Genomic DNA, 70,997 nt, shown 5'->3' on the forward strand with positions numbered 1-70,997 from the left:
CCAGGCTCTGCCACCCTCACTGAGAAGAAGTTTCTTCTCAAATTTAAGTGGAACCTCTTGTTTTCCAGCTTGATCCCATTACCCCTTGTCCTATCATTGTTTGCCACCGAGAAGAGCCTGGCTCCATCCTCATGGCACTCACCATTTATATATTTATAAACATTAATAAGGTCCCCCCTCAGTCTCCTCTTGTCCAGCTCCAGAGCCCCAGCTCCCTCAGCCTTTCCTCACACGGGAGATGCTCCACTCCCTGCAGCATCTTGGTGGCTGCGCTGGACTCTCTCCAGCAGTTCCCTGTCCTGCTGGAACTGAGGGGCCACAACTGGACACAAGATTCCAGGTGTGGTCTCCCCAGGGCAGAGCAGAGGGGCAGGAGAACCTCTCTGACCTACTGACCACCCCCTTCTAACCCACCCCAGGTCCCATTGGCTTCCTGGCCACAAGGGCCCAGTGCTGGCTCACGGTCATCCTGCTGTCCACCAGGACCCCCAGGTCCCTGGTGGGCAACAGGATGACATCTGCTCATCCAGGACCAACCTTTCCATGCGTGTACTGACAAAGTACATGGAGGAGTGTCTGGCTCAGCTGGTGGCTGTGCTGGTGTCCAGAGGGACCTCAGCTGGCTGGAGACACGGGCCAGCAGGAACCTTATTAAGTTCAACCAGGAGAAGTTCAGAGTCCTGCCAGTGCTGGAGAACAACTGTGGGCATCAGCACAGGCTTTGGGCATTGGGCATTTCTGCACGTGGAGGTGGCAGGATGAGACCTCACCCGTGGTTTCTGTTGGAACTGAACATTTGAGATTTTAAACTTTTAAATTATTTTTAATTTGTGGAGAAACCACGCTGTTCTTGATACAGAGAGCAGGAAGCAGAGACAGAAAAGATCACATCTCCAGAGCCGTGCACTGATCTCTGCCAGCGCTCCATGAAGGCAGAAGCATCTCTTAGGGTGCTGGTGACTGGGAGCATGTTGTGTAACACCATTGCCAGCAATGCTGGGTCTAACCTACATGTTCAGAGCCAAGATTAACGTGCAAGTTTGCCAGCTGGTGCGTATCAGTGGGACTCTGAGGATTTGTGTCAGTTTTGAGAGAGATTTGGATGGTCAAGGAAGGAAGGAAGGAAGCATCACATTTTACAGGAAACATTTTCATTTTCTTTCTTCAGTAGACCACCTTCTCTCCAAAGTGGGCGATAAATCTGCATTCACTCTTGGCAGAATTATGAAGTAACTCTGTTTCCCAGAGTGATCGTTCCTGGCACACGTAACCACTGGTGATGTCAGGAATAGGAAACAGCTTTTGTTTCAGGTTTCTGAGTGATTTTCACAGCCACAATAATTCTCAGATACACTGGTCTGACTTCTGATTAGAAATGGGGACCCAACGTCTCTTGCGTGGACGGGCGGAGGAAACGCGGGGGAAGATCTTCCCATCCCTTGTGAGTAAGGAAGGGGCCGGAGCATCCTCTCCTCCCCTCTGGAGGGACCTGAGGCACCGAGCACCGTGGTGTCATCTCAATGGTGCTCGGTGACCGAACCGTCCTCTCTGGCTGATGCTCCTCAGGTCCCACCGAGCAGAGAAAACTACAAACTTTTATATCTCTACAGACCATTCACACCAAGATCAGTCCAATAGCAAAATTTCACCACCAGGTCCTTTGCTCCCCATTGGACCCTTTTACCCTGATTCCACATGGGCCTTTGTTTTGTTCAGCTCTAGACATTGGTTTTGGTCCATACCCTTGCAGGTGCCGTTTTGTCTGGATAAATCCTTTCTTCTCGGCGAAGTGCAAAACAGGCCCCACTTTGCAATGTCTATAATGTGTCTGTGTTAGCCTTGGATCATTGTATTCCAAGTCAGTTCCATTTTTCCCAGCAAAATGCACACTAGACTTCATCTTGCAGGTGTTTAGCGTAGTCTGCAGTTGCTTTTGGCAAATACGAGCTTAAAAGTTTAGCAAATCTAGTCTACTAAGTAACATGAATCAAAGAGTATATTAAAAATCATACAACCTTATATCTCTAAATAATCCATTACATCTGGTGTGCATCTACTTAAGCTAAATGACTAATATTGAACTTGAATTAGGCTCGTCCACTGACCTGTGAGTAGTAAAACCGTTGCCACACAGCTCACTCATTTAGCAGGGAGAGCTCAAAGTGGCTCATCCAGGCTGGTGTATTTGTAGAATGAAGCGGTTGACTCGTAGTCAAATTGCATGGGACTCCCTGCGCCCATGTCCAGGTTTGATTGCGGGGTGACAATAAACCCTGGCAGATGTATTGTTAACACCCTCTCTTCCCCCTCTCCCGCTTTAACCCCCACTCTCCCCCCTTCCCACTCAGCACAGGCGATCGGGAGGGAAAGAAGGACAGTGAGAAGAGAGTTGGAAATATTAAAGATGTTTTATTAATGCTACCGATAAAAATAGAGAAAATAATACAAAACATACAAAACCAATCTTGAAAGTCCCGGCAACTGCAGAGCCGGCACCCGAAGTCCTGGACTGGACTTTGCAGCCAACCGGAGCTGGATTCAGTCTGTCACTTGGCCTCAGTTCGCAGGGACAGCTCGCCAGATCCTCTCCTAATATCAGCCATAAGGAAAAGGGACAAGATCCTCGTGATCTCCCATTTTTATATGAAGTATCACGTGAATGGGATGGAATACTTCAGTTGGTCAGTTTTAGGTCACCTGTTTCTCATTGCCCCTATCGCGAGATGTCCGTCCATCCTTATAAATGACCTCGCATTCCATTGCTGTGTCTACCAAAACATGGATCTGGTTTTCAGGAAAATGCAGCTAATGAGAAACTTTAGCTGACAGGCAAATTCACTAAGAGAGAAACTTGTTTATAACAAAACCAGGACAGCCCACAAGCCACCGGTGTTCAGTTGCCGTTCTGCTTCCCTGTGGGTCTCCTGGAAGGAGTTCTTGGCCTGGTTACGGCTCAGGCCCTTCCCTCCTCTTGAGCCCGGACCAATCTGCTGCTGGTCTGGCTGGGGGGGATCGAGTGCACCCGCCACAGTTGCCCAGCACCCATCAGCACTGGCCCATGGGTTCCATGTGAATAAACTATTGCCATGTCAGCAGTAGACATCTGGTCTAAGTTCCCTTTCAAGTGACTGGATGGAGATGGACACTTTGGGTACGTAATTCATTGAACTTAACTTCACATCTACTCTAGGGTGGGTTAAATTATTTTTTGGCTGTTTCTCCCTCTCTCGGCATCTGACCTGTCTTTATCAGCTTGTGAAAACTGAGTCCTGCCAACTGCCTCAACAGTTTGAAGATCCCTTCCTGGATCTGCTTCATCTTTATGCCGTAAATGAGGGGGTTGAGCATGGGAGGGACTGTCAAATAGAAATCAGCCACCAGGACTTGGACGTGAGGTGCCAAGCCAAACGGGAACATCTGGAGGTACATGGAGAGTAGGCCACCTATGTAAAACACCAGGATGATGGAGATGTGGGACCCGCAGGTCCTGAGGGTTTTCAGACGAGCCTCCTGGGATGGCAGCCGTATCACAGACCTGAGGATCATACCATAGGAGAAGGCGATGAAGACAGAGTCTGTCCCCACCAAGAGTGTTGCCACGGTGAGGCTGTAGAGATCGCTGACAGACGGGTCGGCACAGGCCAGCTCCACCATGGCCATGTGCTCACAGTAGGAATGAGGGATGACTCTGGTTTTGCAGTAGGGTAAGCCAGTGAGGAGACACATTAAAGGTATCATGACACCAACTGCCCGGGCCAGTGACAGCAGTCCTATCCGGACGGTCCTCGAGCTTGTGAGGATGGTGGTGTACCTCAGGGGGTTGCAGATGGCTGTGTAGCGGTCAAAGGACATTGCCAGGAGCACCCCTGACTCCACTGCGGTGAACGTGTGGATGAAGAACATCTGGATGAAGCAGGCCTCAAACCCAATCTCTCTTGAACCCAACCAGAATACAGCCAGCATTTTGGGAACCACAGCAGTTGAGAAGATGAGGTCGATGACAGCCAACATGGAAATGAAATAGTACATAGGCTCGTGGAGGCTTTTGTCCAGCCTCACAGCGAGAAGGACCATGCTATTTCCTAGCAAGGTCATGATGTATGTGAAGCAGAACGGGATGGAAATCCACACATGGAGAGCTTCCAGGCCAGGGATGCCCGTCAGGAGAAAAGGCAAAGAGTTGGTGTTGGATCGGTTGGAGGTTGACATGGCACAGTGGGCCAAGTCACATCTGTGTTCCCAACTTTAGTTCCCTGTAACAGTGACAGAAACGTTGGGATTTTGCTGCCACGTGTTTGATCATAAAACTGTGCACACTGCTGGAGGACAACAAGGCTGGTGAGGGGCTGGAGCACAAGTGTGATGGAGCGGCTGAGGGACCTGGGGGGTCCAGCTGGAGAACAGGAGCTGAGGGGAGACCTTCTGATCTCTGAACTGCCTGAAAGGAGCTTGGAGCCAGGGGGGATCGGGCTCTGCTCCCCAGGAACAAGCGCCAGGAGCAGAGGAAACGGCCTCAAGTTGCGCCAGGGGAGGTTGAGGTTGGATGTGGGAACAATTTCTTCCCCAAAGGGCTGTGGGGCATTGGAACAGGCTGCCCAGGGCAGTGCTGGAGTCACCAGCCCTGGAGGGCTGGACAGACGGACATGAGGTTCTCAGGACATGGGGCAGGGACAGGGCTGGGGGAACAGTTGGACTCGATGGTCTTGAGGGTCTCTTCCAACCAAAATGATTCTATTCTATGACTCCATGTTTTCAAGCATCACACAATCTTGTTCTATTTGCGGAAAAACTTCAGAACCTGTTGTCTACGGCCAGGGTTTTACCCCGATGCTGTGCTCAGTGCATTCCAGAGGACACACCACTGGAGAGTCCTGGCTGTCCTACTGCTCACGTAGGGAAACCTTCCCCCGTTTCCCCTTCCAGCCCCTCTGATTTACCTCTAACTTCTGCTGTATCTTCTGGCTAAAGGTTGCCACCACGGTGTCCTGCCTTGTCATGGCTTCCAGCCACCATTGCTGCTATCAGTGGGAAGAAGTGGGGCATAATGACCCCAGGCTGTTCTACCCACCCTTCACGAGCACGGCAATGGCAGGACTTAAGGACTCGCTGCAGGTCCTCCCTCCCTATGCCCATCTCAGTCACACAAGTTCCAGCGTTTTGGCACTTTGGTTCATGCAGAAACTGCATCTGGACAACATGTCCATGGTGAAACTGGACAGAAAAATGGTGCTCTGAGCTGTCACTCGACACAATGAGGACACGAGCATCATTGACAGCCACTAGCTGCAGACAAGGAGGGCACGATTAAAATGCTGTTGGCCTCTCCTCCACACTCACCCATCCATGAGACTGGAGGCCAAACCAGTGCAGGATGCTGTCCTATCACAGACGGTGGAGTTGTTACACCCACTTTTTCCTGTCTGGAGCCCAATGACATGAGATTTGCTCAAGCATGCTTTCCTGGAAGAAATGACGTGTGGGCATCCAGAGATGGAGAGCCTCCATCTCTTGATGCCTTTGATAAGTGCTAATCATCCTGACGGTTATAGCCACCTGCTTTTCTTCCCATTTGTCTTTGTCCTTCTACTCCCACCCACAGCATCCTCCTCCACCTTCCCATGCTTGGCCAGAGAGCCCTTCATGGCAGAGAACCTTCATTGCATGAGGGTATGTTCTTCCCATGACCACGGAGTTACTCTAGATAAACTAAAGACCCAGAGCACTGCCAGTTTCTCATCTCCACTTACTCATTCCACTATCTAACTGCACAAGCCCCTTGGGTCCCCGTGTCACCCTCTCCATGTGCTGCCAGTGGTTTTCCAGAGCCTGTTTTCCAGCGTCCCACTCCAAAAACCCGCCCAGCTCTCCTTACCCTGGTATTCAGCTCATTGCAGGAGTTCCTTTGAACCACCCATCTCTCTAGACTGCTCTCCATGTCTTGCCTTTCCCCAGCAGCATTTGAGATGCAATTTGTAGGGATTTGGGGAAAACTGATGAAAGTTGTGCAGAATAACTTCTCGCCTAGAGCCAGCCACTGCGGCATCCCTGCAGAAACATGAGGTTTTTGGTGATGATGGGTCTGACAGCTTCGTTTTGAGGTCTCTTAATCATCCTGCTCTTCACCCACTTTGCTGATGCTTCACGGATGTTGCACAGTGTCATCTCCCCATCTGACAGCAGCCCGGTGAGGGACATTTCTTATAGATAACTCTGTGTACTGTACTCAAACACACACACACACATTGATTAACTAAACTTGCTATCTCATCAGAAAATGAGATCAGTTTTGTTTGACAAGAGCCGTTTCCTGCGAAGCCGCGCTGATTGCCATAATTCGATTCCAGTTCTTTAATTCTTTATTGACCAAATCTTCTGTTAACTTCTGGGCTGTTCTGCTGGGCATTGACGTCAGGCTAAGCAATCTGCAGCTAATCACATCATCATAGTTCTTGCTAAAGTAATGGCCTGAGGAAGCGTCTGCTGTCACCGCAGCACGCTGGGCTTGTCAAAGTTTGGCAGAACAGGCCGAAAACCTCCTTGCCCAACTCAGAGATGCTTTTTCCATCGTGCAAATTACCCAGAGCTGCTGCTGCACTTGTTTAGCAGAGGCTGTTTAACATCCTTCCCAGTCACCAATCAATTAAATTACATTAGAAAACAAATTTCTCTGATCACCCTTCTCTCAGGTGGACACAGACCCCTCTTCTCCATGCGGAGGGGCAGGTGCCTTCATCTGCTTTTATGTGGTTTCCCTACTCTGCAGCTCCTACCTCCCATCAGATCCTGACCAGCTCCCCAACTCGCTTTGTCCGTGGTGCTTTAGTTGCAGCTCTCAGTGCTCCATTTGCTTTTCTTGGCCATTAACTGAACTTGTTCAAAACATCTCTCGGCTTCCTCTGCAGTTTCCTTTTCTAAATTCCATCTGCTTTTAAGTTCTGTCAGCTTTGGGAAAATTAAATTTTAATGAAAAATCAGTACCGCAGGCTGAAATGCATTTAGATCAGCACCGCCAGTTCCTAGGCACCACCAGCTTTTATTTTTCCTGTGGTTTAATTCCTCTTTACTCCTCATCGTTCATTAGTGCTGGATGCAGAACGCTTTGATTGAAGGGACGGTCCCTGCGCTTTCCTGTGACATTTTATATCGGCTTTGTCACATCTTCGAGACTGAGCTCTCCCCACCTCAGCCCTTGCACCTTTTCCTTCTCATCACGGACACCTCGGTGCCATCGGGCATTTCCCACCACAACGCTCTGCATCCTGCAAACACACTTCCCCATGGACATTAAAAAAAGGGTATTTTGGGTTGGGACACAAAGGTGAGTCGAATAATTTTGGTTTGAAGAAACCCTCAAGATCATTGAGTCCAACTGTTCCCCACCCCTGTCCCTGCCCCATGTCCTGAGAACCTCATGTCCGTCTGTCCAGCCCTCCAGGGATGGTGGCTCCAGCACTGCCCTGGGCAGCCTGTTCAATGCCCCACAGCCCTTTGGGGAAGAAATTGTTCCCACATCCAACCTCAACCTCCCCTGGGCAACTTGAGGCCGTTTCCTCTGCTGCTTTCCAGCCCATTTCACCAAATTCTGCCTGTTGGCAGAACCCCCGGCTGCATGACCATGGATTGTTATTGAGATACCTGCTGTTATACACAAGGGATTCAGAACATTATCCGTGGTTGAAAATTTAGTTTTTTTTTAACAGAAAATGTATATTTAGCTAATTATTGGTTAGTTTATACAAACAGAAACAAGTTGACTCTTTTGCAGCAATATTTTGTTTTGGTTAGAAGGTTTGGTATTTATTTTTTACTTTTTTAAACTCAAGTCCTATTTTTACCTAAAAAAAACCCCCACACTTAAACAGAATTCTGCAGTGTTTGGCCTGCAGTTTCATTTCATAAGAAACTTTAAAATTTTGAAAAACTACTTAAAAAAAAGATTCCAAGCAATTGCCTTTTTCTTGACTGATTCACATGGTGAATGTATGCGGGTCAGACGCTGGAGTCCCACCAGCCTCCTGCCCTCAGGTACCTAGAGCATCCCCTACTCATACCAGTCCTCCCCAGCCGAGCTACCCACCTTGCTCTCTGCCTGCAGACACCTTCTACCCTTGGGTATGCTCACAATGAGAAAGACGCATCTCCTGTGTTGGAGAACAGAGCTGTGCATAAATCACCCCAGGCAACGCCGCCGGGAGTCTCCCCTGGATGGAGATTCCCAAGAGCACGAGTCCTCTCCAGGCAATAACCTCAGTGAGGGGCTGGATGGTAACAGCCTCAGCCCAAATCAATTCTTGCTCATCTAAGTTCTTTCACAAACAGCAGGTGCTTGGAGATGACCAAGACAGGAACAGGCCGTGCAGGTTGTCTCCAGCAGAATGAAAGACATCTGTGTTTCTGCATAGAATCACAGATGGTTTGGGTTGAAGGACCTTCCCATTCCCCCAGTGCCCCCTGCCATGAGCAGGGACATCGTCACCAGCTCAGGGTGCTCAGAGCCCCGTCCAGCCTGGCCTGGGATGTCTCAGGGATGGTTCAGCCACCACCTCTCTGGCCAACCTGGGCCAGGCTCTCACCACCCTCAGGGCAACAATTTCTTCCTCATGTCCGGCCTGAATCTCCCTCCTTTAGTTTAAAACCATCACCCCTTGTCCTGTCACAACAGGCCCTGCTCAAAAGTCTGTCCTCATCTTTTGTATGGGCCCCTTTTAAGTGCAGTTCAATGCGCAATGCAAGTGCAGTTCCATTGCTGGCTCTGCTGAATGAGGAGCTGGACGTCTCTCCTGGGTGTCAGTGCAAAGGGCCATGCCATGGCATGAGCTGCCCTCGTCCCCCCAGAGCCCTTCCCCGGGCCCCCACAGGCAAAAATGTGCAAATTCAGCTCGGTAAGACATGCAAATTCAGGATAGCAGAAACATGCTGTCAACTGTTCTTCTCAAGATGTCAAGGAAGAGCGGGGCAGAATGTCAGAAAAGCACTGCAAAGACAGGCTAAAATATTTTTGATGTGGGGAATGACACATTCAAACCAGTTTTGAAATTGAATGTGTTTCACTGAGTTTAATTTTTAAATTGTTGTAAAAGTGAGGACTAAAGAGAACTTTTTGGGCGGGATTCACCTGAACAGACACAGGTGGCAGTTGTGGACATGGTGTCGGTCTATGGCTGGAGCTGGTCCTCCAGATTGCCATCGCATCCACAGAGACAAACAGTGATTTTGGGGTGGTATTTATCCCAGTCTAAAGCTGATATCTGAAATAGGTCAGAGGAATTAGGCTGCACCTGCCCCTTTTATTGCTATGAGTTGAGGGACATGGTGGTGACCATGTGGAGCTCTGCCCTGAATGTGTCTGAGGAGGATGAGGATTGTCCCGCTCCTTTGCTGTTGGAGGACATGTGCCATCTCTGTGAGCTTTCCTTCTGAATCCTTGTGTTAATTAAGGCAGTTCCCCAACTCAATCACAGTCACAGAAAGTCAGGGATTGGAAGGGACCTGGAAAGCTCATCCAGTGCAATCCCCCAATGGAGCAGGAACACCCAGATGAGGTTACACAGGAAGGTGTCCAGGGGTTGGAATGTCTGCACAGAAGGAGACTCCACAAGTGGCTGCTTACTTCTCTGTATCACCTGGAAAGGAGGAAAGGAAACAGGACTTTCATATTTGCTGATGATCCCAGTCCCAAGAAGTCTTGTCACAGAGTAGGGTCTCACGTGGTCAGTTCAGCCACTGAGTCCTCCCCCCCCACATCGCTTCTGTCCCCCGTAGGAAAGCAATTGGTCCTGTCTTTATGCGTACACCTGGAAAAAACATTGACTGTGGAGCCAGGCATGAACCTTCCTGGAAAACAGCATTTTGAGCACCGCCTGACAAATCTGCTTGGTCCTTATGCTGTAAACAACAGGGTTCAGCATGGCGGGGAGGATCAGGTAGACGTCTGCCAGCAGAACCTGTGCATGCACAGGGATGCCGCTGCTGAACTGCTGCGCGTAGATGGAGGCGATCCCAGGGATGTAGTACAGCAGCATCGTGCAGATGTGACACCCGCAGGTCCTCAGGGCCTTCCAGCATGATCTCTTCCCCAGGACAGTTTTGAGGAGCATCCCATAGGACACAGCGATGAAAGCCATGTCCATCCCCACGATAAGAGAGGACCCAGCCACGCTGTAAAGCCTGTTGGGTCTGGGGTCCATGCACGCCAGCTTGGCCACCGCCATGTGCTCACAGTACGAGTGGGGAACCACGCGGGAACGGCAATAGGGGAGGTTTGTCATCATCCCGGCCAAGGGGACCATGAAAAGGAGAGCTCTCACCACAATGGCCAGGCCAATTTGGGCAATTGTTTGGTGAGTCAAGATAGCTTGGTACCTGAGGGGGTGACAAATTGCAATGTAGCGGTCAATGGCCATGGCCAGGAGCACTCCCGACTCCTCTGCTGTTGTGGAGTGAACAAGGAACATCTGAACAAAGCAGGCCACGTAGCCAATCTCCTTAGAGTTCAGCCAGAACACACTTAGCATCTTGGGGACGATGGATGTCACCATCACCACATCGATGACAGCCAGCATGCCCAGGAAGCAATGGACGGGCTCACGCAGGGAGTTGTCCAGCCCAATGACAAGCAAAACTAGACCATTTCCTACCAAGGCGATGATATAGCTTGAGCAGAAGAGGATGCCCAGGAAGGTGGGGAACGCTTCCAGGCTGGGGACACCCACAAGGATGAAAGAGGAGGAGCTGCTGTTGGGGTGGCTGAAGGGATCAGAAGCCATGCAGGAGAATCTTGCTTTTGTGCTTAGAAAAAGGGGCCCAGTTTCAAGCCCTGAGATGTCCAGAACCAAGGGGGATAAGATGGGGACTCTGCATCAGTGCAAGAGCCAGATCACAAATCCATATTGTTATTAGGATGTGTGAGATGGGAGTGACAAGGCAGGGAAATGGATCAGAAATGCTGAATAAATGGGGCTGTTATAGCTTAAAAGTTCCTATCAAGTGAAAAGTTCATCTTTCGAGGATAACCAAGGAACTTTTACAGTCCATTGCTCGTGAAAGGCTTGTTTCTTGTTGGTTCCTCACCACTGCTCAGCTGACATCTGGAAATAATCTGCAAGAGGAGAGAGAAAGGTCAGCATCCAGCTTCCCTCGGACAGCGCGTTTGCCTAAGCAGCCCTGGCTTCTCTGCCATGGGCCAAATACAAGAAGTTCCTACAAATTTATAGGGCAGAAAGTGGTCTGGGAAAGTGCTCTGGGACATAAATGTGATCATGAAATTGCCTTTTGTTGCTCTATCTTCATTCTGTCATTTACCCATGAGGCAAGCCTGCAAAACTAAGCAATATTCAGAGGAAAATATTATTTTCTGAGGTTTTATTCTTGCAGGAGAAGCTTTAAGGTAGTACAGAAACTCCAGAGAACAGTCCTGGAGAGGCAAGAAGAAGAATCTGGGCGCGGTGGGCAGGATCTACACATTCATTTGTGCCAAAGCTTTGATTCTGCTGCTCCTCCCCACACTGTGGCACAGACCAGGCAGGTGACGACCACACCAGGTCCCTGCCTGTTGACAGAAATGGCCTGGATGATCACCCACCGGTAGCTTTTTAGCAAGCAAAAGTTGTGGGGTGGATTGTGCCTGACAACACCTGTGCTAGTGACAAAATAGGATCATAGAATTTCAGGGATTGGAAGGGACCTGGAAAGCTCATCCAGTGCAATCCCCCCCTGGAGCAGGAACACCCAGCTGAGGTTACACAGGAAGGTGTCCAGGGGGTTGGAATGTCTGCACAGAAGGAGACTCCACAACCCCCTGGGCAGCCTGGGCCAGGCTCTGCCACCCTCACCCCCAACAAGTTGCTTCTCACATTTAGGTGGAACCTCCTGTGTTCCAGTTTGCACCCATTGCCCCTTGTCCTATCACTGGTTCCATCCTCCTGACACTCCCCCTTTCCATATTGATCCCCAGCAATGAGTCCCCCCTCAGTCTCCTCTTGTCCAGCTCCAGAGCCCCAGCTCCCTCAGCCTTTCCTCACACGGGAGATGCTCCACTCCCTCCAGCATCTTGGTGGCTGCGCTGGACTCTCTCCAGCAGTTCCCTGTCCTGCTGGAACTGAGGGGCCACAACTGGACACAGTATTCCAGGTGTGGTCTCCCCAGGGCAGAGCAGAGGGGCAGGAGAACCTCTCTGACCTACTGACCACCCCCTTCTAACCCACCCCAGGTACCATTGGCTTCCTGGCCACAAGGGCCCAGTGCTGGCTCATGGTCACCCTGCTGTCCCCAGGACCCCCAGGTCCCTTTCCCCTACACTGCTCTCTAATGGATCATTCCCCAACTTATACTGGAACCTGGGGCTGTTCCTGCCCAGATTCAAGACTCTACACTTGCCCTTGTTCTATTTCATTAATTTTCTCCCCGCCCAACTCTCCAGCCTGTCCAGGTCTCTGATGGCAGCACAGCTTCCAGTGTCACCACTCCTCCCAGCTTGGTGTCACCAGCAAACTTGCTGACAGTCACTCTATTCCCTCATCCAAATCACTGATGAATATATTGAATAACACCGGCCCAGCACTGCCCCCTGAGGCTCTGCACTGGATACAGGATCAAGTGGACTCTGCCCCATTGACCACGACTCTCTGGCTTCTTCCCTTCAGCCAGTTCACAGTCACCTCATCCCGCTCATCCAACCCACTCCCTCAGTTCAGCTGTGAGGATGCTGGACTGAGGAAGTTCAGTGAACTGAGGTGAAAATTCACCTGTGTACAGCCCTGCTACAGGATTATTTAGGCTAAAATTTATCATTAGACATGCTTAGTATGGGAGTAGTGAGAAACAGAAGCTAGACAAGTTCAGAATAGAAATAAACAAGATACTGGGAGACAACTAAGGAAACACAGCACTTGAAGTTTAAAAATAAAAATCAGACTTCAGTAGGTTTTGAACCCTCCATTTGAACTATTGATTTGCCCCAGGTGTGGGGTTGCTGCAAGAGCTGGTGGCTGGAAAGACCGATCAGGACAGAAGCACTTACCTTCTGGTCTAAACGTCTGCTAATTGGGACATTTTAGAGGCTAAAGCGGGATGAAAATTCGTTTTCAATCACTGCACTCAATTGCCTGGCGCTGACCCTCTGCACTCCGGTAACCAGCGTCTTGCAGGAGCCAGGTGTGACTCCAGATTGAGCAGCGGGGTTAACCCACAGCTGCTTTCACCCACCCATGCTCCCGAGCAGACCCACATGATGCCAGGGACATGGACCAGCCTTCCAGACCAGACCCTGCTGTGGAGCAGAAAACATGGGGTGCTGCAAAACCCAGTCTAACACACCAGATCTCAGGGTCTACATGAGGGTCCCTCCGCAAAGACCTGGGGTATGGTTCAGCTGCCTAGAGCCATCGGAGACCCCTGGTGTGTCCCACTCGGCCTCTAATTCCCTTACACCCAGCAGGGTGCAGTCCCTGCAAACCCTGCGTGGTAGAATCACAGAGTCATTTTGGTTGGAAGAGACCCTCAAGATCATCAAGTCCAACTTAGGTTGGAGAAGATCGTCAAGTCCAACCATGCCCCTACCCCTGGCACTGCCCCATGTCCTGAGAACATCATGTCCGTCTGTCCAACCCTCCAGGGATGGTGACTCCAGCACTGCCCTGGGCAGCCTGTTCAATGCCCCACAGCCCTTTGGGGAAGAAATTGTTCCCAATATTCAATCTCAACCTCCTCTGGTGCAACTTGAGGCTGTTTTCTCTCATCCTGTCACTTGCTACTCAGGAGAAGAGACCAACCCCCTCCGTGTGATGGTCTGCATCTCCCACGTGGATGCCTTGGGTACCTGGAGGCATCTCAAGTGGCTGTAGACATCCAGGTAAGGGGCAGTGGAATGAAAACCCTCTGGCAGTCAGGTAAGAGCTCAGGTAACTGGCTCCCTAAATGTGAGGGTCTGCCCTGGGATGAGCTGGGTTGCTCTCCAGGATGTGTTGACTGCAGGGGCTGGATCTCCACTGGCTGTGCTCAGTGCTTAGACACCAAGCACTCATGCACACAATCATATGTGGACACCTCCCTCCAGGCACTTACGTGTGTCTGAGTCCAGGGACACGTCCCCAGGTGCCAACATCCAAGGCAAGAGTAGATTTGCTTCCAGAAGCTCTTTTCCATAGCCAGTGCTTGTTGCAATATTGTTTTCAGTACTGCAGCAGTGCTGAAGAACCCTGGTCACTGGGGCTGCTGGGCCTAGGAGATGGAAATAGCGCAGGGATGAGCTTTGCAGCCTGAGCAAAGGCTCCTCATCCCACTCTGCCGAGAAGGACAAGCACTGTCAGACAGCAAGACATCTCTGTCCCTTGCGGGACTGTCACCTGGGAGGCTGCAGCAGAACATCCCTGCGCATCTCTTAAGTGCAGTGCCAGGGTATTCATCCGTCCTCTCCCCCAAGGAACAGCAGATGGAGGAGGCAGAGATTGGGTTGTCTGTCCTGTGAGGAGATGGTGATTTTCAAGACTGCTTCAGCTTCTTTCATTAGCTCTCCCTTGGAGCGTCATACTGTCGTGGTCTCGGGAGCACCGTGGTCTCCAGAGCACGTCGGGTGCCCATGAGACCAATGCACAAAATGTAAACTAAAAAGTAGAGAAAAACCCCTTTGGTCTTGCCAGAGAGAGCAGGATGGTTTGGAAACTCTGGATTTCCACCCTTCTCTCCACTCAGAACCATTACAGCAAGCTCTCACGGCTGTTGAGTCCCCAAAAGGAATCTGAGAACCCATGCAGGGAGGTGGGATCTCACAGAGGGTCCTCAGCCCTGGCTGCACCACGCGGTACATAGGTGAGGAGCGATGCTGAGGAACTGATCATGCATGAGGAAACCACATGTGATACCAAACCTCCAGCAGCTCCAAGCCCTGCCTTTAAGGGTCATTAGCACAATGCCAGCTAATTAGGGAATAAATCCCTAATTTTCCCTAATTTTTCGTCTTATTTTCCACAAAAGATTCTGGGGGAAGTGCAGGTGGGAACCTATGTGTGAGCAGAAGTACAATACAAGAGGAACACCATTCTGAAGTGGAGCTTGACAGTTACTCTGTCATACATGTAAAGTTATCCTACCTGATGTAAGGCAAGCAGGTACACTTATTTTACAGCAATGACTGATGAAAGGCCAAGCACAGCACTGAAGGGACAGGTGGAACTGCCCCAGAGATCCTCCATCCCAGCTCTGTCCCACTGAGACCCTCTTCTGCCCTGTCCTGTCTCTTCTGGCTCCACTTCCAGTGCCCCAGCCCTCCCATCAAATAAAAATCTTGATAGGAAAGAACAGCACCAGATTTGTTCAGCACAGGGACTCAGCAATAAGGGACATGTGAGATGGTGGAGAGAATGAAGATGTGTTGTGCAGGGAGTGTTATTCCTAGAGATTATGACAGAAAGGGGAGGTTTTCCTAATATGGGAATTTTGTCCTGCGTTCCTTGCCCTAAGAGGAATTCCTTGCCCTTTCTCCTCAGCCCATGTCCTGTCTCCAGCTCTGCAATCGCTGTGTCCCAGAGGAATGTGTGCACACTCTGAGGTGGAGGTGCAGCCTCCAATGCGTCCTTCAGTGGTCCCCATGTCAGCCGTTCTGTCCCATGACATCTGCTCCAATGGTGCAATTTCTGCTCTCCAGCACCATGTCCTGCCGAGAGAGGGAATATCTTTAGTAGTCAGGCCACATGCCCAGGTTCCAGTATAAGTTGAGGAACCACCTGTTCGAGAGCAGTGTAGGGGAAAGTGACCTGGGGGTCCTGGTGGACAGCGGGGTGACCATGAGCCAGCACTGGGCCCTTGTGGCCAGGAAGCCAATGGTACCTGGGGTGGGTTAGAAGGGGGTGGTCAGTAGGTCAGAGAGGTTCTCCTGCCCCTCTGCTCTGCCCTGGGGAGACCACACCTGGAATATTGTGTCCAGTTGTGGCCCCTCAGTTCCAGCAGGACAGGGAACTGCTGGAGAGAGTCCAGCGCAGCCACCAAGATGCTGCAGGGAGTGGAGCATCTCCCGTGTGAGGAAAGGCTGAGGGAGCTGGGGCTCTGGAGCTGGACAAGAGGACACTGAGGGGGACTCATTGCTGGGGATCAATATGGAAAGGGGGAGTGTCAGGAGGATGGAGCCAGGCTCTTCCGGTGACAACCAGTGACAGCACAAGGGGCAATGGGTGCAAAATGGAACACAGGAGGTTCCACTTAAACTTGAGAAGAAACTTGTTCCTGGTGAGGGTGTCAGAGCCTGGCCCAGGCTGCCCAGGGGGGTTGTGGAGTCTCCTTCTGTGCAGACATTCCAACCCCCTGGACACCTTCCTGTGTAACCTCATCTGGGTGTTCCTGCTCCATGGGGGGATTGCACTGGATGAGCTTTCCAGGTCCCTTCAACCCCTGACATTCTGGGATTCTGGGATTCTGTGGCAGGGTCACAGTGTTAGACTGTGGGCAGGGAGCACCTTTCAAGAAAAACCCGTATATTTAGGTCAATTTGCTTGAAGTTCACTTCTCTGAGTGGTTGATGTGCCTCACTGGCAGATCAGGAAGTCTAAATACACCCAAAAAAAGACCCTCTTCCCAAGGGAGGTCTCCCATGCCTTTCACACACTTTGGAGCCTGTCACCTCACGCATGTCACAGTGTTCATTGTTCTGATCTGGAGCCTTTGGTCAGCTGGGGTCAGGTGTCCCAGCTGTGTCCCCCCACAACTCCCTGAGCACCCCAACGCCACTCACTGCTGGGGCAACATGAGGAGCAGAAAAGGCCTTGAGGCTGTGCAAGTAATTGAAACATCCCTGGTTTATCACCACTGTTGCGGTGGGTTGACCTTGGCTGGACTACAGGTGCCCACCAAGCTGCTCTATAACTATTCTCCTCAGCAGGATGGGAGGGAGAAAATAAGACGGAAAACAAAACAAACCAAAACAAAAGCAGCCAACAGCTCATGGGTAAGGATAGAGGCAGTTTAATAAAGCAAAATCAAAGACTGTGTGGGGAAGCAAAGCAAAACAGAAGTTTCATTCTCTGCTTCCCATCAGCAGGCCACATGCAGCCACTTCCCAGGAAGCAGCGACTTGGTCTGGGCTCATAGGTGACCCTGCTTTGGGCAGGAGGTTGGACTAGAGACCTCCTGAGGTCCCTTGCAGTCAGAGTTACCCTGTGGTCCTGAGACCCCATGTCCCTCACACCTCTTGGCACAGCTCTGATGCACATAGAATGATGCGTTGATGAAACAGCTGTTTCCGTGGTTCAGCTGCAGTAGGTCATATTGTCAGAACAAGTTCAGGTTGTGGCTGCAAAGGTATTTTTGTTGGGAGATCTGAGGGAGCTGGATCAGCCAGAGATGCTGTGCCAACGCCACTGCCTCATACTAGGGATGGGCAGAACAACCAGCTGAAGCCCTTGGTGCTGACCTGGATTCAGTGGGTGCCAACATTTCCTGGGGCACCTGCAGCTCTGAACATACACTGAGAGCCACACCAAGGTCCAGCAGAAGATTTGGCCATCTTAGGGAATGGGTTTGTCGTCATGAGCGCCAGCCTTGGGCCCTGAAGGCCAGACCCAATCCCTCCTGCCATGGGTCTCCTCCGGGAGATCACCCTGTGTGCTCCATCACGAATCTGCTTCGTCCTGATGCCATAGATCAGGGGGTTGAATGCTGGTGGGATGAGTAGGTAGAGATCAGCCAGCAGGACCTGAATGTGGGGTGGGAGCTCCTGGTGGTATCTCTCCATGTACATGGAGAGCAGCCCAGGGATGTAGTAGAGGGCCATGATGCAGAAGTGTGAGCCGCAGGTACCAAAGGCCTTTTTGCGGGCCTGTGGGGAGGAGAGGCCGAGCACGGCCCAGAGGATGAGCGTGTATGAGATGGCGATGAGCACTGAGTCGAAGCTGACCACGCAGGTGGAGATGGAGAGGCTGTAGGTGCTGCTGAAGGCAGCGTCCTCGCAGGACAGCCTGAGCACGGCCATGTGCTCGCAGTACGAGTGGCCCACGATGGCCGGGCCGCACAGGGGAAGGCAGAGAATCTGGAAGGTGAGGGGGGTCATGAAAACAACAGCCCTGATCAAGGTGGCCAAGCCAATGGCAACCACAACGGGACTGGTCAGGATGGACAGATACTGCAGTGGGTGACAAATGGCCATGTAGCGGTCAAAGGCCATTGCCACCAGCACCCCTGACTCCACTGCAGAGAAAGCGTGAACAAAGTACATCTGGGTAAGACAGGCACCCAGGCTGATGGTGGTGGAGTTAAACCAGAAGATGCCCAGCATTTTGGGGGTGATGGAGGTGGACATCACCAGGTCAATGACAGCCAGCATGGAGAGGAAGAGGAACATGGGCAGATGCAGGCTGGGATCAGCCTTTATTACGTACAGGAGCGTGCAGTTCCCGACCAGTGTGACGAGGTACATGATGCAGAAGGGGATGGAGATCCAGAGGTGCAGGTGCTGCAGCCCTGGGATGCCCATCAGATGCGGCTCCAACAGCGAGGTGTTGGTGGGAAATGAGCTGGACATGCTGGTCACTGCAGGAGCCCGAGCAAGGAGAGCCCAGGCGCACAAGGACAGCCATCCCCTGGCTCACATCACAGGTCCATCCAGCCTCAGATCCTATGCCCAGCGGCAAAAGCAGACCCTGAGGGGAGAACATGAGAGAGGAAACACAGCACGATACTTCTCCTGGGTGCCTCCCCAGCTTCCAGCAATTTGAAGCTCAGGGACTTCCTGAGCTTGATGTGGTTTCTCCATTTTTGTTAACTACACCTCGGAAACCCATCTACCCTCTTCTGTGCAAAATATTAGCATCCATACCATAGAATTATAGAATCGTTTGGGTTGAAGGACATACCCTGTTCCGCTGGTTCGCCCCCTGCCCTGAGCAGGGACATCTTCACCAGCTCAGGGTGCTCAGAGCCCCGTCCAGCCTGGCCTGGGGTGTCTCCAGGGATGGTTCAGCCACCACCTCTCTGGCCAACCTGGGCCAGGCTCTCACCACCCTCAGGGCAACAATTTCTTCCTCATTTTTTACCAAGGATTTTGACAAACTAGTGGAACCTTTCGTGAAATCATCCCTTCCCTTTTGCATGACTGACATCGCTGGCATCATTTGACATCCCATAGCTCCTACATCAAAACAGGCAAAGAAGAGTTAGTCAAATCCTTGACCTTCCTTTACCAGCCACCATGGAAATAATTAAACATCAGGTGATGGAAGTTTTACTTCAGACCTGCAGGAGAATTTTTAACCCTTTCATTAGCACCAACTATTTAATTTCCCATCTAAGTTTCCCCTTTTCTTGCTCTGGATCTAGGAAGATTGAGCTGAAAAGCACTTTCTGGATCACCAAGCTGAGTGCCTGTTGCTTCAGGTGTGACAGCTCATCCTACCCAGGAGAACCAACAGTCAGCACCCTGGGGTATTTTGGCTTCGTGCCTCTGCTGAAGACAGTTCCAACCCTCCACCCTGCTCCAACAGCTGGGAAACTACCTCCACTTTCCTCTCTCCATTTGTTCCCATCCAGTTTCTGTCTGTCACCTCTGAAGCTGAATATGATGATGCTTTTTCTTCCCTGTCATTTTCACCCCAGCACATCCACAGAACCACACAACCCTCCTCCCAGCCTAACACTGGCTGTGCAAACTCCTCTCTCGTCTTTGTCCCCTTTCACAAGGCCAGAGCTCTGCTCCTGGTCCACAACCACTTTTCCTCTCTACACCTTCCTTTAGAGCAGCTTTCTTGGCCATGCTTGGCCAGAGGTACAGACGAGGTCTCACCAAGGGGCCTCTGATGACGCACAAGAGTTTCCCCAAGACCAGTCTTTGAAGAGCTCTGCTCTATTTGTGGTTTAAATACTCCCACAATTTTTCGGTCCAGTTGCCCATATCACTTTCACCTCTTCCCCTCGGGAAAGAGAAGCATTGGGGTTTCTGTTTCCCAGGGCTGCAGCTCATCTGTCAACCAAACCAGTTGGTGTTTTCCAGCAGGACCTTGCAGGCAGAGTGTGACATGTCCAGAAAGCACCACATTATCAAAGGTAGATCTTCCCAGGCCAATCTGACTGCTGCTCTTTCTCTTCTTTTATAAAACACATTTGCGGATCAAAGTGAAGTTTTGAGCTAACGATACTCTCAAAATTGCTTGTTTGGTGGAACACACTCAGGTAGGATGAATGTGAAGGGCAGGAGCAAAGGACTGAGCTGGAAGATCTTCAGAATGATGTGCCTTGTGGTGGGCACTTTATGGAAAATAAGGGCAAACTGAAGGGAGTTCAGAATAAGGACAAAGTTAAGCTGGAGAGCTGAGGTGACTGACTCACCTGGGAAACGGTCTTGAAAAAAGCCTTGAAGCATGTTAAAGGCTGCAGTGAATGGGAAAGGAAAAGTCTGTCCTACGTGTCCTGTGAAAGTAATGTCAGGGGTCTGAAGCCCTGGAAGAGTAGGAGAAATTCTGTCTAGGCTTAAAGAAAATGTCTCCGACGGCAAAGACAGCAATGTGCTGATGAAAATAAAGCTGCAGTGCCCAAGGAGACAATGCTTTGTTTTCATAGAAGACCAAGCAGGACAAAAATCTATTGGGGATGACCCTGATATAGCCCCTTTTATTGGCAAAGCAGCCAGATGGAATGAGGGTTTGTTCACATCTCTTCTGAAAGGCTTCTGAGGGTGGTCCAGGGGGTGACTGCAGAAACACCTTCAGAAACCAAACCCGCACATTCCCTCCCTGCTCCTCCCATCCCCTTCCCATTCCTGAAGGCAAACAGAACGCAGGAGAATAAAGCGATGTGCCTGCAGATAAAGTCTGTCCTTAAATTTATTCAGTTGTAGATCAAATGCTCTGAGATGACCATGTGCAAGCTGGTCTGAGAATTTTCTGTTGCAAGAAGCCACAGTTGCCTAAAAGTTTTTCCAAATATCATGTTTGTTTGTAGAGAATATGGTCAAGAAGGATGGGAGTAAAGATGGTCATGAGGCCTTTTCCAGACTATTTTCTTTTTTTTATTATTTTTTCCTCTCTTTTAATACATACATATATTTACAAATAAAATATGAAAGCACAATATCCTCTTTGCTGCTTCTATTTGAAATCCCCACACAGATGGATAACCTACCTGGCTTGATGCTGCAGGTTCATCCAGCTCAATGAGCAGCCATACCCGCCTCTCCCGCCCCGGCAGGAGCGACGCTGCCAGCCCTGCTGCCACCAGGAATGTCCCCAGCTGCTCTCACCCTGAGCTTTCAGTGCTGGAAGCATTTATAAGTTTGCTGAGAGGAGTCCCTGGTGTGTTGTTCTCAGGGCTCGAGAAACGAGTCCACACACATGGGCGTGTGCAGCCGACTTGCTCATTACTGACCAACCCCCTAACTCAGTTTGTTTAATCAAGATGTTGTTGCCCATCCCCTGTTGTGTTTATCACCCTTGCAGCAGTTGGAACTCTTCCTCGTCCTTTGACATGCAGCCTTCCAAACACAGGTCCCTGAGCTTGGCAATGCCAGCTCTCTATTTTCAGGATGCTGCATCTTTCCAGATGCGAATTCCGATTCCAATGGGATGAAGTTCAACAAGGCCAAGTGCCGGGTCCTGCACTTTGGCCACAACAACCCCCTGCAGCGCTCCAGGCTGGGCACAGAGTGGCTGGAGAGCAGCCAGGCAGAAAGGGACCTGGGGGACTAATGGACAGGAAGCTCAACAGGAGCCACCAGTGTGCCCAGGTGGCCAAGAAGGCCAATGGTGTCCTGTCCTGTACCCAAACCAGCGTGGTCAGCAGGACAAGGGCAGTGATCCTTCCCCTGTGCTCTGCACTGGGGAGGCCACACCTGGAGTGTTGTGTTCAGTTCTGGGCCCCTCAGCTCAGGAAAGAGATTGAAGTGCTGGAGCAGGTCCAGAGAAGAGCAACAAGACTGGGGAAGGGACCTGAACACAAGCCCTATGGGGAGAGGCTGAGGGAGCTGGGCTTGTTTAGTCTGGAGAAGAGGAGGCTTAGAGCTGAGCTCAGCACTCTCTAGAACTACCTGAAGGGCAGTTGTAGCCAGGTGGGGATTGGGCTCTTCTCCCAGGCAGTCAGCAATAGGACAAGGGGCCATGGGCTTCAACTCTGCCAGGGGAAATTGAGGCTGGAGATTAGAAAGAAATTCTTTACAGAGAGAGTGGTCAGGATTGGAATGGCTGCCCAGGGAGGTGCTGGACTCACCTGGAGGGTTTTAAACTGAGATTGGACATGACACTTAGTGCCATGATCTAGTCAATGGACTGGAGTTGGACCAAGGGTTGGACTGGATGATCTCTGAGGTCTTTTCCAACCCAGCTGATTCTGTGATTCTGTGACATGTGGTCTGGGTGTCCTTCCATGGTCTGTGTGACCATGAGATGGAGCTCCTGGCTGTGTCCATCCTGTAAGAGGCTACAAGTCCTGGGGAGGGATGTCCTGTCCCTCACTTGTGCTTTGCATCCTCTAAGGCAACAGCAGAAAGAGTGCAGCAGATAGAAATCATGTCACAGACCAATTCTGGCCACTTTGACCTGACAGAGACACATTTTGTCTGTGTCTCCTTCTTCTGCAAAGCCGGGCTTTGCCACTGAGAACCCCCTGACCAAGGAGGGCTGGCACTGTGTGGTGAGAGGGCTGCTGCGGTGGTGGGCTTCCCTGAAGGGGAGGAGAAAAGCTGCACCAAGCCTGGCTGCGGGTGCCCAAGGGGGGAAGGCTGGGTGATACTGGTGTCACTGGGACACCCCAAAAGTCAGTTGAGGCAGGAAACAAATTCCAAACAGACTTTATACTAACCAGATCTGGTTAACAGAAACCAACCACAAACAGGGTTTATCCAAAATTATTCAGCACTCTAATAACCCTCTACAACACAGGCTCGGACACTGGTTCAGAGTTAATTATTATACAACCAACTCAGACTCAAGGGGATCGTATCACAGAACTCAAGGGTGATCATTCAAGATTAACATCTTCTCACTCTGTGTCAAAGTGAGGACTCTCATGGGTCCCCAGATGATCACTTACCATCTCAGCAAGGTGCCTCAGTCCACGGTGAATGTCCCTTAGATGCCCATTCTAAGGAGGGGAGTCTCCCACTGCAGACCCACTGCTCCTAGGAGACCAACTCCATTGGGGTCGTCAGCAGCTCCATTTATACCCCAGTTGAATCTGAGCTGTGGTCACTTATGGGAGTTGTCTAGAAACTTCTCTCAGCCAAGGCTTTCCACTGGTCAAGGGCCCTGTCTGTCAACCAAGGGGCGTGTGCATGACCATAGTGGTCCATCAGCCTGGAAGTTTCTGGTGCTTTCAGGGGGTGGTGAGGGGCAGAGTGAGTCTGGCACATGGGGAGAAGACCTGTCACTGGAGAGTGACTCCACGGCCTGGCAGCTCCAGGCAGAGCACCTGGCACTGGCCCTTCCAGCCCCAACTTCAACCAGCATGGGAGACTTGGAGTGGAAAAGTCTGGTCTCCAAGTCAGGCGGGAGGATCTGCACCGTGCTTCAGCGGTTGGGCGTTGGGTGGATGGTGCTTTTCCCAAGGTGGTGGTAGTGGGTGTGACTGTGTGGAATCCAGAAGAGCCCAAAGGCAGCAGTGTCAGGACATACTGAAAGAACTGAGTTTGTACCCACCAGCTGGGGTTTGGTGGTCACCACAGCTCTTTGCAACCTTCCCCTCTCCTCTCTAGCTTGGTGCAGGATACGTGCAGGACCTCATATTCTTTCAGAGACCAGACTTGAGCGCCCTGATTCCCATTAGCTGAAGGCATAAGAAGAGCTGGGACAGTAAGTCGGCGTGTGTTGTTAGGAAATGAATTTTCATCACAGTTAAAATCTGTTATGGGTTTGCTGAGGAGAACAATAAGAGCTCAGTCCCTGTGCTCTGCTCCCCTACTTTAATCCACACTCCTGCTCCTCATCTCCCGTGCTTGCAGGTGACCTTATTGTCCTGTAGGCTTTTTGTGTAGTTTACGGCTCTCTCGGGTGTTTTTGTAGTTTATGGTCCTGCCTTTTGCATGAGGAGATCTGCATGAAGCAAAGGACACTTGTGCAATCGCCCTCTCCACCCGCTCTGCACACCCCATGGCAAACAGCTCCTGCTCCCCCTGGCACAACGCTGCCCCGAGCATTGGTTTGGGGGACGGAGGGAGGATGTGTCACCCTGGTGCAGTGCAGCACGTGCAGCATTACAGGGTCTCCAGAGAGGAGAACTGGTTTGCTAAAGCACCATGTCCACAGGAGCAGGATCTGACAGGAGTTCGGAGGCAAGTGAAGACTTGTGAAAACCTGGAGTTCCTCAAAATCCCATTACAGGTGCCTGTGTGTTGAGGCAGGAGACACAGCAGAGAAAGTTAGGGAGTCCCATCAAAATATCGGAAAAAAAAAAGTGTTTGACCCACATTTCAGGGCTGATGGTGTTTTGGTGTTTCTAATAATAAAGGAAATAATAATAATGATGATAATTATAATAATGATAATAATAATAAAAATAAATTCTAATAATAAAAGAACATTATCTTATTTGACACTGCAGGGTTTCAGTGTGACTTGTGGACCCGTTCTCAAATGAGCTCCAGTGTAAGTTGGGGAATGACCTATTAGAGAGCAGTGTAGGGGAAAGGGAGCTGGGGGTCCTGGGGACAGCAGGGTGACCATGAGCCAGCACTGGGCCCTTGTGGCCAGGAAGCCAATGGGACCTGGGGTGGGTTAGAAGGGGGTGGTCAGTGGGTCAGAGAGGTTCTCCTGCCCCTCTGCTCTGCCCTGGGGAGACCACACCTGGAATCTTGTGTCCAGTTGTGGCCCCTCAGTTCCAGCAGGACAGGGAACTGCTGCAGAGAGTCCAGCACAGCCACCAAGATGCTGGAGGGAGTGGAGCATCTCCCGTGTGAGGAAAGGCTGAGGGAGCTGGGGCTCTGGAGCTGGAGGAGACTGAGGGGGGACTCATTCCTGGGGATCAATATGGAAAGGGAGAGTGTCAGGAGGACGGAGCCAGGCTCTTCTGGGTGACAGCCAGTGACAGGACAAGGGGCAATGGGTTTAAACTGGAACATAAAAGGTACCATTTGAATATGAGAAGAAATTTGTTGGGGGTGAGGGTGTCAGAGCCTGGCCCAGGCTGCCCAGGGGGGTTGTGGAGTCTCCTTCTCTGCAGACATTCCAACCCGCCTGGACACCTTCCTGTGTCACCTCATCTGGGTGTTCCTGCTCCATGGGGGGATTGCACTGGATGAGCTTTCCAGGGCCCTTCAACCCCTGACATTCTGGGATTCTGTGAATCTGTCAGCTGAGTTTTTGTGATTGTTGCAAATGCATCCAAGACAGAGTTAGGAGGAAAAGAAGATCTGTTTAGGCCAACATCCAGATGAGGGTGAGTGAGTGTGTGTGTGTGTGTCTCCGTGTGTTCACTAGTCAGTGAATAAATGAAGAATTACAGATTGGCTGAAAAAGGTGTGTGTGGAGGATGAACCCACAAACAGACTTTAATTCCCAAAGGGGTAAGGGTCTTATATGGAGAGCAGAGATGAAGAGGGAAAGCCATGAGGTGATACAGGTGTGAGGAGGACAGGTACAGATACAGTTAGATGCGATTTATCTCTGCATTCTGAAGAGGAATGTAGAATTCATTCTATGAAAAGAATGTTTCACCAGTCAAAGTTTCCATCGTGCTCCCATCTTTCAGGGTTTGGCCAAGACTGGGGGGATTGGACTAGATGATCTTTTGAGGTCCCTTCCAATCCCAAACATACTGTGAAGATGATGGAGGGATCATCCAGCTGTTCCAGTAGAGAGGTTTTAAAGCTTTTTCTTTGCTTTCCAAACATGCTGCTGCTGTTCCCTGGTCCCAGCCCCTTTCCATCCCACCTGGCATTAGCAATGGACTGGGGTCAGGACCTGGATGGGATCCCTTTCTGGCGGAGCAGGCTCAGCACCAGCTCTCGGATCTGCTGGGTCCTCATCCCGTAGATGAGCGGGTTGAGCATGGGAGGCACCAGCAGGTAGAGATCAGCCACCAGGATCCGGAGGTGAGCAGGGATGCTCTGGCCCCAGCGGTCAGTGTAGAAGGAGAAGAGCCCAGGTATGTAGAAGAGCAGGATGACAGCAATGTGGGAGCCACAAGTGCAGAAGGACTTCAGACGAGCCTCCCTGGAGGAGAGGCCTAGGACCTCCCTCAGGATCAGCCTGTAGGAGACAGCTATGAGGATGGAGTCTGAACCCACCACGATGGTGGCAACCGTGATGCCATAGATGCAGTTGGGCCGCGTGTCCCCACAGGCCAGCTTCACCATGGACATGTGCTCACAGTAGGAGTGGTCAATGACGTGTGAGCCGCAGTAGGACAGGCTGGCCACCATGGATGACAAAGGGATGATGATGGCAGTGCCACGGCCCACAGCAGCCAAACCCAGCTTGGCAGTGGTGGGGCCAGTCAGGATGGCAGAGTAGTGCAGGGGCTTGCAGATGGCCAAGTATCGGTCAAAGGCCATGGCGAGCAGGACCCCTGACTCTGCTATGGAGAAGCTGTGGATGAAGAACATCTGGGCCACACAGCCCTCAAAGTCGATCTCATGGGAGTGGAACCAGAAGATGCTGAGCAGCTTGGGCATGGTGGAAGTGGTGAGCACAAGGTCAATGGCAGCCAGCATGGAGAGGAAGTAAAACATGGGCAGGTGCAGGCTTGGGTCCATCCAAATGGCCAAGAGGACTGTGATGTTCCCCAGCACTGCCATGAAGTACATGGTGCAGAATGGGAAGGCAATCCAGAACTGAGCATCCTCCAGCCCAGGGATGCCTGTGAGGACGAAGGACAAGGGACTCGAGTGGTTTGAGTAGGACATGAGACACTGCTGCAGAGCTGGAAGGGAAGACACAGGAGCAGTTAGCATTGAAAGGGTGAGGAAAGAGCTGTAGTAGACACTGTGATGGACTCCAGGCACAGGCAGACTACCCCTGCCTGTCTTCTCAGGCACACAGACCTGTGGTCAAATCCTCCTGCCTCTTATCCAGGTACACTCAGGCCAAACACTGGCAAGATGCAAACACACATGAACATGCAGGAGTTATCGCTCCTCACATCCCAGTCTGGCACTGGCTGTTGTCCCCAACCCTCCACTCCATAGTTCAGGAGATACAAAGAGAAGCTGAGTACCTTTAGTTGCCATCAGTACAAAACCTAACATGGGACAAACCCCAGAATTCTTTGAGTCTGTGGCTCAGCAGGACTGTGGTCACCCACACACCTCTGCAGATGTGAACCGTGTCTTCTGCTGGGCTGGTGTGTCCCATCTGATCCCCACCTTGGGAAACCACAGCAGGTGTGTATTTGCAAGGCCGATGATGTTGCCAAGAGCATTTTTTGGAAGGATCATCCACTAGATCTGTGGCCTGCTTTGGGACAGCACTGCCAGCTGTGGGGCTGCTCCTGCTGGAGCCAAAAGCCAAACCACCTTGCTGGAGTTCCTCTCTGAGTGGACATCCCACCTACAGGGTCCTGTCTCTGGCATCAGGAAGGAAAACCAGCCTGTCCTGAGGCTGCAGTGTTGGTCCCTTCTAGCACTAACCCCGCCATGGTGCCTTCACCTCCTGACCCTCAGCCCTTGCCGAAAGAATGAATTGTCCCTGTTTTACAGGGAAAACAGGCTCAGAAGGGTTAAATTCGCCTGCTGGCAGTATGGGAATCAGATGCAAGTTTCTCAGGCACTTGTACCTTCTGTTTTCCCCAACATACCGAAGGGCCAGACTTCATCTCCTTGGCGTTCCAGGCATTTGACTTCCTTGACCCCTAAACAGTTTCATCACCCCCCAAACTTCTTTGAACCCTCCAGATGACACAAACCAACAGACATTTCAGTCTGTTTCTAGTCCTTGCTTTTTATGATTTAAGACCAAATACTGCAAAGCCAATATTGTGAAAATGCTGCCAAGACTTCGTTATTTATAATAGTTTATTGCAAAGAGGATTCTGTTTGCAGCACAGTCAGTTACTTTGGCTATAAATTCAGGGAGGCAAAGCCACAGCTGGCACAAGCCAGTCCAGCAGGAAATGTGTCTCATGTCTCAGAATTATTTGTTTGGAATGGGTAAACACATCTGAGATCCTGTAATCCTGAGCTTGGAAGCAAGCAGATGTTCCCTCCATCCTCTCTGTCAGAGGTAACTGATCCACAAATCCCATATACTGTTCTGGGCAGTGTTACCTGTACCTCATCGTGTATAATAAAGCTATCCAGATTATTAAATAACGCTATTCAACAGATGTTAGACTCAGTTTTGCATCACACCTGGAGGAGCTGCTCCTTCATCCCCATAGCTCTGACCAGCCTTGCATGGACCTCTCACTTCTACCACCAACCCCAAGAATGACCGCAGTTGCAGCCTACATACAAATGCCATGTTAAAAATATATTGTGTGATTTTTTAGCTATTTTTGAGTCATACCTGCGACAGCAGGGATGGGAGCAGCACATTCAGGCCTGTTGACATTTTCTTTGTGCTCTATTGGCATGAAAAGCTGGTAGAGTCCTATTTTGCACAATTAAGTAATTCAGTAACTTGTAAAGTGACAAGTTTTGCTCATTGCAGTAGTCAAAATCCAGAATATTTTCTAGAAATAGTGGACATCACCAGACACCTTTAGCTAGCTTGCTGTAGACCGTTAGATTTGTTGCAAACTCATTGCAATTTATTTTTGAAGAGTGAAACAGATTAAAATACCCTCAGAGAATTAGATGCTTGAGACTAAACAAAGCGCAACAGGGGTTGAAATCTTTGCTGGCATACTTGCAAAGCTTCCCTGACTTTGCAAGGAGTGAGTAGATCCTGGTACTTGAAGCTGAGATTTTAACTCTTTCCTCACTCATTTTCGTCAGCTCTGCTGCTAAGCAATAACCATTAAATTTACCAGGTTGGGTGCACTTAACATTTTGTGTCATTCTTAGACATTGTAAATCTACCAGCCATGCGGTATGAGCTCGTGAAAAACACACGGACAACTCCTTGTGCAACCACGTGCCGATCTGATGCACTAAAAGCCACCAGCAGTCCTGTCGTGAAACAACGATCCCTTGAATTTGGAGGTTTAGGAGAGACAGAGTAATCATCCAGTCCATGCTCCCTCCCCAGTCAAAAGTAATCTCTGATAGACACATGCACGATCTGATCTCCCATTGCAGAAATTCTATACTTTCCCCAAATCACCCATTCCAGAGCATTTTCCTAGTGTCAAGCCTATATCAGTGGAGCTCATGACTTTTGTCCTTTCCCTAGAAGGGAAGAACAAATTATTACCTTCCTTGCAGTGTTTGCCATCCTCTTCAGGTCTGTGCAAGCAAGAAGGACAGGGTTAGGGTTAGGATTAGCTAGGATCAGGGAATTGCAGGTCTTCACATGTGACTGGGTTGGCAGATGTTACTCCTCTATGTCTACAGCTTGTTTGAAGGAATGGCTTGCAGACAAATAATTAGCACTGTTGTAATGAACCCACGCAAGGAAGCAAACTGAGGTTATATGTATATGACTGGCAGTTCTCTGTGACAATATTCACTTAATGTGGGATATCTGTAATAGGAGTAATGAAGTAACTCATTAACTCAGTAAGAGATGAAGTCCACTTAGGTTGGCATATCTGCATAGTAGCTTTTCTGAATAGATTGTTTTATATTTTGCCTCAATTTGGCTAAAATTTGAACTTGGCTCAGAGCTTGGCACTACCTAAAAATACAGACATAACAGCAGATGAAATTAAATTAAATTTAAAACAAAAATCTCCCCAGCTCACCTGGATGATTTGGATGTGACCCTGGCTGCACCTACATCACCTTCAAATACTGTTTCACTCTTACACAATGAAGAAATTCCTCATCCTGCCAAAAGGACCTGCGTGGAAATATTTATATGCCTTAACGAACCTGATCAGCCTAATCAGTCGCTGCTGGGATTTCAGAGACTGTAATCAGCACAGAGGAGAAACTGCTGTCTGGGAATAGCCAGGAATAGCAACGGTGTGTAAACAGACCCGCTGCACGAGTTATGTCTGTCTCAGCATCAAACAGGGACAAGCAGATCTTGGTTCCACAAAGGGGGAAGATTTTCCCTCTGGGTGGGCAAATACCTCTCTGACATGACTTAGTGTCATGACTAAGTCCTTGGGGCTTAATCGTGCTGGCGTAAAACTCTCTTTGGATTTGGATCCAGTGTCATAGAATCTAGGTTGGAAAGGACTTTTAAGATCGAGTCCAACCATTAACCTAACACTGTTCAGTCGACCTCTAAACCTTGTCCCTAAGAATCTCATCTGCTTGATGATGTCCCTGACCATCATGACCAAAGTGCTGAGCAGCTTCTGGTTCAGTGCCCAGGAGATCACCTTCAGTACTTGCCTTGTACAGGTGTTTTTTCTTCTCAGTTTCTCAGTCATGGAGTTGGTGGAGCTGCTGGCCATGGCTTTCAACAAGTATGTTGCCATCTGCAACCCCCAGAGCTACAAGCTCCACTCTGACCATCTCCCTGGTAGTCAAGAATGGGCTGCTGGCTCTAAACCAGACCAGCAGGGCTGATGTTGCCTCTGCCTTTTCTCCTCCATCACCTGCTGTACTGCTGCTCCCACATCATCTCCCACTGATACTGAAAACAATGGCCGTGATGGAGCTGGCCGGTGCCAGCACCAGGTTTGGTAGCATCACCATGCTTCTCTTCATTGTGGGGTTGGATCTGCTGTCCATCAGTCTCTCCCCAGGATCCTGAGGACCATGTTGAGCCTGGCATCCAAGGAGGAGAGACTAAAGGTATTTGGGACCTGCCTCTCCCACATCTGCGTCATCCTGGTCTTCTACACCCTTGTTGTTCTCTCATCAGCAACCCACAGATTTAGTTGCCACATTGCCTCTCACAAACACATCTTGATCGCTGGTTTCTACCTCCTGTTCCCTCCCACGGTGAACCCCATTGTGTATGGTGTCAAAACCAAGCAGATCCATGAACAGGTGTTCATTGCATTTTCTCTCAAGAGAGTATAAATTTGTGCACATCCCATCAGCAGCAGCATGTACGAATATCCATACAACTGCACATGCAAACTGCAGCACGTGATGGGCCACAAAAATTAACCCTAGATGCATTTAGTCTGCAGCATGTGTGTGATCCACTTTAAATGACTCTGATCTCTTCTCATGGATCTTTCCAAGTTAATGAGTTGAGAATCATGAGAGGATTGTACATATGTGCTGGAAATGGTGAAGTTTTAGTTGATCCCTGCCTGCAGCAAGCAGTGAAACCTACTTGGCAGACCAAAGATGGTGCTAAATGCAGAGATCATCCTATGTAGAACTGCAAAATTTTCAGAATATTCCGCCTTGACATCACTGTGCTGATAGTGAACTGGAGGTAAATAACATTCTTGTTTGAGCTCCACAGACTGCACTTCTTCTCTTTTTGCGTGCTAAGGAAAAGAGCTGAGTGCCTGCAGGTCTTCTCCAAAGAGCTATTGATCCTGCTGGACTGTTTAACTAAAGTGGGTTGGGGAAAGAGGGGCCAAACCATAGAATCATGGAACAGTTTGGGTTGGAAGGGACCTTTAAGGGCCATCTAGGCAATCTTGTGTTGGCAGGCATCTGGGAGAGGAGCGAGGTTCAAGGTGCTGACCCTCGCTGCCAGGAGACAGTTGGGTGGTGAATGATGCCCACTCCTTGAGCACATGCCCAAAAACCCACCAGGAGCCCCACAGAATCACAGAATGGTTGGTGTTGGAAGGGACCTCAAAAGATCTTCTAGTCCAATCCCCCTGCTGGAGCAGGAACGCCTACATGAGGTCGCACAGGAACATGTCCAGGTGGGTTTGAATGTCTGCAGAGAAGGAGACTCCACAACCCCCCTGGGCAGCCTGGTCCAGGCTCTGCCACCCTCACCATGAAGAAGTTTCTTCTCAAATTTAAGTGGAATCTCTTGTGTTCCAGCTTGATCCCATTACCCCTTGTCCTATCATTGTTTGCCACCAAGAAGAGCCTGGCTCCATCCTCATGGCACTCACCCTTTATATATTTATAAACATTAATAAGGTCACCCCTCAGTCTCCTCTTCTCCAAACTAAAGAGCCCCAGCTCCCTTAGCCTTTCCTCACACGGGAGATGCTCCACTCCCTTAATCATCTTCGTTGCCCTACACTGGACTCTCTCCAGCAGTTCCCTGTCCTGCTGGAACTGAGGGGCCACAACTGGACACAAGATTCCAGGTGTGGTCTCCCCAGGGCAGAGTAGAGGGGCAGGAGAACCTCTCTGACCTACTGACCACTCCCCTTGTAATACACCCCAGGATGCCATTGGCCTTCCTGGCCACAAGGGCCCAGTGCTGGCTCATGGTCACCCTGCTGTCCCCAGGACCCCCAGGTCCCTTTCCCCTACACTGCTCTCTAATATGTAATTTCCCAACCTATACTGGAACCTGGTCTCAGTAAGCATGAGGTTAAACCTGCTGCATGGGCCTCATCCCCCCTCCACAGTCTCCTTCCTCTACCCCTGTATGCACTGGGAGACCAGGGGACCAGCTCCCAGGGTCATGGAGAGGAGCCCAAACACCTGTGAACACTCATTTTTTAGCCGTCTTTTCAGTTACGATTGTCCTCATATGGCTTAGATGTGATTTCTGTTGCCTGAGTTCACAGAATCACAGAATGTGTTATTTATTGGTGTGCTGGGCTGCTGCAGATCTGATTCATACATCAGTGCTGCAAATACAACACAAAAAGAAATGAAAGCCATAATATTTCTACTGAATTAATGTATCCATTTCCTTTATTTTCCTGAAGCCTTAGAGCAAGAAATATGTTTTGCTGCATAGCTGGCACATTTATAAAAATAGACTATTACAAAAGGAGATTCCTGTTCACAGTGTTTAATGAATTTATGTGGCACAAGAACTAAGTCGGCCTGTTTTATCAGTATATCTGTAGCTGTTACATCCCTGACCCAGCTTTTGCAACTGTGACACAGCAGGTATTAAATCTCCACGTCCAGCAAGCTTGTGTTTTATGTGGTGGCTCATCTCCCACACTGCCACGAGGGTCACAGGGTCTTGTGGGGTCTCTGTTTGCTGCCCCCAGGCTGTCCTCAACAGTTCTTCTATTGATTACACATCTAGGGAAGGATGTAAATTGGGTTGTTGTGAAGCTTTTTATTAAACCAGTATACTCGGAGTAGTAAGATGAGGGATTATGGGAAAACTTTGCAATGCTGAGTGATGAAGTGCCAAAATAGACAGAAAAATTCAGTATAGATTCATTAAAACTGGGGTACTCTGGCAAAACACAGCCCTGTTTTTGCATGGATGGTGTTGTGCTATGAGCTGTCCACTCCCACTCAGAAACAGACATCTGGGAGTTATGACTGATTACTCGTTGAAAACACCAGAGTGGTACCCATCACTTAGAATCACAGAATCACAGAACAGTTTGGGTTGAAGGACCTTCAAATGTCCCCCAGTTCCCCCTGCCACGAGCAGGGACATCTTCACCAGCTCAGGGTGCTCAGAGCCCCGTCCAGCCTGGCCTGGGATGTCTCCAGGGATGGTTCATCCACCACCTCTCTGGCCAACCTGGGCCAGGCTCTCACCACCCTCAGGGCAACAATTCCTTATATCCAGCCTGAATCTCCCTCCTTTAGTTTAAAACATCACCCCTCGTCCTATCACAACAGGCCCTGCTCAAAAGTCTGTCCCCATCTTTCTCATCGGCCCCTTTTAAGTCCAGAAAGGCCACACTAAGGTCTCCCCGGAGCTCCTGTTCTCCAGCTGAACACCCCAACTCTCTCACCTGTCCCCAGCAGAGCTGTTCCAGCCTCAGATCATTCCTGGGGCTCCTCTGGCTCCTCTCCAGCAGATTCCTCTTCTCTCCTTGTTAGGACCTAAGGGTTCGCTCAGTCCCTTCAGCAATGTGATAACTGGCACAGATCAGGCTCAGGACACTCTCTCTGTCACTTCTCACTCATTTCCAGAGCTCCAGGGAAGTGGTTGAGTCACCGTCCCTGGAGGTGTTTAAAAGACGTACACATGAGGTTCTTAGGAACATGGTTTAATGCCAGAGTTAGGTTATGGTTGGACTCCAGCACTGCCCTGGGCAGCCCGACAGCCCTTTGGGGAAGAAATTGTTCCCCACATCCAACCTCAACCTCCGTTGGTGCAACTTGAGGCCATCTCCTCTCATCCTAAATCTCCCCTGTCTGGCTCAGCTTCGGTGCATGATGGTTCTGTTACTGACCCAGCTGCAAACATCTGTGTCTGGCACAGGGACGTCCTTCCTGGCCACCCCTGCAGCCCCATCCACCCTCAAAACCTTTCCACCTACACCCAGCATGCCTCCCCGCAAATGCTTTGAGCTGCTATTTACAAATATTATTTTGGTTTGTGCTGTGTGGGTAATGACTTAATTTGTTCCTAATTGGGGAAATGAAGCTCTTAATCAGATTTGTGCTAGATATGTCTGCTTCCACAAAGTGGTATTAATCTGCTCGTTTGAAAAGTAAGCAGTGAATAAATGCAAAAAAACCAAGACAGGGTGAAAAAGTTTATAGTAGGTAAAGTGTTTTATTTTATGTGTCTGTGTCACTGCCTTTCTGGGACGCATTGCAAGGACAGGAGCAAGTCCCAGCTGAACATCATTAACTCCTGAAGGGCTCTGACTACATCCATAAAGCCATCAACCTGTAGAGCTTGTGTGGCCTTTTATTACAGCACTAGTGCTTGTTGCACAAAGTGTATTTACTCAACAGTTTGCAATCATAAATTATTGTTATTTGTGTTGTGATGGTGACTGAGAGCCTGCCAAGGGCGAAGGCAGCAGGCTGCATAGTCAAAGAAGAAGAGCACATTCCTCACCCCCAAAGCTACCAATCTAAGTCCAGAAGAGCTAAGAGCGGGGTGCAGCTCAACGGGCTGTTCTGTCATTGGAGATTTTAATTGAAGTCAGGATCCTCCTCTGTGTCTGCTTGGTCCTCACCCCATAGATGATGGGATTGAGCACAGTGGGCACCAGGATGTAGATGTTCCTCCTGGTGAACCAGTGCTCCTCTTCTCCTCTTGTCAGTGAGGACCCCCCCAGGCACCCCTCACTCCTCCACACCTCTCCATCCCAAGCACTTGTCTGCATCACACCCTGCCCCATGCAGAGCATCCTCCACCTAGGTCCCCCCGGTGTCCCAGCCAGGCTGGGTCTATGGCCCAGGCTAAGGACAGACCTCCAGACCAATGCACGGGCCACAATAAAGGGCTGGAGGTATTGTAGATAATTTTCAAAAATAAAAATCCATTTCCCAGTTTTGCCTCTTTGCCATCTTTTAAACATCCAGCCCACAATGTGCAGGCACTTTGCCTCTTAAAGGCAATGAGGACACGAACACCAGGCCCACCATGGTCATCCCTCAAGTGGTTAAAAGTGACTTGTGCTGGAGGAGGTTGTGGTTTGCTCCTGAGGGCCATCAGCAGCAACACAGACATCTCCACGAGCAACAGTGAGTGGTGAGGAAGATCTGAGGGAAACAAGCACTGCAACTGATTTCCTGTACTTAAACCAGAGTATGTACAATGTGCACAATATGTCCCAAAGACAGACAGAACAATGGACAACATGGCCAAGAAATAGTACATGGGCTTTGTGCCTCTTGCATAGACTCATGGAATCACAGAATCACCGGATGGTTTGGGCTGAAGGACTTTCCCAGCTCCCCAGTCCCCCCTGCCATGAGCAGGGACATCTTCACCAGCTCAGGTTGCTCAGAGCCCCGTCCAGCCTGGCCTGGGATGTCTCAGGGATGGGGCATCTACCACCATTCTGGGCAGCCAGTTCAGTATTTTACCACCTTCATTGTAAAAATCTTCTATAATATAAGATGAGGAGACGTTGCCAAGGCTCACAGTGAAACAGATTGAGCAGAGATGAGAAATTTCCAAGCCTTGGAAACCTGTTGGGGGAAAAATGCAGCCCTGAAGCTCACGTTATTGAACACTGACATGAGCTCCATGCAGATTTGCTTGAGCTCCTAAGCCTTGAAGTGAAGAACGATATTTATCAAATATGCTACTATAATCAGAAACAAGGATTTAGAGGCAAGGATGAAGCACAGAGAAAAATCAGTATATCCTGCTTCGAACACCAGTGACAGCCAATGGTAGGTGTCGAGGGTTTAGATTGCGGGGTGACAATAAAACCCTGGCAGATGTATTGTTAACCTCCTCTCCCCCCGCTTTCCCCTTTTTGCCTCTCCCTTTCCCCCCTTCCCACTCAGCACAGGTGATCGGGAGAGAAAGGAGGACAGAGAGAAGAGAGTTGGGAAAAATTAAAGATGTTTTACTAACGCTACTAATAAGAACAGAGAAAATAATACAAAATATACAAAACCAATCTTGAAAGTCTCAGCAACTGCAGAGCCTGCACCCGAAGTCCTGGACTGGACTATGCAGCCAACCGGAGCTGGATTCAGACTCTCACTAGGCCTCAGTTCACAGGGACGACTAGCAAGATCCTCTCCTAATGTCGGCCATAAGGAAAAGCGAAAAGAAGGCAAAAGGCAAAGAGAACGAGATCCTAGTGATCTCCTACTTTTATACGAAGTATTCACGTGAATGAAATGTTATACACAGTTGGTCAGTTTCTTGGTCACCCGTTTCTCGTCGCCCCTCTCGTGAGATGTCCGTCCGTGCTTATCAATAAGCTTGCATTCCATTGCTATGTTTACGAAGACATGTGTCTGGTTCTCCAGGAAAATGCAGCTAATATGAAGCTTTAGCTGACAGGCAAATTCACTAAAAGAGAAACTTGTTTTTTAACAAAACCAGGACAGTAGGACAAGGGGCAATGGGTACAAACTGCAACACAGGAGGTTCCACTTAAATATGAGAAGAAACTTGTTGGGGGTGAGGGTGTCAGAGCCTGGCCCAGGCTGCCCAGGGGGGTTGTGGAGTCTCCTTCTGTGCAGACATTCCAACCCGCCTGGACACCTTCCTGTGTAACCTCAGCTGGGTGTTCCTGCTCCATGGGGGGATTGCACTGGATGAGCTTTCTGGGTCCCTTCCAACCCCTGACATTCTGGGATTCTGTGATTCTGTGAGCTCTGGGTCAGGCTCAGCCCCACCTCACTGCAACCAGTAGAAATATTTGTGTTGAGTCCAGCAAGAAAGGAAAAGGAGCTGTACTTCGAATATCCAGTGTGACCCTTGAGCAACCTGCACTGTTACCATTTGCAATAGTATTCGCAGGCTCGCACCCCGTCATGCTGGGTGTTGAACTGTTGCCACAGCTGCAAACATCTGCACTCCTGGTAGGGTCTATCACAGACACAGACACGTGGTGGTCAGTGGTTTGTCCCATTGCAACGAGACGTTGTCTTACGCAGAGCAGAAGCCCCAGGAAAGGGTGAGGACTGTAAATTCAGGTTCCAGGGGACTTGGAAGGTAAGGGTAAAAAATTGCCTTGCCAAGTCCAGAGTGAACATGTTTGTGCTTAGTCTAAATTCTGTAGGTTTTGTGTTCTTCTTATATTTTGTCAATTTGGACGTCTCCCATCCCTGTGCTCTCAGCCAGGGCACACAGTGTGTTATGGCAACAACAGGAAAATTTCACACTTTTTTTTAATTACAGCTGATGTCCCAAATCTGCCTTCACTCCCAATTTTCGCATTCTGCTATTTGTTTCAGAGAAGAAAGGAAAACCTTCTCATACACAGTCCCGTGGTGCTCATGTCCCCTGAAGAGCAGAGAAATCAGCTGTGATGTGCTGGATGAGACCCGTGGGGTTTGCTCTGATGGGTTAAACATGATTTCCCTGCCCGGTGCCCACAGCATCGTGCGCAGCCACAGCTGCTGCTGGTCCCCAGCCCGTGTCCTGTGCTGTCACCTGGGTAAGTACTGGGGGGGTTGCTGAGATGTTTTTCTTCTGCAAGGACAATTTGTTTGAGGGCTTGCATCAAAACAAGAATTTACAAAAGTCTGTGGCAGAACCAGCAAACCAGCATATTAGAAAATCGTTACAAGCGAAAGGCTTTACTAAATATTACCTTTGATCTCATATATGCAGGTGGAGGCTTGATATGAAAAGTCACCCCAGAAATTGACCTTGGTCAATAATTAAAAATTTCCCTCTTTCTCTCAAGTACTACATGGATAGGACGTGTAAGTTTATTTCTACAATGACTTTTTTCCCCAAAGGAGCAAATGGGGGTCTTCAGCTCCATGGCTTTAGGTTCTTTACACCCTCAGTTGCCTCTTTGGCCATCCCCATTCTCCCTCTCCCACACTGCTTGGTCCAGTTTCAGAGAGGTTTTTTCCGCCAACCCAGGGGTATTCAGCTCTAATATTTGTCCCTACGTGACTCTGTCCCCTATTAAGGGAAGTGATTGTTGAGTGGCAACTGAGGACCAGCACCATGGGCTGGAGCAGGAGAGAAGTACCGGGGTGAGCTGAAGGCACCCCCTGTCCCACCGCTGTCTTCCAGGTCTGACCCTCTGGCCATCTGAAATCTTCATTTTTAAAAATTTATCTAGTTTGTTTTTTTCTGATAGCAGATGAGGTCTCAGAGGGGGTGTGCATTCATGTGCAGACAAACTCTATATAACCCTCTAGAATCACAGAAGGGTTTGGGTTGAAGGGACCTTCAAAGCCCATCTAGTCCAACCCCCCGCCTTGAGCAGGGACATCTTCACCCGGATCAGGTTGCTCAGTCAGTTTGTGTTCCTCTGTTATGCAAAACGTCTTCATTTCCAGCTGAGCAGAGACACACTGATCAGCCTGGCAAGGGGTGAGGATGTGCTGCTGTCCAGCTGGTGCATTTGAGAAGCACTAAATTTAACGGCGTTTGCAGAAGAGCCTCTTCGGGATATTTGTCTGGAAGTCTCCCCAGCCTCTCGTTGTGCAGCATCACAGCTGATCACCTCTGCTGCATGCCCAGGAAAGCAGAGTGCTCAAACAGAGACCTGGTGTTTGCTGCTGGGTTTTCTGATGGCCTCAGGCAGACGAAACATCACTCTCTGTCTTATTTGAGCCCCTGAATTTCTTCCTTTCCATTTAACCTTTTTGGCAGCTGTAAAGCACAAATCCATTTTCTTTCCATCAGGATTAGTTTGCTTAATTGACCTACAGGTTTAGCTGATAAAGCTCCCTAAAACGTTATACATTTTGCCATACTTAAACAAAAAGGGATTAAATCAATACAGAGTCACACATAATGGGGCTGCTTCTCACCTCAAAGTGAGATGTTATCTCTTGTGGTCTGACCGCACTCAATTCAGCTCAAACACTGACCTTTCTCTGCCTTCATCTCTCCCCACTCCATCCCCCCTTCCCTCTCCTGTCCGGGTTCTCCAGCCTTGCAGGGACCAGCATGGCCAGGGCCGATGGTCCCGGTGCTGTGGGCACCAGCCATCCCCATCCCCATCCCCATCCCAGAGCTGACGTCCAGGTCTCCATCCCACCTCTCCCCCTTCTCCAGGCAGCAGCACCCTGGCCCCGGGGTCTTGTCCTGCCCGTGCTGCTGAGCAGCTTTCAGGCACCTCCCAAAGGTCTGAGCACCAAGTCTCCTGTGAATCTGTAGGAAACAATTATTTTGTAAATATAATAGGCTCAGGCAGGGTCTCTCGGCAAAGCATATTTTAATAACGATATTGCAACACCAGGTGTTCTACCTAAAGGCAGGCACACATAATAGGGCAAAAAGCCTCTGCTCATACCCCCCCAAAATCCTGGCTGCAGTTTCCCTCCACTGTTTCCTATTGGTTGGGTACTTCAGGGTTTACAGACTACCCCGACGCCTGCCTCAGTTTACATACCATACCATACCATACCATACCATACCATACCATACCATACCATACCATACCATACCATACCATACCATACCATACCATACCATACCATACCATACCATACCATACCCTTCCCCTTACCAATCTATTTAAAATATGGATTCCTGGTACTTTGGCTACCATTCCCCCTAAATTTACTTGTAAATACAGGTATCAGTATGCATACAGGTATCAGTATATATTCAGGGAAGATGCTGTGTTTTATATTAAGGATTCATAGTCCTATGTCTCTCATTCCTTCCCCCTGCTGGGGTCAGGCACCAGGTCCTCAGTTATGTAAAAACAAGAGTTCTTTGTTAAACATTCCTTACATATTTATAGAATCATAGAATCACAGAATGTTTGGGTTGGAGGGACCCTCAGAGCTCCCCCAGTGCCCCCCCTGCCATGACAGGGACATCTTCACCAGCTCAGGGTGCTCAGAGCCCCGTCCAGCCTGGCCTGGGATGTCTCCAGGGATGGTTCAGCCACCACCTCTCTGGCCAACCTGGGCCAGGCTCTCACCACCCTCAGGGCAACAATTTCTTCCTCATGTCTGGCCTGAATCTCCCTCCTTTAGTTTAACCTATCACCCCCCATCCTATCACAACAGGACAGACTAAGTGGTGCACTACTCTTTCCTCATTTTCTGCTGCTGTTCACGGCCAGATAGTGACTCCAGGGCTGGTCCACTGTGGCTTTTCCTTGGTGGATGTGATGGATAAATCTGGGGGCAGCTGCACAGGGGTTTCTTGACTTTCAGGAGCCCATCCTCCCAACACCATTGTAGCAGAGGGATGTGGGAGTTCTCATACAAAGGCTTTTATTCCAGTGAACTACTGTTTCCAGATCCCTGGACCACCAACGAGTGAGATGTCACCTTCCAATGGGACCGGGTCCGGTCTCCTGACCTTCATCCTCACCAGCATTCCTGGTCTGCCGATGAGCAGCTCCTGGATGGTGTTTCCTCTCTGCTTCCTGTACCTCCTCATGCTCCTGGGGAACTGCACCTTGCTCTGGATGATAAAGACAGACCACAGCCTGCATACGCCAATGTACTATTTCCTCTCTATACTGGCCATGGCAGACCTGGGCTTATCTCTCTCCACCCTGCCCACCATGCTGGCCGTTTTCTGGTTTGAGTCCACCTCCCTCCATTTTGAGGCATGTGTTGTGCAGATGTACTTCATCCACTGCTTCTCTGCCATCGAGTCTGGGGTCCTGGTGGCCATGGCTTTTGACCGCGTCATTGCTATCTACTACCCTTTGCGCTATGCCTCGGTCCTGACCAGCTCCCTGATAGTGAAGGCAGCGGGAGTGATCTTCACGCGGGGCATCGTTGTGGTGCTACCCGTTGCCATCCTTATGAAGAAGATGCCTTTCTGTGGGTCCCGTGTCCTGTCTTACTCCTTCTGTCTGCACCAGGACATGCTAAGGCTGGTTTGTGGGGATGTCAGGGTCAACAGCTTGTACGGGCTGACCGCGGTGATACTCACCAAGGGCCTGGACTCCCTGACCATCCTCCTGTCTTACACGATGATCATCAGAGCCGTCTTGAACATTGTCACTCCAGAAACACGAGCCAAAGCCTTTAGCACGTGCATCGCCCACCTCTCTGCAGTCCTGATCTTCTACACCCCGCTCATTGGCTTGTCCATCACCCACAGGTTTGGGAAGCACTTGCCCCCCCTCACTCACACGCTCCTGGCCGATGCCTATCTCCTGGTGCCGCCTGTCCTGAACCCGCTCGTGTACAGCTGGAAAACCAAACAGATCCGCAGGCGGATCCTGATCCTGCTCTATCGGAGAGGGCCCCAGCAGCACGTCTAGTCCTGGGGCAGTGATACCCCAAAGACAGTCTCCTCCTTCCTTTACTCTCCAGACTGTTGCTCATGGGCAAGATCATCTCCCAGAGAGAGTCACTCATGCCAGAAGAAACCTGTCACCTCTTCTGCAATACAGCTCTTTTCCTTTCCATGGAGGGATGGATCAATGGCCTCAAGTTGCGCCGGGGGAGGTTGAGGTTGGATCTGGGGAACAAATTCTTCCCCAAAGGGCTGTGGGGCATTGGAACAGGCTGCCCAGGGCAGTGCTGGAGTCACCATCCCTGGAGGGTTGGACAGACGGACATGAGGTTCTCAGGACAGGGGGCAGGGACAGGGGTGGGTTAATGGTTGGACTCAATGATCTTGAGGGGCTTTTCCAACCCAAATGACACTGTGATTCTACCATGGCAGTTCACATTATTCCACCTCCCATTTTGGGATGGCCGAGGGCAGGCTTTCGTCAAGGGACTCGCTGCTAATGGCAGTTTTTGTCTCTGAAGAAATACAAACAGTGTTGCCAGGCTTGTGCTTTTCATTACAATATCCCCATATTGGTCTATGATATGAAACTGTCAGTTCCCAGGGCTACGTGATCATAGGAGACTCGTCAGCTTTCATTATACAAATAATGTGATTCTTCAGAGGTATGGAGGATAGAGAAGTACTAGTGACCTATGGATTGCAACCTAAGGACACAAAATAAGAAACCTGAGTCCAATCTCATTGCAAGGTCTGCAAGGAGAGAGTATGATTTTTATTGTTTCATGATATCATCTGTTCTGCCTATAACCCTTTTGAGGACGCCATGAAAATCTCTCCCCACCTCCGAGGTTATGATCCAAACAAGGGTAGGCTGGTCTGGAACGGAGCTATATGGTGCAATGGGAGTGCAATGCAACTCAAATGCATCCTGTGACATGGGGTGCTGTTTGTGTATTGACACATTTCCTTAGGGATGCATGTGATATATAAGTGACACACACGATGTATAAGTGACACACCATATCCAGGCTGACTGAGCTGCCCCTTTCAGAGCATCAACCTGTCCTTAGAGGAACCTCCACCCCATCCCAAGGCAATCTACCTCCTGATTAACCACCCTTGGCATTGCGTAAAATAACCCCCCTGCAAGCCAAGTCCCTGTGGCTTCGTCATGTCTGCAGGGTCAGACCAAACCATTTCACCCCTTGCAAAATGAGCTACAAGGTCAGGACCAGGACAGGAGCTTGGGATGCCCTGGACATCTGTCAGCAGGTCCCAGAAAACTGTGGGTGCTGCTGCAGGGATGCGCTGGAGAGCTTTGGTACTGAGGAAAAAGCCCACCCACCCCTTACAGTTCCAAAAGCTGCTTCGGTAAATGTAGTGAGAGCTCCTCCCAGCTCTCCTGGGTGCTGCTGTGGAGAATAAAAATGGCGAGGATCGGTGTCGTGAAAGGGCGTTAGGTGCATTTATTTTTTATTTATTTTATTTTTAAAATTTATTATTATTATTATTATTATTATTATTATTATTATTACTATTATTACTATTATTACTATTACTATTATTACTATTATTACTATTATTACTATTATTATTAATAATTTTTATTTTTGGAAAGCAAGGGTTTTTCATGAGGGGAAGGAAATGCTCTGTCCCTTCCATGATCTCTCAGGTAGTGTTGCTGGGAGGTGCTGAGCAGTAAATCCAGCAAGAACACACGAGTGCTGCTGTGCATCTGCCCTGTCAGTCGGGTGCTGGGACAGGACTGGTGTCTGCAGGAGGAAAGATGTGCTCCGTGCAAAAATAAAGGTGGATACAAGGCAAATGTGAGGGTTTAACATCCAGACTCTGCGCCTTGTGGCTGGGAAGCAGCCAGAAGTCCCTCCTGTATTTTTGCAAGAGTCTGTAAAGCAGATGTGTGAAGACAGGCAATTTGTGCACGTCCATTTGTGCCTGCTGGAGCTGTCAAGCTACTCCAACCTGCCAACAAGAGGTCAGAATCTGGGGACCCGACCACAGAGACCTGGGCAGTGTCACGCTGTGCAATAAACACAGCCATGTTCTTGTGTGAGCACGGGAAGGAGCCGTTTATCTCCCGCTTGAACGTTTTGCTAAATCCAGTAAATCAGACCAGGCCAGCCGTGGGGAAGAGCAGATGTTGCTGTAAACTGGCTTGTGGGCAGCAGAGAGCAGGTCCCAGTATGGAGCAGTTCTCTGGATGTTCATGCAGCTGATGGATGTCTATGGAGCAGTTCTCTGGATGTTCATGCAGCTGATGCATGTCTACGGCGCAGTTTTCTGGATGTTCGTGCAGCTGATGGATGTCTACAGAGCAGTTCTCTGTGAGGTTCATGCAGCTGATGGATGTCTATGGAGCAGTTCTCTGTGAGGTTCATGCAGCTGATGGATGTCTACGGAGCAGTTCTCTGGAGGTTCATGGAGCTTATGGGTGTCTATGGAGCAGTTCTTTGTGAGGTTCATGCAGGTGATGGATGTCTACGGAGCAGTTCTCTGGAGGTTCATGGAGCTTATGGGTGTCTATGGAGCAGTTCTTTGTGAGGTTCATGCAGGTGATGGATGTCTACAGAGCAGTTCTCTGTGAGGTTCATGCAGCTGATGGATGTCTACGAAGCAGTTCTCTGGGAGGTTCATGCAGCTGATGGATGTCTATGGAGCAGTTCTCTGGAGGTTCGTGCAGCTGATGGATGTCGGCTGCTGACAAAGCTGGTGGCAGTTTGGAACCAATTGCCTCACAGGCGAGATCTGCAACTGGGTTAAACTCCGAGCGCTTCATCCATTTCAGCCGAGCAGTGCAGGTTGACACAGCGGCTCTGAGTCACCCGGCCCCAACCAGCCCGAGCATCCCCTTCAGAGACAAATGTGACATGACAAGTTGTCCATCTGGTGCTGACGGGGCTTCCCAGCGCTCCTGGAGGTGGCCGTTCACTCAAGAACAGAGTGTGGCTAGTGCATCGCAGCCGAGTAATGAAATCCATAGTTATGCTGGTTTGTATTTATCCTAAAAACATCTCACTGAATAAAGCAGCCAGGTACCTTGATAGGACAAGGGGCGATGGTTTTAAACTAAAGGAGGAAGTTGCCCAGAAGCCCTGCACACAAATACCTGAACGGAGCCACATCTGAGCTTCACCATCTCTTGATCCTGACTGCATCCAGCTCTGGGTCCTCAGCACAGGACACACATGGAGCTGCTGGAGAGGGGCCAGAGGAGCCCCAGGAATGACCCGAGGCTGGAACAGCTCTGCTGGGGACAGGTGAGAGAGTTGGGGTGTTCAGCTGGAGAACAGAAGCTCTGGGGACACCTTAGTGCAGCCTTTCCGGACTGAAAAGGGGCCCATGAGAAAGATGGGGACAGACTTTTGAGCAGGGCCTGTTGTGACAGGACAAGGGGTGATGGGTTAAAACTAAAGGGGGGAGATTCAGGCCGGACATGAGGAAGAAATTGTTGCCCTGAGGGTGGTGAGAGCCTGGCCCAGGTTGGGCAGAGAGGTGGTGGATGAACCATCCCTGGAGACATCCCAGGCCAGGCTGGACGGGGCTCTGAGCACCCTGAGCTGGTGAAGATGTCCCTGCTCATGGCAGGGGGGCATTGTGGGAGCTTTAAGGTCCCTCCAACCCAAATTACTCTGTGATTCTACGATTCTTGCTGCCTTGATTTACATTTGCAACATGAAATGTGCTGCCTTGAGGCTCGCCTGCACTTGCCAGACCTGCAGCTGCCCCTAAACCTGGCTGTTCTCCAGCTGTCTCTGAGTCACGGCGATTTGCTGGCTTCATTTAATAATTGACAGGACCACACGTCTGCCTAATGTTTGCTGTTTGCTTTTCTATGTTTGACTTTCCATCCGCGGTGCCAGAAGCGATAATGTATATACCAATTTTTCTACAAGTGCTTTCCACCTGTCAATCCCTGTCCCTTATCTGCATTTGCTCAGCACTGTACCTACATACTACATTTGCCATCACAAAATTCCCTTTTGCCAGAAAATAGTGTAATTTTTCAACTTCAGCACCTTCACGGGTTGGTGAGTCCAGTAGTTCTGGTGGTGCCACATGAGGATGTGAAAATAAATGATGTCCAGACTCTGCCTCGCTTCTTATTCTGGTCAAGAATTGTGTTTTGTACCAATCTCACATTTCAGTCATGTGTGCAACTTTCCTACTGAAATAGCGAACCATGCACAGCCCTGGCAACCGATTCACTTCACTGGTAAAACTTCATCTGCTCTGGAAGGCATAAAAATAGGCTATAAGTATGGATATTATGACCAATTTCTTCCCCAAAGGGCTGTGGGGCATTGAACAGGCTGCCTGGGGCAGTGCTGGAGTCACCATCCCTGGAGGGCTGGACAGACGGACAGGAGGTTCTCAGGACATGGGCAGGGACGGGGGTGGGTTATGGTTGGACTCAATGATCTTGAGGGGCTTTTCCAACCAAAATGACTCTGTGATTCTACCATGGCAATTCACATTATTCCACCTCCCATTTTGGGATGGCTGAGGGCAGGCTTTCATCAAGGGACTCGCTGCTAATGGCACTTTTTGTCTCTGAAGAAATACAAACAGTGTTGCCAGGCTTGTGCTTTTAATTACAATATCCCCATATTGGTCTATGATATGAAACTGTCAGTTCCCAGGGCTACGTGATCATAGGAGACTCGTCAGCTTTCATTATACAAATAATGAAAGGGGGTGGGGGAACGGTTGGACTTGATCTTGAGTGTCTTTTCCAATCAAAATGATTCTATTATTCTATTCTATGATTCTAAGTTAAAGCAGTCTATAGACAAGCTCTGAAACTGGGACAGATCTGGGATGCTCTGATGCATACCACTGATGTATTTTTTTCTTATTATTATCTTTAGTAGCAACCATCCAACTCCACTGCTTACGCATCTTGGAATTTCACTGTTATGAGGTCTTGTTACATTCCAGGGAACTTCATAGTAAATCAACATGAATGGGATGATCCTGGGAAGAGTTACATGTTCATTGGGAAAGTTTGTTTTCTCTCTGGAATTAGACATGGACTAATGTTCCGGCCTAGTTTAAGACCAAAAAATCCTCTGTTTACACCTCCATATCCATATGTTTGCACATTGCTGGACAGAGCAGCTTGGTAAACAGATTTCATGTAAACAGATTTCAGACATTAACCTCAACCTTGAGAATGAAGTGTAATAGATCATGGTTGCAGCCGGAATGATTTGGATGTTTTAAGTACACAAAGTGAGACACCGTAAAAGGGCATACAGCTTTACAAAGTGCCGACGAAAAGCTCCAAAAATCCAGCTTCTGGATTTCTCTACATTCAACTCTGCGTTCAGTGTCCCAGATTTGGGGCTACGTGTGGGTTGGGGTCCAAGCACCCACAGCAGTCAGAGGTGAGTCAATGCAGACCATGGAGCTGTGGAGCACGTCTGCTCTAAGGTGAGCTGAGATGCTCTGTAGGTTTAAACAAGGAAATTTCAAACTAAATCCTACTCCCAAACCCACATCCCAGGTAACAAACACTTCTTCTTAAAATTCACCCGGTAGGTATGACCCAGTGGAGATGCTTATAGCTCACATATGAATAAACCCTCAGCTTTTGCCCCACAAGTGACTTCAAGAAGGTCAGGGTGGGTTATGCTGGGTGGGTTTCAGGGTTTGCAGAATAATTCTAATCTACAGTTGGGTTGGAAAATGAGGCACCTGTGGCTGCTGAGCCTGACCTTGTTGGATCGCATGGGGACCTGGCCAGCCCACGCCTGAGAGATGCTGCCCACTGTCACCAGAGGATGGCTCTCCCATGTCCTTCCTCCTGCTCCTCCTCCTCTCAGCACCTTGTCTAAGCACGGAGAGTCTTGTGGCTCTTGGCTCTACCGTTGTGTCTCTTCTTGCAGAGCGGGGGAGTTTATCCAGCCCCGTTTAGAAACCCATGAACCCACTTCAGTGTGAGGGATGGACCAGATGACCTCTTCAAGTCCCTTTTGACCAAATTGTCTATGATTTCTATGGTTAGCACAAAATGGACAGCATAATACTGTCACATCATTGCTTTGACGGTCCTTTGGGCACTTGTTTAGGTGTTCACCCCCGCTTCTCTTGTAAGGTCCTGCATTATTGACCCTGGGATATGGTGTCCAAAAACTATTTCCCAGCAACATCATCTTTAATCATCAGACATCCACCCTGATGGGTGACGATGACAATTCTGTCCCACCTCTGTGCTCTGATTTCCTGAGACTCACCAGAAACTCTACATCCTCTGTATTGCAAAGGTGAAGAGAAGATTCCATGCATCCAGGTATGTTTTGCATTTTGTGCAAGCCCTCACATATCCAGCCCTACCTTTTCTGACACTGCTGGCCAAGCTGAACTTGATTTGATCTAATCCCATGGAAATTGCCCACTGTGCTCTCCGTATCTTCTTCAGTGAGGTTGGCCGTGTGTCCCTGTCGCAGTGCTCTTCAGTGAATTAATCGCACTAATGACCTCGGAGAAAGACCTCATTCCCCCTGAGCTTTTAAATGGAGAAAGTAGGAGTGATGACTTTATCCAGAGACACATGCATTGTCCTCTCATGCTCTGACTTTGTTAAATACTCTTTTAAAAACCTGAGGGCAAAGAAGATGGGCTCTATAGCTATGAAGACCAAGAACCTATGGGACATGAGTACCATACCCTGTGGGTGGCCTTACAGTGGTGTGTCATCTCCTGACACCTCTGGTGATGTTGAACATCAAAGGACCTGAAACCTGCACCTCTCCCATCAATCTTGCCCAGTTTTCTCCTGCAGGGACTCATGCACAGGCTGGAGAAACATCTGTGAGCCCAGGGCTGCCCACGGGCACCAAACAGGCCTGCAGGTCTGCAAACCAGGCTGCCCATCAGCCACTCGTCATAAAACCCCTTCCCAAAGAAACCGCAAGATTTACAAATGCAAATCCTAATGGAATTTTCCCCTGCAATCTTTGGGAATACACCTCTACTTCCACTATTATTTCTCCTTCCACTGGTATTTTCTGTTGCCTCTGCTTCCACCTCATCTCTTTGATAAACCATTTCAGATATACAAAGGGCCTGTGAAACCAGCAAACAAAAAATTGTATATACAGGAGCAGCAATGAAATCCTGACTTCATCAGAGTTGCTCGTATGTCAGTTATAAAGTCCTCTTGATTCTTTCCCTGATCCCTTTTGAAGGCAGAGTCATCTGATAACATTTTCTCAATTGCCAGATTGAATTTCAACCAGTTTGATGATGTCACAGTGATTTATTTTTAAGAAATAATTGCAGATTAGCAATGTACCGTTGTTACTCTCTCCCTCACGGTCCTGCTCTCATTTCCTCACTGCTGTTACTGAGACGCCCGTAACGATACCTTCTTAAAATCCTGACGTTATAGCAGACAGATAAAGGTGAATGAACACATTTGGCCTTATCAGAATGGAATTACCTCAACCTACAGCATACAAAATATGTCCATGAGATCAAAACTCCAGTTTTTTTCAGTCTTTTCAAAATGATATTCTGGAATTTCAGTCTCTTTAAACCCTGCAAAATGGAATGAAGACATATTACCATATGTCCATATGTATGACATATGACCATGAGCCAGCACTGTGCCCTTGTGGCCAGGAAGGCAAATGGCATTGTGGGGTGTATTAGAAGGGGGGTGGTCAGTAGGTCAGAGAGGTTCTCCTGCCCCTCTGCTCTGCCCTGGGGAGACCACACCTGGAATATTGTGTCCAGTTGTGGCCCCTCAGTTCCAGCAGGACAGGGAACTGCTGGAGAGAGTCCAGCGCAGCCACCAAGATGCTGGAGGGAGTGGAGCATCTCCCGTGTGAGGAAAGGCTGAGGGAGCTGGGGCTCTGGAGCTGGACAAGAGGACACTGAGGGGGGACTCATTCCTGGGGATCAATATGGAAAGGGGGAGTGTCAGGAGGATGGAGCCAGGCTCTTCTGGTGACAACCAGTGACAGGACAAGGGGTAATGGGTGCAAAATGGAACACAGGAGGTTCCACTTAAATTTGAGAAGAAACTTCTTCTCAGTAAGAGTAACAGAACACTGGACCAGGCTGCCCAGGGGGGTTGTGGAGTCTCCTTCTCTGCAGACATTCCAACCCGCCTGGACACCTTCCTGTGTAACCTCAGCTGGGTGTTCCTGCTCCAGGGGGATTGGACTGGATGAGCTTTCCAGGCCCTTCAACCCCTGACATTCTGGGATTCTGTGATATGTGAAGTTCCTGTGGCACAAGTGCACCATGATCCAGCCACCTTGATCCAGATGGGGCCAGGCGACCTAGAAACACTTCGGTTTAACTAATTAGCTCCACTCTTCTTTTTCCTCCTAAGAAGAACCCTCCCGCAGACCAGACCGTGGGTGTTTTTACCCCCAGTAAGCATCTGCATCCATTTGACCCTGTTTTAGGCACTCAGTGAAATGCCTAAAAATGAAACGTGCTTTCCACACACACTTTTTTTTTGGTTAATTTTGCAAAACAGTGGTCTCTCCAACTAATGCCCTCTGCTTCACCCAACCATTCCTAGCAGAGCTGTGCTATGGATGGTGAGCAGACGAGGTAGAAACCCAACTTGTAAAGAAGTCCCTGAGGAACGACACTTGTCCAGGAGCTGCGTCATGCACCATGAAGTTCCAGAGAAAGCACCACACCAGCAGTGAGATTCACAGCATTGCCTTGACATTCCTGCCCAATTTAAATCAAATTTATTGCATCCCAGCTGCTATTTACAGGCTTCAGACAACGCTACCCTGCCGGTGGAGGTTTGGGGCACACTGTACATGATGCTGCTTTGAGTTCACATTTTAGCAAATTATATGCAGGTCGTGTCGACCTGTGTTCACCTCGGTTGCCTCTGAATCACCTCTATCTACCAGCTTCGCTTAATATGGGAAAATGAGATACAGGGCTTTGCAATGTTTGCAGATTTCTCTGGGATTGTTTGATTTTCCACCCCACACACTGAAAGCAGAGAGGCCAGTGCCTTTGTGACAGGACTCCCTGTCCTTTCTGCATTTTCTGAATCCCCCCCGTTGTATTGTATGTACCAAGTCAGGCATTAAATACATCAATATTTACCCATACAAGAGCTCATTAATTTCTGCAGGACGGAGCGGCGGTGACCGAGGATCTCCTGTGTGTCACCCAGGGCAGCACAGGAAATTGGTTGACACCACTTCACTTCACCCAGGGTTTTTTGATGATTTCGATTAAAGGCACAATTTTTCTGCTGAAACAGTCCAGATGGATCGGCCTCTGAACGAAAGGCTTAAAAAACAAGTGGTCCACACAGGTTTAGCTGCTGTGCTCCCTGTGGAAGATGATGCTGGAGTGCATTGTCTGCCTCTGTAATTTCTACCAAGCTCTGAGTTGGGGTCACCCTGTTGTGCATGAGGTGGTCAAGTCAGAGTGGACCAACTTGAGGATGGATAATAGAGCTGGAGACTGTGGTGCTCTGGCAGAAGCCAACTTCTGTTATTATAGCAACCACTGAATGAGGGTTCTCACTTGAGCAGCAAGGTGATGAACACTAAAATACAGAAACACAGCTGTTATAACAGAACCTGGGGGAGTTGGGAAGGTTTTAGCCACGTCTACAACGTGGTGTTTTCCAGGGAGGGCACTCAGCACAGGAAAAGTTTTCTGCAGTTTCGGAAGTTGCCCAGAAGCCCTGCACACAAATACCTGAATGGAGCCACATCTGGGCTTCACCACCTCTTGATCCTGGCTGCATCCAGCTCTGGGTCCTCAGCACAGGACACACATGGAGCTGCTGGAGAGGGGCCAGAGGAGCCCCAGGAATGATCCGAGGCTGGAACAGCTCTGCTGGGGGACAGGTGAGAGAGTTGAGGTGTTCAGCTGGAGAACAGAAGCTCCGGGGACAGCTTAGTGTGGCCTTTCCGGACTGAAAAGGGGCCAATGAGAAAGATGGGGACAGACTTTTGAGCAGGGCCTGTTGTGACAGGACAAGGGGTGATGGGTTAAACTAAAGGAGGGAGATTGAGGCTGGACATGAGGAAGAAATTGTTGCCCTGAAGGTGGTGGGAGCCTGGGCAGGTTGGGCAGAGAGGTGATGGATGAACCATCCCTGGAGACATCCCAGGCCAGGCTGGACGGGGCTCTGAGCAACCTGAGCTGCTGAAGATGTCCCTGGTATGGCAGGGGAACTGGGGAGCTGGGAAGGGCCCTTCAACCCAAACTATTATGTGATTCTATGATTCACAGTTCAGACTACAAAGCGTCTTGCAGCCAGCTTAGACACCCCAAACAGAGTGCAGGAGATGTGCTGTTGACACCAGGCACAACAGCAAGGCTGTGGGCAGAAGGGAGGGATCTCATGTCCCCTTTCAACACCACTTTAACTTCCAGGGTTTAAGTGGTGACATTTGCAGAGGCCGGTACAGATAAGGTGTCTGCAGCAAAACCTGTTTTCAGGTCCTAACCCTGATCCAGGAGACTCGCTGATCCTCCCCTCCATGCACACGTACAGCTGCCCCTGACCTGAGTTCTGTCCCATATAAGTCCTTCATATACTTAGTGCAACTCCAAACTGGAGCCTCACCAAGGCCTCCCTTCTCCATCCTTCCCCAGGACCTAGAGACGTCGTTCATTGGTGGACTTTGTAGTTTTAGGTTAAAGGTAGGAGGACTCAATGATCTTAAGGGTCTTTTACAACCTAAATAATTATATGATTCTATCTTTCCACCACTTCCCACCACAAGACAAAGCCTAGTCCCAGGGCACGCCTCTCCAGCATCTACCCACACCTTTCAGGCCAGGATTGTAGTCCCAACCCCACCAGTTCCACCATCTTCAGCCACAACCCTCAACACACACACGGGAACAGTGGGGACCAGCAATGATTGCGGCCTGCAAGGGGCTGCTGGATCGTGGGTGTCTAACCCATCACACCTCCCGTGGTGCTGGTTCTACAACCTCATCCCTGGAGCTCAGCGGGAGAAGGATTCCCCCTAAAATTAGGGCCCAAGAGACATCCCAAAGCAGGAGAGCTGCCCGGTTCTGGCATTACATGGTCCTTTGGGGAATCTCTCATTAGAGCAGCTGGTCTGTGTCCAGGTCCCGCTGAGCTCTTTTCCTCAGTGCTATTTTTGAGCATCAGTAGATGGTTGACTTGGAAAAACTCATCGCTGCTGGTGATGTCGGAGCTTCTGGTGCCAACGCAGTCGGCTGCTCCTTTGGTGGCAAGCAGGAGGGACAGCCTGCCAAGGAGGAGACATCCCTTCTGGGCTGCAATCCCTCCCTCCAGGCAGCCGGGATATTTTTGTCCAGCTCAACACAGCCACTGCAGCCAAAGAAAACAGCGTATGATCAAACAGCCTTTGTATTTTTGAAACTTTCCGAAGCAGAGAAGGATGGGTGACATGTCCTCAGCACAGGACACACATGGAGCTGCTGGAGAGGGGCCAGAGGAGCCCCAGGAATGACCCGAGGCTGGAACAGCTCTGCTGGGGACAGGTGAGAGAGTTGGGGTGTTCAGCTGGAGAAGAGAAGCTCCGGGGAGACCTCAGTGTGGCCTTTCCAGACTTGAAAGGGGCCGATGAGAAAGATGGGGACAGACTTTTGAGCAGGGCCTGTTGTGACAGGACAAGGGGTGATGTTTTAAACTAAAGGAGGGAGATTGAGGCTGAATATAAGGAATTGTTGCCCTGAGGGTGGTGAGAGCCTGGCCCAGGTTGGGCAGAGAGGTGGTGGCTGAACCATCCCTGAGACATCCCAGGCCAGGCTGGACGGGGCTCTGAGCAACCTGAGCTGGTGATGATGTCCCTGCCATGGCAGGGGGGGCACTGGGGAGCTGGGAAGGTCCCTCAACACAAACCAGCTGTGATTCTATGATTCTGTGCATCCTTCCTCCCCTACCCTGGATCTGCAAAGGCTGGAGCAACCCTGAGAGATGCTGCGGGGCTGGTGGGAGGTGAAACCTCCCCTTGAGCCTCGGCTTCCATTTCAGATCTCTGTGTGGACAGACTGACAGGGGAATAAAATAATGAAGCCAGGAATGGTGCCAAGTGGTGATTTTAGATAGTAATGGTGTTCCCGTTCTCTGGGATCTTCCTAATCCCTTTCCTTACTTTTTATTTCTGTCCATGCAATGAGCGTTACCTTTATATTATGGAAGTGCTTGTTTTGAACAGGGTCTTCTTAAGACTTTTATGTGGGAGGACCAAGCCCCCACCGTTCCCTTCCCTCCTTACTATCCATTCTCACATTCCTAGCAGATCTGACACACTGAACTCTGGCCTGTACAGTAAATATGATTAGGACTGGCTTAGGCTCAAATTATAATATAAACATTTCCAGCAAATAGACTGATGTGTGCCAAGTGGTGGCTGTGTTGTCTTTTATCTGTCATTCTGGGAAAACGGAATTTTTAGGATGGGAAAATAAATGAACAGATCCTCACACCCCTCCCTGTGCACATACAATACCTATGCTTCTGGGAAAAGAGATAAAGCAGAAAACCAGCAAGAGCAGCTTGGTGGGAGCACAGTGTGCAAACATTACTGCAGGGAGCTTGGTGCAGATGGGTGAGCCTTAAGGCACAAATCAGAGGTTATAATAAGATCTTGAGTATATCTGATGCAAGACAAAATCTTGCAGTGTGCAACAGGCATGTTATGGAGATGCTTCAAGCCCGCAGTGATTCAAGCAAGAGAAGTGAGCATTTTGTGGAGTCATAGAATCACAGAATCATTGTGGCTGGAAAAGACCCTTAAGATCATGGAGTCCAACCATAACCCAGCCCTGTCCCTGCCCCGTGTCCTGAGAACCTCATGTCTGTCTGTCCAACCCTCCAGGGCTGGTGACTCCAGCACTGCCCTGGGCAGCCTGTTCCAATGCCCCACAGCCCTTTGGGGAAGAAATTGGTCCCCAGATCCAACCTCAACCTCCCCTGGTGCAGCTTGAGGCCATTTCCTCTCATCCTATCAACATCCTATATTGGCTGCTGGAAGCCTGAGCACTTTTTCTCATTCAGCTGCAGGTCAGCTGGAGAACCCTGTGCAGACATTGTCATCTCCAAGCCATTCCCTACGCCAGCAGACCCCGTCCAGCCCCTCTGTGCTGTGTGTATTTCCCAGCTGCTCAGCACGCTGGTCTTGGGACGATCCTCACACACAACATTCATGCTAGAAATACATTGTCATTTTCTTGACATTTTCTCTCTGTCATCTCCCAGGGGTGATGCTGCACTTTGCAAACCGGATCATTGTTTCCAGCTGCACAGACATGGGTTTGCTCAACACAGTTTGTCTGCAGCCCCTCAGTGCAGGAGGCTGAACAAGCAATGCTGGAATTGCCTGGTGTGTAAAGCGATGGCAGAGAGTCCCGAGGGAATGAAACTGAATATTTCAGGGTGCGTGGAAGATGAGCGTGTGTGTCCAGCCAGGCTGAGCAGGGCAAGCAAGGAGACACCATGGTATTTCCACAGGTGGCTGTGGCCAAAGATACCTGAGGTTATATCTTTTTCTGAATGTCCTGGTTTTGTTAACAAACAAGTTTCTCTTTTAGTGAATTTGCCTGTCAGCTAAGGCTTCATATTAGCTGCATTTTCCTGGAGAACCAGATACATGTCTTCGTAAACGTAGCAATGGAATGCGAAGTTATTGATAAGCATGGATGGACATCTTGTGAGAGGGGTGACGAGAAACGGGTGACCAAGAAACTGACCAGCTGTGTATAACATTCCATTCACGTGAATACTTCATATAAAAGTGGGAGATCACGAGGATCTCATCCCCTTTTCCTTTTTGCCTTCTTTTCGCTTTTCCTTATGGCCAACATTAGGAGAGGACCTTGCTAGTCGTCCCTGCAAACTGAGGCCTAGTGAGAGACTGAATCCAGCTCCGGTTGGCTGCAGAGTCCAATCCAGGACTTCAGGTGCCTGCCCTGCAGTTGCTGAGACTTTCAAGATTGGTTTTGTATATTTTGTATTATTTTGTCTATTCTTATCAGTAGCATTAGTAAAACATTTTTAGTTTTTCCAGCTCTCTTCTCTCTGTCCTTCTTTCCCTCCCAATCGCCTGTGCTGAGTGGGAAGGGCGGAGAGGGAGGGGCAAAAGGGGGAAGTGAGGGGAAGAGGAGGTTAACAATACATCTGCCAGGGTTTTATTGTCACCCTCCAATCTAAACCCTCGACACTGGAGAACTGTGGAAAACCAGGTCTGGAAAAGACCTGGAGAGGGTATCTCACCTGTGCCTTTGCCCTGAGACAGCACCAGCTCAGCCAAGGCCATTGCTGAGAGACATTCAGGGAAAACATCAATGGTCTGTGGTGGTGACTCCATGCCAACCTGCTCCCCTGTGTCCCTGCCCATCCCCCGCGCAATCACAGGTTTCCTGCCTGCCGGTCCATCCCACGACACTTTGTTTTGTCCCCACAGCCTGGTTGTTCCCATCTCCGCAGCATCTCTTTGCTCTGCTGCAGGACACTCTCCCTGCTGCCTCCTCTGAGGTCTTCTGCTTTCACCATGCACTGTGGCACCTCAGCTGCCCTAGACCCACCATACTGTTGTTGATTTTGTTCTCATCACGGCCAGCTGTGACGCCACTTTCCATCTCCAACATGAAGATGTTATTCTCTGGCTAAAGCTTATTTGCTCTGAAGATGATAAGAACTATTCTACTAGATCAAACTAAAGGTCCCTCCATCCTGCCATCCTGCCTTGAAGAGTGGCTATTAATGGCCATTTAGAAGGTAATTTACAGTTTATCCTTCCCTTGGCACATGTCCCAGCCTCTAGCAATCAATTTAGAGGCTTTCAGCACCTCAGCCATCATGCTTAATAGAAATCAATGAATGTCTCACCCATGGGTTTGTCTAATACCTTTCTGAGCCTACATGTACTTTGGGTTCCCACAACATCCAGCAGTGATGAGTTCCACAATTTCATGGTGAGGTCTTTACAAAAAGTAATTTTGTATTTGTTTTAGCTCTTCTGCCTGGTAATTTCAGGGTGTGTTCTCCCCCTCCTAGTTCAGGTAGTGTGATAACAGATGAACAGTCACCCCATATGGATCTACCCCTCCTCATTCATTATCTCATAGATCTTTCCTGTATTACTTTATTGTCTCTTCTAAAGGCTGAAGAGACCTTTTGTGGTAAACTCCCCTTCTACAGGAGCTTCCCTGAAGTGGTCACGCTGCTGGAATAGATGCTCATTGTAGATCCCTTTCAGCCAAACTATTATTCTATTCTATTCTATTCTATTCTATTCTATTCTATTCTATTCTATTCTATTCTATTCTATTCTATTCTATTCTATTCTATTCTATTCTATTCTATTCTATTCTATTCTATTCTATTCTATTCCATTCTATTCCATTCCATTCCATTCCATTCCATTCCATTCCATTCCATTCCCTTCCACTCTATTCCATTCCATGCTATTCCATTCCACGCTATTCCATTCCACTCTATTCCATTCCATGGCTCTGAGCACACAGTCCAGGGTGTTTGCTGGCTTCAATAGTTCTTCCTCAGTTGTTGGGTTTTGGGTTTTTTGTTTGTTTGTTTTTCCACATCTGACATACCTGACACCAGGTAGGAGCAGGCAGCTGCTTAATTAAAATTAAGGCTTGTAAATGAATTGTTCTTTGGCACAGGGGTCACCCAGCACCAGGTGCTAAAGGTTCATGCCAACAAGCCCTTCAGCCTCTAAAATGAGGCAGCCACAGCACTCAGACTCCTGAGCCCCTGCCTGGGACTTGCTGGGGCATTGCTTGGCTCAGGTCAGCAACACACCAGGGACCGTGATCACAATTTGCTGGTGCTAAAGGTTCATGCCAACAAGCCCTTCAGCCTCTAAAATGAGGCAGCCACAGCACTCAGACTCCTGAGCCCCTGCCTGGGACTTGCTGGGGCATTGCTTGGCTCAGGTCAGCAACACACCAGGGACCGTGATCACAATTTGCTGGTGCCCATCATGGGCAGTGACCCAGCACAACCTGGTTTATGTCTACAGAAGAGTGGGCAAACCCATTAGCTCTCCTGGGTCTTGGTTTGGCAGCCGTAGAAATAGGGGTTAACAGCGATTTCCACCTCACGGCTGAGGTGGCAAATATAACTTAATTACCACAAGACACTCAGATACAACAGGCTTCTGGGCATCTGAGAGGATATCTGCTAATGTGTCTGTGTTTGGCGTTGTAATATTTAGTTTGTTTGCAATATATTACGGTTTTAATTAAACATCTTGTGTCTGACTGGTCACAGGGGGGATAACTAGACTTTCACCTCTGTTATTCCCTTGGAGAGATGCTGCAAGCACGCTTGTTGCAAACTTTATTATTATTTGCACTACAGATCCATTCTCACAATAAAAATTATGTGTATTAGCAGCACGCTGCAGCATTGCCAGCCATAAATCACAGGGAGCTATAAACACGTCACCCAGTTAAACTACCAGGAGAAAATCATGCCTGCCGGGAGAGCATCATAAATGGAAAAGGAGATCATTTACTTCACACGCTATTTTCATTGGTACGCCTCATGCTGTTTACGCATGGGGAGCCCGGGCTCCGTGCGGCTCCTGGATGATTGGACAGGATCCGTCCTCGGGGCTCGTTATAAGCGCTGCCCTCCCACTGCCGGGACGCGGATGAAGGTTCATCCTCTGCATCGCGACGGGGTTGTGCCGCTTGCGCAGGTTGTTAAGCCCCCGGGTCCCCACTGCCACGCTCGGTAAGTACCCAGGGCAATTAGCAGACTCTCCATCATTGCACTCATTAACTGGTGTGGTGGTTGTGGTTTATGGAGATGGACACCAACACGGGTGGGGAGGTGCATCTCCAAAGTGCTGCTCGGGAGGTCCTGCTGGGTTGGGTGCTCAGGAGAAAGCAGGCAGATGGAATTTCAGGCAGTTCTGCTGGGGAATATCACGGTGCTGCTGGTCACTGTGCCGTGGGCTTTGCGCAAGAGTCAACCTGCTCTCCCACCTTCCGGTGTCCCGGCTCACTGGTGGGAATGGCGTGTCCCTGTTCTTGCCTATAAAGCCAACAGAAATTCATTTCTGTGGGTGCTGCATCCCCAGAGTCCCCTTGCGAATCCTTCTCCCTTCGCCGAGCAGCTGAGCCCTCGCTTGGATGCTCAAGTTGGCAGCGACGTGGTTGTTAAAATAGCAAAGTCTCTTCTTGCGAAAAAAGCAGATTTCTTGGTCTCATCCTTCCCAAGCCCCTGCTCTTGAGAGGCAGCCCTTAGAGCACCAGTATTTTGCTTAAGTTACGGGTGAAAATCAAAGTCAGAGACAGGCAAGAAATCAGGAGGTGGCTTTTGAGGGCTGGAGGAGGGGGGACAGCACCATGTCCTCTGTGGGGCATCTGGATCCGTGCCTGACCCCTTCCCCTGGCTCCCGGGGAGCAGAAATGCCTGGATGCTGAGCAGGCAGAGTTTGCTGTCTGTGTAGGGTGCTGCTCTAGGGTGGCAGCAAACGCTGCCCAGGTGCCGCCGCTAGTGTTTGAATTTATTCTATATCCTCCTGTAACTGGAGATTTGTTTCCCCATCAGGGCTTGACTGCAGTGTGAGAGATGTAATTACTGTCCTGCCATAGTCAACTGGGAGGTGTAACATATATATGTGGGCTGTGTGTTATATATACACATATAAATGTATATAACCATAAATAACCATTCATGCTTGTTAATATATTTTTATATGCATTGTATATGTTTCTGTATATATTATTTATAGATACACGCAGACATACGTAAAGCGTGTAGGGGGAAAGAAACAACAGTGTGGAGTAGGATCTGTATCTGTAACACATAGGAGCGTATAACAAACCAGAGTAACCCAGAGAGGAGCAGAGCTAGTAAAACCCATTTCTAAATAACTTCTTAGAGCATGGTAGGAGTTACCAGTGTCTAAAAAAATCAGGTTTGCATGAAGGTTTTCTTGCAGGGCGAGCACTTCTTGCAGACCCCTGGGAGTTCTTTCCCACTATGCTCCAACAGTCTCTCTTCTTTATCTACGTCCATATTCCTGGAAACATCTTGAATCTCAATATCTTCAGGAGTTCTGGATGTCTGTCAGATGCTGCTGTAAGGGAGGCAGTCAGACAGGCACACAGACATGCACATACTCCTTTTTTTAGTTCTTTTAACCCATCCTCCAGATGAGACCGAATTTCCCAAGTCTGCAGATCAGTTCTCGCTGCTCAGATGCTGTTGGGTTGGCAGAAAGGGACTGATCTTCCCTGTGGGGAGCTCCAAGCTGCCACTTAGGACCGGAGCCATCTCTGCACATCTTCCCTTTGCCAGCGTGGAGCACTCTCGATGCCTTAGAGAAGCACTGGCTGCCCCTGGCAGGCACCTCCATCCCGTCTGTGCTGTCTCACATGCTGATGAGCATCTCTTGAAGAACGGTCATGACTTGTCCCTTCAGGACAAGCCAACCCCTGTTGCTAATGTGTTACTTTGCAATGAAGATAAAGTGGCCTCTTCCTGGAGGAAATGAAACGCCTTTGGGTCTTCCCCCAGTTCCCATCAGTTTCTTGTTGCTTTTGCCCTGGAGCAGGGAGATGTTTATCCTCATTAAGCTCTGGGATTTATTGCCACCTTACACTCTCGACCAGGCCAAGGGTTAAATCATATTATGAACGCAATAAATACATCATGGATGATATGTGTGTTTGTTCAAAAATTAACTGTGTCATAGTGAACACTCTTGTTTATAATTCAGGCACACTTTGAGCTGCTCGTTTTGTATTCTACAGAAGGTACGTTAAGACTGAAGCCACAAATGCTTTTTTTTCCCCTTTAATTGTGTTTTCTTTTCCCATTCACTGCTCCCCCCATCCACCCAGCCAGTCATTGTGTCACAGAAGGCACAAAGGGCTTGAGGACCTCACCAACCTCTCCAGCATCTCTGCTAGGGTGCATTTTCATGTGCAGTATGAAACTGAGGTCATGCTGAGATGTCTGAATCCTCCAATGGTGAAATCACAGGCTCATAAGTTGGTTCATTGGATAACTCAAGTTAGGGAGACCTCAGAATATCTCTGGTCTGACGTCCTGCTCAAAGCAGGGCCAGCTATGAGGTCAGACAAGGACACTCACGGCTTTATCCCATTGAGTCTTGAAAATGTCCAAGGATGGAGATTGCACAACTTCTCTGGGAAACCTGATCCAATTCTTGACAGTTCTCACAGGGAAACATTTGTCATTTTATCTAGTCTAAACCCCCCTGTTGTGTCTCATCTTCCCACCACGCATTACTGTGAAGAATTTTGATCTTCTTGATAGCATCCCTGTAGGTAGGGGAAGGCTGATGTTGGTCCCTGCAAAGCCTTCTGCAGGCTGAACAAGCCTTGGTCTCTTATCCTGGGGCATTGCTCCGACCGCCATCCATCTCAGTGGCTGACCTGACATCTGCTAGATTTCTATAAAATTCTCACTCACCTCGTACTCTTGATCCCTGTGTAAAATCTCCACTGGATCCCCTGTGCCCCTTCCCTCTGATTCGGCCCCAGAGACTTTCCATGGACACCTCCCAGCACTTCTGAACTTGCAGCTTCTTTTGCTTGGGCTTGTGTTTGCCCGTTGTTAAGAAAAGTTGCGGGCACCACATGAGCAGGGTTTTTCTCATTTATTTCCCTTCATGTGGTAGCAAGGTAAATTATGAAATGAGCAACAACATGAATGTGAGAGCCACTAAGAATCCACCTCACCCTGGTGGCCATCTCCTGAGCTGAAAGCAGCGGCCTCTGAGTGCCTGATTCACTGTTGTATTTTGTCACTTGTTTCCAATATTGATTTCTTAACTGAGAAATCAGAGCTAAACTCTCACTATTTTCATGTGGTTCAGTGTCCAGCTAGTATCAAAAAGAAAACAGCTGCTTAGCAGCTTAGTATGGGTTGGGATGATGATAGAAAAAGCACTTGCTCACTTAACAGAGCATCTCAACCTGTGAAATTTGGGGACAACAGTAACACAGTGCTCACCAGGAGGGTTTTCACTTTTGTTCTGAGATTTTTTATTTTTTTTTTCTTCTTTTTGTTGCTCTTGTTTCGTTTTTTTGTTTGTTTGGTGTGTGTGTGTGCATTTTGTAGTTTAATGGATAACCAAGAGTGTATTCATATGTGACACTGTGGTGATTAAAATAGTGTCCTGAACATCGTGGGGCATCTGCATACGTTGAAGGGGAGGTGGAGGGATATGGTGGTTGTCATTACCCAGTTCTGTGTTCAGTGGAGAGTCCGACTATGTGGAGTTTCTGTTGTTGGTTTGTTTTAGGTAGAGGTCATGTGAGAGCTGAGCTGGGATGGAGCATGACTCACATACCACGTGGGAAATGAATGGCTCCTTCTTTCAGCCTTCGGCTTTCCTCATGATGGGCATCCCAGGCCTGGAAGCCCTTCACCACTGGATCTCCATCCCTTTCTGTGCACTCTACCTTATTGCTCTCTTGGGAAACTGCATGATCCTATTCATCATAAAGAAGACCCAAAGTCTTCACGAACCAATGTACTACTTCCTTGCCATGCTGGCGATCACTGACCTGGGCTTGGTTCTATGCACACTTCCCACTACTCTGGGCATTTTTTGGTTTAATATGCGAAGGATTGGGTTTGATGCTTGCCTGACTCAAATGTACTTCATCCACATCCTGTCCTTCATTGAATCCTCTGTGCTCCTAGCAATGGCAATTGACCGCTTCATTGCCATCTCCCATCCGCTGAGACACTCATCCATACTGACCAAGACGACTGTCATAAAAATAGGTCTGGCAATCATAGTGAGAGGCATGGTGTCCCTCCTTCCCATACCCTTCTTGCTCAAGAGACTAACCTATTGCAGGAAGACTGAGCTTTCTCATTCTTTTTGCTTCCATCCTGATATCATGAACCTAGCATGTGCAGATATAAAAGTCAATGTCTTTTACGGTATGATTATTCTCTTATCAACGGTGGGGATGGACTTCATCTTTATCGTGCTGTCCTACATCCTGATCATTAAAACTGTTATCAGCCTTGCAACCAAGGAGGAGTGTCTCAAGGCTTTGAATACATGCGTCTCCCACATCTGTGCTGTTCTAGTGTTCTTCATCCCAATGATCGGACTATCCATGATGCATCGCTTTGGAAAGAACCTTCCACCTCTGGTTAACACTTTGGTGGCCTACACCTACCTGATAATTCCCCCTGCTCTCAACCCCATTATCTACAGCATAAAATCCAGCCATATCCGTGAGGCTTTGCTCAGGGCACTGTGGAGGAAGCGTGAATCCAACCGGTAGATTCTTCCACTGGTTCTGCCAAAAAGTGCTACTGGACTGGTTTCTTGGCCAGAGCTAGTGGACCGTTTTCTCGGTGCTCCATCCATGGGGGTCCCTGTCAAATGAAAGATCTGCAGATCCACTCAGACACTGTCCCTCAGCGCAGAGCTGTGATCTTCCTAGCGTGACGTTTTCCTGACTTCCAGCAGCCTGTGAACATCACAAGCATTAAGCCAATGATATACACAGATGGAAACCCCAATTAGAGGGAGACAATTACAGAAAAATGGGCTGCATGTCTTTGTCTTTCCCAGTCACACAATGGGGTGGATCAAGGAACCTCTGCAACGCGTTATGCAAACTCTAATAACCAGTTAATAGTGTGTAAGAGTCACTCGGGCTCCTTTGCATGGGGTCATCATTCCCTCACCATGTGTTACAGCCTAGTTAACCAGGCAGCAAGATCAACAGGCCATGGCTTGGGCCCAGAGCTTGTAACCACTCTGAATATCCCAGTCATGAGTTGTTCAACTGCAAACATCCCACAAGATGGAGCTCAGTTCCACAGAGCATGTTCTGGAGATTAGGTCCTGTTAAGTGGGCTCACAGCAATCTCAGTCTTCCTAAAAAAATGGCTCATCTCTCATCTTCATCTTCATCTTCATCATCTTCATCTGTGTTTCTGAAGTGCCAAACACTTGTACAGCTGTGCAAACAATGCTGCTTTTGCATCTCTTTTTGATGTCGCTGAGCCTCACCATCTTGCCAGGTCTAATGTTCCAGCCATTGTTTTGCATTGAACGTAATGTATGTGTGCAATATTTTCAATAAAAGACATCTATTAGCTGTAAATGGTTGAAAGATTCGATGAAGCCATTCTTTTCTATTTATATAATGCAGAGATATTGGCTTGGACTTGCTTAAAATCTTCAGGAGCATAGGACTGTATGAATTATCTATGGATCAGGATGGTGCTTGGGGGTCTGGTGTAGCTGACTCTCTTGCTGAAACAGAAAGGGGTTTCAAAAATAAAATAGGAATGGCTAAACTTCCTGACAGTATGGACCACATACTACAATCTTCCAGTGGAGATCTGCCAGGTGCCGTGTCCCTCAGAGGGGTGGGAGGACATGTCCAGGGGTAGTCCATGGATGGGACAGTGTCCCCCAGCATCTCATTGCTTTGTTGTAGGATGGGGCTCAGCCAGGCCTGCAGAAATGCTTCACAATCCTCCTGTCTGGTGTCCTCCCACAAGCATGATACAATGACCCAAAATCTTTCATGCGTCCAAATTTTGGAGCTGTATTTTTGCTGATGTTAACCTGCATTTTGGCCAGCCTGGACCATGTTGAAGGACAGGAAGAAATGGCCGGTGTTCACCTCGGAAGGGTGAAGCAGCAGAGGGAATAGGGACAGGACTGCACACCAGAACTGGCCTGTTCCTGCCCACTGCTAAGCACTTCACACTTAGTCTAACCCAAGATTTGTGTCCTTTCCTGTTCTGCTCTACTTATAACCTAGAATATAGGTTACATATACCTACATATACTCTACATATACCTAGAATAAAGAGAGAAAAGAATAACGAGGGAAAACCTCCATTAAAAAATGGAAAGGGGAAGGGAAAGGGGAGTATTCCCAGGCCGCTTTTTTCTGTTGTGCTCATTATTTTGCTGAGGATCCCAGTGGGACCTTGCATAGGGTGAAATAGCGTTTGGCAAACCAGCCCCAGAGCCTCTGCCCCAGCCTTGTCGCAGCAGGTCCCAGGGTTCCCTTTCTCATTGAGATAGCACCGAGTGGGAGAACCCTTGGCTCAAAATATCCAGGGTCCACCCTGGCACTGGTAGTCGGCTATTATTAGAGGAAAGATTAACATAAGGGAACAAACTCAACTTTCAGCAGAAAAGCTTAGAAAAGAGCTTTGCCGGAGAGCCGCCTGGCTCGCAGGCTCCTGGCGCAGCACTGCTCCTATTTTGGAAACTTCTAGAGTTTCTCGTCTGTGCGTACTGGCTGCAGCCATTCTCTGGAGCAGCAGAAGCCACAGGAGCCCGTGCCACAGCAAGAAGATGTTTGAGTGGGACAGCCAGGGAGGAAACGTGTGGGAGGTTCATCAGCACATCCATTAGCACAGCTGGAGACTGCGGCTTGCAGAGCGTTGGGTGTGTCTCCATCCCCCTGTTTCAGCAGAGATTCGTCTGCCGTCCCGTTTGCTTCCCAGCCTGTGTGACCAGAGGGTGCCGAGAACACACTCAAGATGTGGGAACCTCTATACAAGGTACTGTCCTCTGGGAACATATGTTCAAACTCTTTGTGGCTGCCTCTGTGAAGGGGAAACTTAATAGCGGTTTAACATCTGTGCGAGAGAAAAAAAGAGATAGATGAACCACTTTAAGCTGCTGATTCCTGTTCTGTGGTGCCCTGAGCTCCCCACTTGGTACTGTGGGATCACTTGCAGTACTTGCCTATGGATTTATTTCCTATGAGGCACAGGAAAAGCAGCGTGAGATGTATCAGGGGCATCTCTTGAGGAGAGAAGGAGGACAGAAGGATGGGAATGGGAGGGGAAGGGGGGAATGGGAGAGGGAGAGAACAAGAGAGGGAGAGAAGGGAAAGAGGAAGGGGAAGAAGAGAAGGAGGAGGAGGAGGAGGAGGAGGCGGAGGAGGCGGAGAAGGAGAAGGAGAAGGAGAAGGAGAAGGAGAAGGAGAAGGAGAAGGAGAAGGAGAAGGAGAAGGAGAAGGAGAAGGAGAAGGAGAAGGAGAAGGAGAAGGAGAAGGAGAAGGAGAAGGAGAAGGAGAAGGAGAAGGAGAAAGAAGGAGAAGGAGAAGAAGGAGAATGAAGGAGAAGGACAAGGAAGGCCATTCCTGCCACCTCAATTTGGATGTCCCTGGAGGTGAGGAATGGTTTAACAGTGTGGATGGTGGTGGGATGAGGCTCCAGCCATGTCCTGCTCACTTTGGTACAGGCTTGTGTGACTTGTGTGAGTCCAAATGCAGCAAGTGCCTGTCCAGGGCAACTGACTTAGCCAGGACCTGGGCATGTTTATAAAATAGCAGCAGAGCTACGTACAGGTTTTCTGATTACAAGTGATGAACAGACAGCTGGGGCAAAACAAAAACAAACACACCAAAAAAAACCCCAAACCAACAAACTCAAAAAAAACCAAACCAAACAAACTCAAAAAAACCCCAAACCCACAACAAAAAAAGAACTAAAAACACCCCCCCCAACCAACCAACCAAAAAAAGACAACAAACCCACAACCACACCACAAACAAAAAACCCCACAGCAACGTATTTGTTCAAAGCATCAACTAAGATGAAGTTTTAATTGTGTTTTTAAAAATGCTTTGAATTTGAGTGATGCCTTGTGGTTTTAATTTTGCTATTCTCTTTTCCCTCTGAAGTGATAGTTTGGCTTCATGTGTACTTTTTCTGATGAGATGATATGGAAAAATAGCTGCGCATTCAAAATGTCTTAAAGGGCTTTTGAGGAGGTGTGTGTATAACTATATATATATTCCCCTCTCACTGCCACATCGCTGGAGGGAGCAGAAAGATGGATTCAGATGGTGAAGACTGTCCCTTTGCCTGTTCCATCCTGGGAAGTTGGTCTCAGACCAATTTCGGCTCCATGGGACAAGTCTGGTCAATGTTTATGAGATCAGCTGCTCCTGGTCCTCTGGCTTGGCTGGTTTTACCGTCTGGATGTGCTGACCTTTTGTTAAACGCAGTTACTGGGGCTCGCTGGTGGGAGGATCACCACAGTAAAATAAATCTGCATTTACTGTTGTTTTTAAAGACACGGATCCAGTTTTCATCTCTACAGAAAGCAAACCCTTTCAGTACCTGGTCTTCATCCCACCACCAATCCAACATCATTTGTCACTTCTGAAAACACTGGTGCATTTATCGATGCCAAAGAACTGCAGATGAACCAAAACACCCAGGGTTTATTTACATTGTGTGTCTATCTCTCACAGTCACATTCTCCCAAAAGAGATGAATAGGATGGCAGATATTTACAATGAGACTCACACGGTAATTACGCTTCAGAGGCTGGCAGGTGAGGCGGCTCAGTCAGATGCTTGTTGGCAATTACCGAAGCGCTTTACTCATTCAGCCTGCGTCTTAATGTCAGTGTTTTGCTGCAAATTTCATTGCTAGATGAGCTTTCAGGCAGTTTGACAGTAAAAGCCCACCTACGCTGTTTGCAAATTTTGTGTAAAAAGCTGGAGTACGGGTATTATTTGTTATAGGTTCAGGATGGAAAAACCCCACATCAGGGAAATAAATCACGATAGCTATTTTAGGATAAAGGCTTCACCACAGACGGGCAGTAAAAAAAACCCAACATCTTCACAACCAAATGTTACTTTTAAAAGAGCTGTATTAACAGCCTGCAGAGCTTGCCATAAAAACATTTTGCATCCTTGTTTTACATGGATAGAGCATGAAAGAAATAATCAGAAAGCTCAGTAACGTTGCAGAGAGTGATGTGCTTGACCTCATGCTGTCCATGCAGGGTGGTGGGTTTATTCCAGCGCTGGTCACTGGCTTTCTGCTGATCCAAAGGGGTGCAGGCATGAAGCCCCAGGCTACCCAGGGGTTGAGCTGACCCCCCTTTTCTCTTTGGGGGTCAGACAGGGTCTGCACCCCCATCCCAAGCCCCCCTGCACCAGGCTGGGCTCTGACACACCCATTGCATGAGCCTTTGATGCTCCATCCCAACACCTTTTAAACCCCAATATGAGAATAGAAAGGTGCCAAAAACAAAAGCTTTTGCTTGTATTCCTGACCATTCTCCTTGGATCACAGCCCTCCTGGAAAGTTTACAGAATAAGGTGAACAGATATTCTGATGTTTCCATATGTGTTTTCAGGCCAAAAGGATGAAAATCCAATTATCTGTGTTCAAATAAATAAATGTGCACGTCTTACTGCACACATCTGCAGTACTTGGGAAATGGGAAGCAGCACAACAAGTTTCGCTGAGTACATTTCCGACAGGACAGCACAGCACAGGCAGAAAAAACTCAAGCAGAACTGAAGTTTAATAGGAAGCATGATAAATATGTTTAGTTTCTTTGCGGTGTTTTTTTTCTTTCCTCATTTTTTTGTTTGGTTGGTTGGGTTTTGTGTGTGTGTGTGTTTTTGTGTGGGTTTTTTTTTGTTTGTTTGGTTTTGGGTTTTTGTGTGCATTTTGGTTTTGTTTTGGGGTTTTTGTTTGTTGGTTGGTTTTGATTTTTTTTTGTTAATTTTGCCTCTAAAAATAAAAGAAAACAAGTTCAGCCATTGGGTTTATCATTTGAAATGTTGATTTTTACAATGTTCTACATTTAAGAGAATTCCAGTAATTCCTATTCAAATTCGAATGCCACCATTTTGTGGCTATATATGTTGTTGTATACATCCATAATGAGCTAAAGAAATAAGAGAGGAGCTCCCTGTACCCGCATGGCAACCATAAGATTCCCTGGAATTTCACAGGCACGGCCCCATGGGACTTGCAGTCATGGGAAAGGGTTTATAAAGCCGCTGTTTCTCTTTCCCTCGCAGCAGAGGATGTGCCACGGGGTAGCATGACCGCTCGCCACCCCGCGGGCCATGCCCTTCCCCAACAGCTCTGACCTCAGCCCGTCCTCCTTCATCCTGGCCAGCATCCCGGGGCAGGAGGTTGCCCATTTCTGGATGGCGATCCTGCTGTGCTCCATGTACATCCTGGCGGTCACAGGCAACTGCGCGGTGCTGTTCATCGTGAAGACGGAGCCCAGCCTGCACACTCCCATGTACTTCTTTCTCTGCATGCTGGCAGCCATCGACCTGGCCTTGTCCACGTCCACGGTGCCACGGGTCCTCTCCTTCTACTGGTTCAACACCAGGGAGATCAGCTTCGCTGCCTGCCTCATCCAGATGTTCCTCATCCACACCCTCTCGGCCATTGAGTCCACTGTCCTGCTGGCCATGGCTGTGGACCGATACATGGCCATCTGCCACCCGTTGAGATACGCTGCCACCCTCACCAACGCCACAACAGCAAAAATAGGGCTGGTAGCCATGGCCAGGGGAGTCGTCTTCTTCCTGCCTTTGCCTTTGCTCCTCCTGCCCCTTCCCTTCTGCGGCTCCCGGGCACTGTCACACTCCTTCTGCCTGCACCAGGACGTGATGAACCTGGCCTGTGCCAACACCACCCCCAGCGTGGTGTACGGCCTCACCGCCATCCTGCTGGTCATGGGGGTGGACGCCATCCTCATCTGCCTCTCCTACATCCTGATCCTCAAGTCCGTCTTGCGTCTGGCTTCGTGGAAGGAGAGGCTCAAGGTGTTCAGCACCTGTGTTGCCCACATCTGCGTGGTCCTGGCCTTCTACGTGCCCCTGATTGGGCTGTCCGTGGTGCACAGGTTTGGGAAGGACTTGGCTCCTTTGGTCCATATCATCATGGGCAATGTCTACATCCTGGTGCCTGCTGTGCTCAACCCCATCATCTACGGGGTGAGGACCAAACAGATACAGAGGCGGATCCTGAATTTAATTCACATATACAGTGACAGAACTGCCCAGTGACCTGTGCTTGGCCACTGTGTCCTGTATTGTCACACCAACTCATCTTGTTTTACGCTCGGAGTCTTTGGGCAGGACTGTCCTCTGTATGGCACAAGGCAGATGGTAGGAGACCCTGAGGATGCTACCACAAGGGAAGAAGTAAATTACAGTTGTGAACTCCTTCCAAGAGTGTTTACCTTCAGCAAACTTGGAGTGAATCTACTACAATGATGCAAATCCAACCCTGACACAACAGATAGCATAATGGAAGGAAAAGTGGCTCAGCAAATAGTCTTGACATTGCACCTCTTTGTTTCCATCTCATTCATAAAAATGGCAGAGATTAGTGGACACTGCAGTGGTTTTTTTTAATTATTTAGTTAATTCGTAGTTTCCGCTTGTGCCAGATTCACTTTCCAAATACATTTTAGCAAATTTTTTGTCAGAAACTTTGGCTGTAACAACAATCTCTAAGTAAAGTAATTACAGCAAGTGACATTGTAGATGCAGAAATGCACTTCAGAATAAGACAACCTCTGTGGGCTTGTTCTGACCTATTGGGTGTTCAGTCGAGACAGCTCAGCTTCCTTGTAGCAAACGCTCTGGAAAATCTTCAGACTTCTTTTGGCAAAAATTGTGAAAATAATTTTAGGTAACAGTTATGTTCCATAAAATGACAGCCTCTCAAGAGAGAAAATAAACAATTATAAACGTTATACTTCCAAGCTGAAGGAAGTGGTATTTCCGTGTTGAAGGGGTTTCGTACCTTTGACTTCACACATGCTTGGAGTTCAAGATCTTCAGTTTTCAAGCTTTTTAAAAAATGCTTCCTAGGTATTTCCCATAAAACAGAGTACCTGGCAGCCTTTCCTGCCTTGATTCTCATTACTCTTCTACCAGTGAGGCAATACTACAAAACTCTTATTATGATGGAAGCCAACAAGCCTTAAGGCCAATGAAGAAGGTCTGAAAGCAAAGTGCACTTGTTTTCACACCATCACAGAATGGATGAGGTTGGAGGCACCTCTGAAGGTCATTTTGTCTAGCAGGGCCAGCTAGAGCCAGTTGCCCGGGACGGTGTCTAGACAGCTTTTCAATATCTCAAGGGATGGAGACATCACTTCATATTTTGGAAAAAGGTTAAAGATGCTGGAAAAGGATGTTGTACAATAGGGTTTTACAATGAAACATACAGATTTGAAGAGTGTTCACATATATTTTTTCCCTTAATCCATTAAAGAACTTTATATTCTTTGCCTTTTTAAAAAATAAAATCTGTTTCTTTGTAAGTAGAAAGAAACAAGCAGCCTTTCATTTTTACTCTCAGTTTAAACTCTTGCCCTGTTGTTGGTTGTCATGTATTGTGGTCTTCATCCTTGAGGTGGCTGCACTGCCACGCGCTGGGACGTGTTTGCTGTTCCCACTGCAGTTCCCTGGGATCCCTCCAGTGGGAGGTGCCGATGTGAGATCTCTAATTTGAACACGTTGGCTTTCACTACACAAAGGAGTAGCAGAAGGTAAATCACTAGTTGTCAAGGTTTGATTGCGAGGTGACAATAAACCCTGGCAGATGTATTGTTAACCCCCTCTCTTCCCCCTCTTCTG

At 49.0% G+C, this 70,997-nt stretch overlaps 5 protein-coding genes and 1 pseudogene across 6 annotated transcripts in view; 4 read left to right on the forward strand and 2 right to left on the reverse strand.

Annotated features, from left to right (window-relative positions):
• Positions 1–3,201: 3,201 nt before the first annotated feature.
• LOC309447265 (olfactory receptor 52K2-like) lies at positions 3,202–4,330 on the reverse strand (the record flags this gene model as incomplete). The annotated part of the gene is made up of 1 exon (XM_082067693.1): positions 3,202–4,330. The coding sequence occupies exon 1, from the start codon at positions 4,207–4,209 to the stop codon at positions 3,202–3,204; it is 1,008 nt and encodes a 335-aa protein (XP_081923819.1). The 5' UTR covers positions 4,210–4,330.
• A 5,452-nt stretch (positions 4,331–9,782) lies between these two features.
• Positions 9,783–26,806, reverse strand: LOC309447275 (uncharacterized protein; the record flags this gene model as incomplete). The annotated part of the gene is made up of 4 exons (XM_082067704.1): positions 9,783–10,854; positions 17,547–18,513; positions 22,768–22,772; positions 25,863–26,806. The coding sequence occupies 4 exons, from the start codon at positions 26,804–26,806 to the stop codon at positions 9,783–9,785; spliced, it is 2,988 nt and encodes a 995-aa protein (XP_081923830.1).
• Positions 26,807–30,286: 3,480 nt separating this feature from the next.
• LOC309448251 (olfactory receptor 52K2-like) lies at positions 30,287–30,982 on the forward strand (annotated as a pseudogene). The gene has a single exon. The product of its transcript is annotated as an olfactory receptor 52K2-like (transcript).
• Positions 30,983–40,656: 9,674 nt separating this feature from the next.
• Positions 40,657–41,613, forward strand: LOC309438115 (olfactory receptor 51H1-like; the record flags this gene model as incomplete). Its single annotated transcript, XM_082049043.1, has 1 exon — positions 40,657–41,613. The coding sequence occupies one exon, from the start codon at positions 40,657–40,659 to the stop codon at positions 41,611–41,613; it is 957 nt and encodes a 318-aa protein (XP_081905169.1).
• A 20,285-nt stretch (positions 41,614–61,898) lies between these two features.
• On the forward strand, positions 61,899–62,873 carry LOC309448626 (olfactory receptor 51G2-like; the record flags this gene model as incomplete). The annotated part of the gene is made up of 1 exon (XM_082070343.1): positions 61,899–62,873. One exon carries the CDS (start codon positions 61,899–61,901, stop codon positions 62,871–62,873), a length of 975 nt encoding a protein of 324 aa, XP_081926469.1.
• A 5,583-nt stretch (positions 62,874–68,456) lies between these two features.
• Positions 68,457–70,997, forward strand: part of LOC309448634 (uncharacterized protein) — a gene marked incomplete at both ends in the record, with an annotated part of 8,929 nt that continues 6,388 nt past the window's right edge. Inside the window, 2 exon segments of the mRNA XM_082070353.1 lie at positions 68,457–69,380; positions 69,382–69,436. Of these exon segments, the coding sequence (XP_081926479.1) occupies positions 68,457–69,380; positions 69,382–69,436 (979 nt within the window).

This window comes from Streptopelia decaocto, assembly GCF_964273445.1.
Source record: "Streptopelia decaocto genome assembly, chromosome: 1".
NCBI lineage: Eukaryota > Metazoa > Chordata > Aves > Columbiformes > Columbidae > Streptopelia > Streptopelia decaocto.